The sequence below is a fragment of the Nomascus leucogenys genome, chromosome 7b, assembly GCF_006542625.1.
Source record: "Nomascus leucogenys isolate Asia chromosome 7b, Asia_NLE_v1, whole genome shotgun sequence".
Taxonomy (NCBI): Eukaryota; Metazoa; Chordata; class Mammalia; order Primates; family Hylobatidae; genus Nomascus; species Nomascus leucogenys.
The window spans coordinates 103,079,236-103,151,032 of record NC_044387.1 but is presented as its reverse complement, the minus strand read 5'-3'; the positions used below and the strand labels follow the sequence as shown (position 1 = coordinate 103,151,032).

The following is a 71,797-nucleotide window of genomic DNA, read 5'->3' as shown; positions in this document are numbered from 1 at the left end:
AGTAGGGATGGGGTTTCACCATGTTAGCCAGGATGGTCTTGATCTCCTGACCTCGTGATCTGCCCACCTCCGCCTCCCAAAGTTCTGGGATTACAGGCGTGAGCCACCACGCCCAGCCAAAAATATTTTTAGTAGAGAGGGAGTTTCACCACATTGGCCAGGCTGGTTTCGAACTCCTGACCTCAACTGATCTGCCCGCCTCAGACTCCCAAAGTGCCAGGATTACAGACGTGAGCAACCGTGCTCAAATGATATTAATGATCATACTTGAATGACCCATTTCACTGAAAGTCTTCTTCAATATACACTTTTAGTATCTATTTCCATTTAGTACATTTTTTTTTAGCGCATATTATATGCTATGCTATGTGAATACAGAGATAAAGGCAGTTTCTACACTTAATAAATTCACAATCCAGTGAAGGACACAGGCAAGAAGATAAGTTAATATCATTACATTATATTGTCTGATAGATGTATAAGCAGAATAGTAGGTCAGCACATAGAGGGATACCTAATCAGCATATCCTAATACTAACAGAGTAAGAACAGTCTTCCCAGATGAGATGATGGTTGAGCTGACTCTTTCAAGGACAGTAGGTACCAGCTAGACAAGCCAGTGGAAGAAGGGCATTCCAGAGAAAGAACGCAGTGTGTACAAAGCCAGACAGCTGTGAGGCAGTAGAGCAAGAATTGGAGGTTAAATGCCATTCATTAAAGGGGAGGGATTGAAGGATTCTGAGTAGTGACATGACAGTATTTGCATATTTAAAAAATCATTCTGAAAATAATTTAAGGAGTAGATTCACAACCTCCAAAAGACGGAAATAATTTTGGAATATTACTAGAAATGTTGACTCATCAACCAAGTCATTGAAAGTGAAGATGGGAAAAGGAAAAAAAATTAAAAGGCTGCGTGCAGTGCCTCATGCCTGTAATCTCAGCACTTTGGGAGGCTGAGGCAGGAGGGTCACTTGAGGACAGGAATTCAAGACAGCCTGGGCAACATAGTGAGATCCCACATCTACAAAAACAATTTTTTAATATTAGCTGGGCAAGGTGCCTCACAACTATCATCCCAGCTACTCAGGAGGCTGAGGCTGGAGAATTTTTGCTTGAGCCCAGGAGTTTGAGGCAGCAGTGAGCCATGAATGTGCCACTGTGCCCCAGCCTGGGCAATAGAGCAAGATCCTGTCTCTTAAAAAAAAAAAAAAAAACAGGTTATAGTATCCATAAGGCTTGAGCAGTTAACTTTAGGGCAAGGGATAGAGAGAAGTCTCAGGTAATCCCAGAGTTTTGGTTGGGAAAAGGATATCACCTGCTGATCAAGGGAATACAGAAGGAGGGACATTTGGGAATACAGAAGGAGGGACATTTGGGAATACAGAAGGAGGGACATTTGGGAATACAGAAGGAGGGACATTTGGGAATACAGAAAGAGGGACATTTGGGAATACAGAAGGAGGGACATTTGGGAACACAGAAGGAGGGACATTTGGGAACACAGAAGGAGGGACATTTGGGAACACAGAAGGAGGGACATTTGGGAATACAGAAGGATGGACAAGGGAATACGGAAGGAGGGACAAGGGAATACAGAAGGAGGGACATTGGGGAATACAGAAGGAGGGACATTTGGGAATACAGAAGGAGGGACATTTGGGAATACAGAAGGAGGGACATTTGGGAATACAGAAAGAGGGACATTTGGGAATACAGAAGGAGGGACATTTGGGAACACAGAAGGAGGGACATTTGGGAACACAGAAGGAGGGACATTTGGGAACACAGAAGGAGGGACATTTGGGAATACAGAAGGATGGACAAGGGAATACGGAAGGAGGGACAAGGGAATACAGAAGGAGGGACATTGGGGAATACAGAAGGAGGGACATTTGGGAATACAGAAGGAGGGACATTTGGGAATACAGAAGGAGGGACATTTGGGAATACAGAAGGAGGGACATTGGGGAATACAGAAGGAGGGACTTTGGGGAATGCAGAAGGAGGGACACTGGGGAATACAGAAGGAGGGACATTTGGGAACACAGAAGGAGGGACATTTGGGAATACAGAAGGACGGACAAGGGAATACGGAAGGAGGGACAAGGGAATATGGAAGGAGGGACATTGGGGAATACAGAAGGAGGGACATTTGGGAATACAGAAGGAGGGACATTTGGGAATACAGAAGGAGGGACATTTGGGAATACAGAAGGAGGGACATTTGGGAATACAGAAGGAGGGACTTTGGGGAATACAGAAGGAGGGACATTGGGGAATACAGAAGGAGGGACATTTGGGAATACAGAAGGAGGGACATTGGGGAATACAGAAGGAGGGACTTTGGGGAATGCAGAAGGAGGGACACTGGGGAATACAGAAGGAGGGACATTTGGGAACACAGAAGGAGGGACATTTGGGAATACAGAAGGACGGACAAGGGAATACGGAAGGAGGGACAAGGGAATATGGAAGGAGGGACATTGGGGAATACAGAAGGAGGGACATTTGGGAATACAGAAGGAGGGACATTTGGGAATACAGAAGGAGGGACATTTGGGAATACAGAAGGAGGGACATTTGGGAATACAGAAGGAGGGACTTTGGGGAATACAGAAGGAGGGACATTGGGGAATACAGAAGGAGGGACTTTGGGGAATACAGAAGGAGGGACATTGGGGAATACAGAAGGAGGGACACTGGGGAATACAGAAGGAGGGACATTGGGGAATACAGAAGGAGGGACTTTGGGGAATGCAGAAGGAGGGACATTTGGGAATACAGAAGGAGGGACTTGGGAATACAGAAGGAGGGACATTGGGGAATACAGAAGGAGGGACTTTGGGGAATACAGAAGGAGGGACTTTGGGGAATACAGAAGGAGGGACATTTGGGAATACAGAAGGAGGGACATTGGGGAATGCAGAAGGAGGGACAAGGGGATGCAGAAGGAGGACAGTGTGAGTGTTGGGCATGTTGTGCTTGAGGTCCCTATGGGGCATGGGTAGAGATGTCCAGCGGGAAAATCCATACTTGATTTTGAAGTTCTCTTGGCTCAAAGTGGACATGCTGAAGTCATCACTGGCAGCTGAAGCTGTGATAGGATCCCAGAGAGACTGTTTAGAAAGAGGATAGGGCCAGGAAAAATATTTCAGCAGCGATTGGAGGAAGAGGAACCATCAAGGATAATGAAGTGGAGTAGCCACAGAGGCCAGAAGAAAACTAGGGAGCAGGTGTATCATGGAAGCCAGCAGAGGAAGAGTTTCAAGAAGGAAATAGAATCAACAGTGAATAAGAAGCCTGAGGAAGTTTGTACCTTAGTCACTCCTGTTGTCATTTTTGACCAATTTAAATTGTATTTATATTCTATTTATGTTACCTATTAAATTCAAAAATATGTGTTTAATACATTACATAAAATATAGCCATATTGTATAGATATTACAGCTAACAATTATGGCCTTATCAAGGTACATCTCTCGTCTTGTATTCTTATGGTAATGCCAGAGGCATTCTTTCCAGTTGTGTTTGAAGCAAAGCCTGGAACCACATAAAGAAACTATTTCTGCAATTCCCCAGTATAAAAATGAAATTTTATTCGATAGAAATGAATTCTAATATACGACTGAGTGGGTCCTTCTGAGAGATACTTTATAATGCCATAATAAAACTACTTTGTACTCACAAGTTCAGCCGTTCAGGTTTTTATATTTGTCATAATGTCAGAAATTACCCTGAGGTGTCCAGAGAGTAGCAATACTTTGAATATGATGGAAACATATTCAGAGTTCTCAGCACTGCCACATAAACATTGAACCTAAATAATTGAATGAGAAAAATACATTTTAAAAGATTTATTCCATGAAAGAAGATCATGTACTCACAGAGTTCTCCAGAGAGACAGAACCAATAGGATATATAGATAGATAGACAGACAAGAAGGTATTTATTAGAGGAATTGGCTCATGTGATTACGGAGGCTGAGAAGTCCCACGACAGGCTGTCTACAAGCTGGAGACCCTGGGATGTCAGTAGCCCGGCTCTGAACCAGGAAGCTGATGGTGTAACTCTCAGTCTGAAGTCGAAGGCCTGAGAACAGGGAGTTGGTAGGGGAGGTTGCTGGTATAAGTCCTGGAGTCCAAAGACTGGAGAGCCTGGAGTTGTTCAAAGATAGGGGAAGAGTATCCCAGCTCCAGCAGGTGGATCAACATATGTGTCTTTTCTCTGTTGTTATTCTCTATGGACCCTCAACGGGTTGGATGGTGCCTGCTCACACTGAGAGGGGGGTCTTCCCCACCTGGTCCACTCAGACTCACATGCTAGTCTCCTCCAGAAACACTGTCACAGACACACCCAGAAATCATGCTTTACTGGCTCTCTGGGCATCCCTCAATCCAGTCAGTTTACACCTAACATTAACCATCACACAGCATTTTATAATACTCTCAAAAAGAACACTGAATCTCACCATGGGGTACTGGTCTTTTAGGACTAAAAGACAAGTTAGTTGAAATTCAGAAATGTGCTTGTTTGGTGTGGCATGCATGCATGTGTGTGCCTGGTCGTGTGTGTGTGTGTGTGTGCGCGCGTGCACGTGTGCCTGTTGGTTTTAGGGGATGTCTGCCCAATGACGTATCTAGAGTCTAGAGTGCCCAGAGAGATTCAAATATCTACCCAAAGAGATTTAAATTTTAGGAGGACGGTCTGTTCAGTTCCCTTCTGGTTTCTAAAGGGGAGACAGTCGTATATCTCTTATATCTACACACGCAAACAAGATGTGAATGGAACAAAAATCAACCAATATGTTTTCTGTTAGAAAATAAATATAGGCTTCATATCTGTGAAAAGGTATTGTTTGTCATAAACCAACATCCACATGAAATGTAATATTCTCAAAACTTATTATTTTGAAAAATTCCAAAAGTACAGAAAAGTTGAAAGAGTAATGCATATACCTTTCATCTAGAATCACTAATTAGTAATATTTGGCCATATTTGTTTGTTCAGTGTATATGTGGTTACATGTGTGTATGTACTGTTTTCTTTGAACCATTTGAAAATAAACTGTAGCTATCAGGATACGTCTCTTCTAGGTACTCTGTAATCCTAAGAACAAGAACATCTCCATAACCACAGTACCATTAGCAAACCTAATAAATTTAAAACTGGTCTGCTCATATTCAGTTTTTCCCAGTTGTTCCCTTAATATCCAGGATCTAACCAACAGCCACATTGTGCATTTAGTTATCATATCTTTTTAGTCTTTTTGCATCTAGAACAATCTCTTACCCATTTTTTTTGTGTGTTTTTGCTGTTTATTACATTGATATTTTAAAGAATCAGACCAGTTGTCTTGCAGAACATCCCACAATCTGAATTTGTGTGTTATTAGTTCCCTAGGCTGCTGTAACAACGTAGCACAGACTGCCTGGTTTAAAACAACAGTAAGATATTGTCTCACAGCTCTGGTGGCTCTAAGTCCAAAGTCAAGGTGTTGGCAGGGCCACGCGCCCTCCAAATGCTGCAAGAGATAACCATTTCCATGCTTCCTCCAGCCCCCACTGGCTCCTGGCACCCTTGACTATGGGCAGCATAACTCTTCTTTGCCTCGGTCTTCACACCATTTTCTTAAAAGAACACCATTCATTGGATTTAGGGCCCACCCTACACTAGTGTGACCTGATCTCAACTACGTCTGCAAAGACCCTGTTTCCGTATAGGGTCACATTCTGAGATGCTGTGGGTTAGGACTTCAACATGGAGAGATTTGGGGCAGACACCAGACACAATTTGCTGAAGAACAGTGTGTTTCCTCATGGTTTTGTTGTTTGTTTGTTTGTTTGTTTGTTTTGAGATGGCGTCTTGCCCTGTCACTCAGGCTGGAGTGCAGTGGCGTGATCTCAGCTCACTGCAACCTCTGCCTCCCAGGTTCAAGCGATTCTTGTGTCTCAGCCTCCAAAGTAGCTGGGATTACAGGTGCCCACCACCACGCCCGGCTAACTTTTGTATTTTTAGAAGAGATGGGGTTCACCATTTGGCCAGGCTGGTCTCGAACTCCTGACCTCAGGTGATCCACCTGCCTCGGCCTCCCAAAGTGCTGGGAGTACAGGCGTGAGCCACCGCACCTGGCCCCTCATGGTTGATTGAACTTGAGGATTTTCATGAAGAATATTTTGTAGGTGGTGCTGTGTACTTCCCATTACCTCAATTTGTCCGATTATTGGTGACGCTAAATTTGTTCACATAGTTAAGGTGGTGTCTGCCAGATTTCACCAGTTATCAATAGGTAATCTATGAGGGTGGGAACACGACTGAGCTGAAGATTCAAGCTCAAGTCACGATGCGGAAGCTGACCTAGAAACACTGGTAGGAGGTGGGAAAGGGACATAGGGAAGCACGGCCAGTGAGGGCTGGGGCGTCGAGCTGACCGTCACAGGGTGCTGCAGCTCAGTCCTGCTGGGACCACTGGGTCAGTGGAGACTGGAACGAGGACGCCCTGGCTCTGGCTGTGGACCACTGGAGCGGAACTTCTACCCTCCCCTGCCAGCAGACAGAGCTGGTTCTTGACCAGGGGAAGCCCTCGGAGCTTTGGGCTTGTGTGCTTCACAACGTCAGGGCTGAGGGCCATGGCCAGGCCGTTGGCAGCATCTGCTACAGTGACCTTGTAAGCTTCATTTGTGGCTGAATAGTACTCCATTGTGTATATGCACTAATATACATTTTCCTATCCATTCACCTGTTGACAGACACTTAGGTGGCTTCCAAATCCTGGCTACTGTGGATACTGCGGCAGTAAACACAGGAGTGCAGATATCTCTGGGCATGACGATTTCAATTTCTATGGATATGTACCCATATATGAAATTGCTGGATCACGTGGTCATTCTATTTTTTGTTTTTTGAGAAACCAAATTGCTAAGAGAGTAAATTTCTAGTGTCTCACCAAAAAAAAAAAATAATAATAATAAGTCAGGTGATGGATATGTTAATTAGCTTGGTTTAATCATTTCACATTGTATCCATGCATCAAAACATCACAGTGTACCCCGTAAATGTACATAGTATCTGTCAATTAAAAACGAAACACTGAGCCAGGCGCAGTGGCTCACACCTGTAATCCCAGCACTTTGGGAGGCTGAGGTGGGAGGATCACGAGGTCAGGAGTTCGAGACCAGCCTGGCCAACATGGTGAAACCCTGTCTCTACTAAAAATACAAAAATTAGCCCAGCGTGGTGGTGCACACCTGTAATCCCAGCTACTTGGAAGGCTAAAGCCAAAGAATCACTTGAACCTGGGAGGCAGAGCTTGCAGTGAGCCGAGATTGTGCCACTCTACTCCAGCCTGGGAGACAGAACAAGACTCCTTCTAAAAAAAAAAAAAAAAAAAGAAAAAAGAAAAAAGAAAAAAGAAAAACAAGAAAAACACACATACACACAATGAAACCCAGTCTCTACTAAAAATACAAAAAATTAGCTGGGCGTGGTAGCAGGCGCCTGTAATCCCAGCTACTCTGGAGGCTGAGGTGGGATAATCTTGAATCCAGGAGGCAGAGGTTGCAGTGAGCCGAGATGGTGCCACTGCGCTCCAGCCGGGGCACCAGAGTGAGACACCGTCTCACACACACACAAAAATAATAATAAATTAATTAATTAACTAAATTAATTTTAAAATGTTAAAAACACCTTAATTTATGAGCAAGTTATAGACCTCAGCTACTTTAACCATGCTTTCAGGAGTTTTCTCTGTATAATACCCTGCTTTGTCAATTGCAGCTCATTTTGGTTCCATATTTTTGTGATTTTGAGAACTGGAGTTAATAAGGGGTCCAATCCTCACATCCTACGGATTCTGCGTTGTCAATTACGTATGAGGGAACAAGGACGTGAAATGAAATTCCTGAGAATCCGAGAAGGAACGTTGAGGGCGAGGGCACGGTGCCCACAGCGGGCCTGGAGTGTGGCCTTGCCCTCCGCCCAGGTCGGCTGCAAATCTCTGCTGCCCCCTGGAATCCACGCTGAGCACAACCCTGAGTGTCCTTGAAGCCTGAGTCCTGTCATGGACCGAGTTGTGTCTCCTTCCGCCAAAATGCACATGTTGAAGCCCTAACTTCCAATGGAACTGTATTTGGGGATAGGGCCTTTAAAGAGATAATTAAGGTAGAAGAAGGTCTTATGGTTAGGACTTAATCTAATATGACTGGTTTCCTTAAAAGAAGAAATTAAGACAAACAACAGAGACCTGGTCAGGACAGGGAGGGAAGGCAGCCATCTGTCTGCAAGGCAAGCAGAGAGACTCCAGGAGAAACCAACCCTGCAGACACCTTGATCTTGGACTTCCAGCCTCCAGAACTGTGGGAAAATACGTCTGTTGTTGAAGCCACCAGTCTGTAGTATTTTGTTATGATAACCCCAGCAAACTACTGCAGGGCTGCTTTGAGCTCTTTCATTCTCTGTTCTCTTTTTCTCATCTGTCTCTATATCACACTCTTTGAACTTTAAGAGAGAGATACTTTACCTCCTGCCTCTAAATCTCTCTTGCTGCCTGGGAGGTAATTTACTTCTAAACATATCCAATTTTTCCTTGTCTTTCCAGTCTTTAAGAAAAGGGGGCAGGATTTAAATAATAAGTAGATCTTAAGTAACATTCTTTTCTTTACCTTGCATTATTTTCATACTCACCCTTTCCAAAGACTAGGTTCCTTTCTGGCTTGAGCTATGCAGCTGGCTCTCAGGTCAGCCTGCAGGACAGGAGGGCAGGAGGTGGGTGTGTTTGTAGCAGAAAGAACATGCTGTCACTGTGACTTCACTACAAACATTAGTCTTAAACAGTGCTTCTCAAATAGTCTGGGAGGGAGGACCTGAGATTTCCCCACGATCTGTACCAAATCTATATTTTTTGTCAAATAAGATCAAGTGGATTTCTAGAAAAAAAGTGAAGACATACAAAATACAGGTCCCAGGTTTTTATTATTAGATTCAATAGACAGAGAATTACCCTGTCCGATTGCTTTAATTGTTTCTAAACGGTTACTTTCAATTTCTGTACTTTTCACACACACTCAACATGCAGTGCAAAGACAGACGCTGGTCTATAGAGCACGCTTTCAAGACAGCTGCCCAAAGGATGGTGCCAGTGATTTCCGTGCTTTCTCATTGGTTTTCATAATCTCACTCAGAGTCAGCTGAGCTGTGTGTCTGGAAGAACTTCTCCCAGACTTTCTCTCTCTTTTTTCTGCCCCTCTGCCTTCCGGTTGGGGTTCATCCCACTGAACTTTCCTTCATGGTCAAGGCCGGGGAGAAGGTGGTTATTCCTGAGGGGTCTTGGGGAGACCTGCAGTGTTCTAGAAGAGCAAGCTCAAGTTTCTCGGTTCCTCTGAGTGGAGCGGCTAGAAGACGGAACGCTCTCTTGCTCTATGACAGCCTTTGCCATATTTGACTCTTTTTTTTTTTTTTTTTTTTTGAGATGGAATTTTGCTCTTGTTGCCCAGGCTGGAGTGCAATGGCTCGATGTCGGCTCACCACAACCTCCGCCTCCTGGATTCAAACGATTCTCCTGCCTCAGTCTCCTGAGAGCAGGGATTACAGGCATGCACCACCACACCCTGCTAATTTTTTGCATTTTTAGTAGAGATGGGGTTTCTCCATGTTAGCCAGGCTGGTCTCGAACTCCTGACCTCAGGTCATCCACCTACCTCAGCCTCCCAAAGTGCTGGGATTACAGGCGTGAGCCACTGCACCTGGCCATATTTGACTCTTGATTACTCTCACTTTCCTGCAAGCTCTCCTTTGTCTCCTCCTTGATATCAGTCTGTCCACGGGCAGCCAGCCTGGCAATATGTGAGAGGAAGCTGCAGTAACAGCTTTCTGGGTCCAGGAACGTCTCCACCGTCTGTTATGGTAAGTGGGAGAGCAGAGTGATGGGCAAAAATTCTGGGAATGGAATCATCTGGAACTCCTGAGGAAGTATGGAGCCAAGAGCTACATCATTCACTGGAATAAACCTTCCCCAGGGAAGTTATTGTCACATAGTATGTTTAGTTCATTGTTCAATAATAAACAGAAGGTTGCAAGACAATAATCTTTAGGCTGGCATAGTAAGAGTGTGGATGGCTAAAGCCAAGCAGAATGGACCCTACTCAATTTCCCATCGCTACCTGGACAACAATCCTGCCCTGCCTCTCATCTATCTCATGACCAATACATACCATTTGGCACCTAATAAGGTCAGTTTTGTGAGGCTGGATTCCCCTGGAACTATTCCAACTGGTTTAGAATGAGCATAAGAGGTCACCATGCCACCATTTTTTTTTTCCCATGCAAGTGCAGCCTACCTCAACAAGAAAACATCCTATCCAACCAGGGCACCTGGTTTCTAGAAGAGGTGGATGCATGTGCCACTTCTGTTTTCTTGGATGACCAAGAAGCACGGTACTCCCAGAGCAAAAGGGATCCTTTTGGATGACCAAGAAGCATGGCACTCCCGGAGCAAAAGGGATCCTTTTGTATGGTCAGGCTGTAACAGATGCAGGTGAGTCTGGTATGGGCCTAAGGAAGTAACTCTGACACTAGTTGATCCCAAAGAAATATTGTTCCATCATTTATCCTAACTCTTAACCTTGCCTAGAATATGCTGAAATGTTGAAAGATGGAAGCTTCGGTGTTATGAAGCCATGGGAAATGAACTGAGGGAAACTTAACTTTACTGATTTTTAGAAAGGGATAACTTAGAAGCAAGTATCTTGAGAAGGGATGCGATGCAGAGAACACATGGAGAGACTGGCCTTTGATAGAAAAGGAAGTTGTTTTCTCAGTTTCTAAAGGAAAGAAAAAAAATCAACAATGTCAAGTGCAGATGAGTTTCTGAATCTGACAGTGGGAAGGTGAGGGCGGATCTGATGGCCCCCATTTTCTCAGCCAAGTATCAGGTAAAGTGGATGGAGGATGTGAGGAGGCCACTAGGAAGGGTAGAGAGTTTGAGAAGAGAGAAGAAATTGTCTTCTTGGAGCCAGGGGCAGTTATCTTACCAGCAAAAATGCACTGGGTTGCTGGGTTACAATGAAAGCCCATTTGGGGTGCAGGAGGATGAATTTTAAAGTGAAGCCAATTTGCTTAGTTGTATGAATCTGGCCAAAGTTCACCTGCTGGGTGCAGCTGAGGAGTGAGCACCTGGGTCTCTTTAGGCAAGCTTGATGCAGGGAGAGGGGGCAAGGTGGTTCTAATGATGGGCCATGGGGTCTAATCTGGAGAAAAAATGTGAAGGAAGGAAAGGGCTGACGGAGATCAAGAAATCGAGAATTTTATGGCATAATTAAAGGCGAAATATGGTAGAAGTACTTGATCAAGCGACGTAGAAGATAAGAGGTCATGGCTGGTATATGTAGTGTTCTGGAAGTGATGCAAGTTTGGGCGAGGCATGAGAATCATGCAGACTATGGCAGTCATGGAGCAGAGGAAGATGTATTCATTGGCCCTGGGAAGCCCAGGAACTGATTGGCAGGGCGTTGGGTGGGTCATACAAGTAGATACTGAAGATGTCACAAAAGGTGATGAAGGACACCTGAGGGGCAGAGGTCGGGTCTGGTTGGGGATATGTTGGTACTGACAGATGCTGTGAGTCTCAAGGGAGAGAGGTGGGAGGTGATGGTCTGGAGTGGCAATAGTCACCTCCACAAATAAGCTTTGGGACAGCCTGGTTTCAGTGAAGGTTAGGAGATGGACCCAGCCTGCAGGAAGAGGCTGAAGCTAGAGGGCATGGCTTGCTGTCACTTCTGTAGCAGGGATTCCAGGGGGCATAGTGCATGATACACAGGTAATATGTTTGTTTTATATTATTAATAATGTTTTCATTGACCGAAAAAGAAATAAGTGCCCGTCAAAGAAAAATTGGGAAGTACAGGTAAGTGTGGAGAAGACAATAAAAATCATCCATAATCTGACTCTTGGTGACGACAACTTTTAAATGTTTTGTGTTTTTCCTTCCAGTCTTGCCCCTACATATCTGCACACGTTGCCCAAATTAACCATGTGTGTAATGGGGTAAGCTAAGATGCAGTATAGATTAGAGATGGAGTACAGAGGCTCTGGAGTCAAATCGACATAAGTTCAAATCCTGGCTTTGTGATTTATTCGTCGTGTGAACTTAGCCAAGCTTCTTAAATCTCTGACTCGGTTGTTTATAAAATAGAGATGATAAGATAATGCGTTGTGTCGTCAGTTAATATGAGGATGAAATGAGATGATGTATATATAGCAACTTACCACAGCATCTGGTACACAGTAAGTTCTCAACACGTTTTTCTCTTTAACTTTTTTAAATGAACATTTCCCATATTATTAATAATTCTTAAAGTCCAGGATTCTTCCTATTGACTGAGTATCCATTGTATTGATGTACACTGTGTCTATCCCTTTTTGATGACAGCATAATACAGAAGTCCAGGCAGCCTCCACAGTCAAAATGCCTGGGTTCGACTCCTGGCTTCGCCACTTATCCCTGTGACTTTGCTGAGCTACTTAACTTCTATAATTTCAATTTTCTGATCTGTGAAATGGGGATAACTATATCCCTAGTGAGTTTTTGTGAGAATTACCTGATGTAACACATGCGAAGTGCTCAGTAAATCTTAGTGATGATGATGATGATGATGATGATGACGTTTGTGAATATTTACAGTGTTTCTGACATATGCCAGTTTGCATCACTGGTTTTTATAATTTCTAGAAAGTGTGGGCAACTAAAAGTGTAAAGTTTACCAGAAAAAGAGGGGCTCTGGTTGACAAATAGACAAAATCTACTTCAAGATTCTAAAAGGTGCAAGTAAAATAAAACTTGTGTAATAACAATTAATATTTTTTTCTTTTCTTTTTTTTTTTTTTTTTTTTTTTTTTTTTTTTTTTTTAGTAAAACTGTTGAATCAAGAACAAGGCAAACCACTTCAGGAGGCCATGGAATTTGATTATAAAGTAATGAGACAGACTCCACAGTAACCAGCCTTATAATTTTAGAGTCACACCTAGAATGTTTCCTCTCTGCTAGAAATAGGGGGCTTTGGTGAGCCTGATTATGTCACTGATGTCAGCTGATGATGAGTACATGTACACATAAATCTATGAATATTCTCTTTGGCTCCAAGCTTTCATACTAGTGATATGACCGAGCATATGTCAACTGGTTTTCTTGTGAACCCTAAACTCATTATTTTCCCCAGATATAACCTTCTATTTGGTGACTCAAGCACTAATGAATTCAATACAATGTCTGTTATTGTCAGAGAAAATTCCTGGTACATTTTTAGTTATTATCTCAGCTGATGATACAGGTCTGAATTCAAAAATGGAATCCAAATTCTTTTGAAGCTGCACTTTGGGAGGCCGAGGCAGGTGGATCACCTGAGGTCAGGAGTTTGAGACCAGCCTGGCCAACATGGTGAAACCCCGTCTCTACTAAAATACAAAAATTAGCTGGGCATGGTGGCGGGTGCCTGTAATCCCAGCTACTCGGGAGGCTGAGGCAGGAGAATCGTTTGAACCTGGGAGGCGGAGGTTGCAGTGAGCCGAGATCACGCCACTGCATTCTAGCCTGGGCAACAGAGAGAGACTCCGTCTCAAAACAAAAACAAAAACAAAAACAAAAATTCTCTTGAAGCTGTGTGAGATCTATCTGTTCACTTTATCTCCTGCTCTGTGCATGAAACAATGAACATTGGTTATATTAATATAATACTTTCTCACATAAAAGAAAAATCACTCTTTTTTCAAACAAAATTTTTATATTAAAATTAAAGACCTGGGAGTATCAAAAATATTGGACGCTAGAACCTGGCCAAGAGCAATACAACAAAGATATTTAAAACTGCTGCCTGCTAAATGGGGAGGCGGGGAGGCTACGCTCCTTTCTCGCCCTTCCTTTGACAGGTCTTTTGACGGAATCATCGGTGGAAAGGATTTCTGCTGTGTCTACATGAAGTGAGGAATTGGATTAGATTTTTCGCATCCTGTAGACCATGGTGTATAATAATCTAGAGTAATGAAAACATCATTTGTAATGATAGATTACAAGATGACCCTGTAATAGCTAAATTGAGATCAATTACCTCGACTCCAGTAAGAGTACATTTCCGGGTGGGAGGAGAGGAAAACAGGAGCAGAGTGTAACCGTGAGGAGAGCAGCTGTTGGTCATGGGGATGGAGCCTCAGAGGTCCAGGGCCCCAGGACCAACCTCACAGGCGGGTGACTGCCCAACTCTCCTTCATAGAAGAATCCTTTGGAGAGTGGAAATGCCCTCAGGACAACAGTTACTGCAGTTAGTACATTTTGTTAACTCTCAGATCTATTTTTTTGTTTATTTGTGAGTTTCTTTTTGCCCCTTTTTAAAATTTCAGTTCCATATTTTCTAATTTTACCTATTTCTTCTTTGGCTACTACTTGAGGCAGCCTTTACTCCTTTTGAACGTGGACTATGGGCACCACCCGGCAGCTCTATTTGTCTTGTATATAAATGTTTCACAAATGTTTTGCCCCCATAATCCATGTGAGGCCTGAACCAGGCTATGTAGTGGGTGCCCAATAAACATGCATATGCTTCTCAGTGTACAGGACTTTCACCTCTTCTCTGAGCCTCTCTACAGTCCTGTGAAGAAGGCAGGGCAAGGCTGGGCATGGTGGCTCACACCTGCAATCTCAGCATTTTGGGAGGCAGAGGCAGGTGGATCATCTAAGGTCGGGAGTTCAAAACCAGCCTGGCCAACGTGGCGAAAACCCGTCTCTACTAAAAATATACAAATTAGCTGGGTTTGGTGGTGCACACCTGTAATCCCAGCTACTCGAGAGGCTGAGACAGGAGAATCACTTGAACCTGGGAGGCGGAGGTTGCAGTGAGCCGAGATTGTGTCACTGTACTCCAGCCTGGGCAACAGAGCGAGACTCCATCTAAAAAAAAAATGAAAAAAGAAAGAAAAAGAAAGCAGGGCAAGCATTAATGCCGTTTCCCAAGAGGAGAAAATGGCGCAGATATGAAGAAGCGAAACAAGTTCCCATCATTGTTAGGAGTAGAACTAGAATGTGACCCTTGTGACTTCCCTTTGCAGCTTCTCCTCGTTCTAAGGGAACCAACAGAGATCAGCAGGTACAGTAGTTGGAGCACACCATGCTTTCCCAGAAACCTCCAGGTCTTACTGGCTTCTGCCGAAAACAGTCACACCAAGAATAGGCTTTGAGTCCCCACAGCAGAGGTCCCTAACTGTGAGTTTCTAAATTCCTAGGATGTTGTTTATGGATGGGTGACACGTGACCCTCCAAAATCATGTGCCAACTGCGTGTGTGTGCATAGTTCCAGGGACACTCCAGAGCTACCAGCAGATTCTCAAAAGGTCCCTCAAATGCTAAGAGCTATCACCTAGGTCAATCTTACACCTAAAGCTCCTGAGGCTTCGTCTAGTCTTTGCTCCAGGAAGAGATGCCGATGATGAGTGAAATTCCAGTATTTCAACTGCATGAGATGATTCTCTACACTGGAACTTTATTAGAATAAACACATGAGAAATTCCTAGTCTGTAGGAATGTGGAGGCCGTGCTTGGTGTCATCGGGGTATGCAGGAGTTACTGTGGGTAATGGATGAATCAGCTCTGAAAGAAAGAAGCTCAGTTCAGTCACTATCAGTGAGCCTCAAGCTTTGGCTTATGTAAGAAGCTCCTGGAGAGCTTGAGAAAGCTTCAGATTCCCAGGCCTCATCCCAGACCTACTGACTTGAAACCTCTGAGGATGGAAACTTGTCATCTGTATTTTAAATGACAACCTTGGGTAATCCCGCCAGTTGTCCACACTAGGAGAAAAAGTGCTGTAAAGGGTGCTATTTTTTCATGTCAGGAACATCTCTTCTTACATACCAAGAAGTTGAATTTTTTTTTTTTTTTTTTTGAGATGGAGTCTTGCTCTGTCGCCCAGGCTGGAGTGCAGTGGGCGATCTCGGCTCACTGCAACCTCTGCTTATTGGGTTCAAGTGATTCTCGTGCCTCAGCCTCCCAAGTAGCTGGGACTACAGGCATGTGCCATCAAGCCTGGCTAATTTTTGTATTTTTAGTAGAGACGGGGTTTCACCACGTTGGCCAGGCTGGTCTCAAACTCCTGACCTCCGGTGATCTGCCCACTTCAGCCTCCCAAAGTGCTGGGATTACAGACATGAGCCACTGTGCCCGGCAGAAGTTTGAGGAATTTAAGAAATTATTATTAATTTAAGTAAAAACCACACAAGGGCAAATGCACAGCATAAACAAATAGAGCAATGAATTATCACAAGAAAATACACGTGGGTAATCATCACCCATGTCAACAAACAGAACGCAGCACACCCACTGCCACCACCTCACTCACTTCCTGATGGAGATTCCCTCCATTCTCTCTAGAAGTGCCCCTTGTTTTACCCATTTTAAAATTTTTAATAAATTGAGTCATACACTATTATTTTGTATTTGGTGGCAACAGGTTCTAGAAGCCACACCAGTTATTTTAACAGAGATAATTTAACACAATGAATTCCTAACTGGGTATTACAGAACAGAGAGAAAGAGACACTGAGGTATGGAGGTAGCAATGTCAGGGTGCAATTACCACCTCTAGGACTAGGGAGACAAAGGGAAGAAGTTGGAACTATTAAAATTGAGAAGAGCAAGAGGAGGGATGCCGTGGAGCCAGAGCCCAGACCTCCAAGGGGATGCAATGATGCTTTTTGTGTGTGTGATGGAGGAAAAACTGGAAAACAACCCATGCTCCAGGAAGGAGCCAGTCAGGCCTTCCTCACAGCCTTGAGGTCTCCCTCTGGTGCCCCCTATTGGTAGAACCTAGCAGAGAGACAGCTAGAAAAGCAGAAATGTGCTTTGCAGAGTCCTGGTCTCAGCATTGTCAAGCAGAGAATAAAAGGATGGGCTTGAAGCAGAAAGACAACAGTTAAATACCTGGCACAGTGTCCCTAGCTCAATATGATCTTTGTGAGATTCGTCCATGTGACACGTACCAGTAGTTCACTTATGTTTATTGCTAAATAGTATTCTGTTGTATTAATACACCATAATTTATCACTTTATTGTTGATGAACATTTGGGTTGTTTCAGTTTCTTGACTATGATGAACAATAACAGAAAGATGTTTCTTGGTGCACATGTGTGCACGTTTCTGTGGGCCTATGTCTAGAAATGGAGGATGGGTCGCAGAGGATGCGTATATTAAACTTCACTAGATCAGGCCAGCTGTCCAAAGAGATTCTGCCAATGTGTACTCCCAGGAGTGTAGTAGACTTGTCAGCTCCTACTCATTCACATCAGCTCTTGATGTCATCCGTCTTAAATTCTAGCCATTCTAGCCAATCTGATAAGGATAGTGATATGTGATTGTAGTTTCAATTTTCTTTTGCTGATGACTAATGACTCTGAGCACATTTCAAACACGTTTATCAGCCATTTTGTGCCCTCTTTTGTAAAGTGTCTGCTCAAGTATCTTGCAAACTTTTCTGTAGGACTGTTTCTTACTGATTTGTAGGAATTCTTTATATATACTGAAGATGTCTTTTATCATTTCCATAATATGCTCTTTCTTTGCTATAACTTACCTTTCCCATTCTCTCAATGAAAAAGAAAAGTTCTTTTTTTTTTTTTTTTTTTTTCGTAGACGGAGTCCTGCTCTGTCTCCCAGGCTGGAGTGCAGTGGCATGATCTCGGCTCACTGCAACCTCTGCCTCTGGATTCAAGTGATTCTCCTGCCTCAGCCTCTCCAAGTAGCGGGGACTACAGGCACACACCATGCCCAGCTAATTTTTGTATTTTTAGTAGAGATTGGGTTTTGCCATGTTGGCCAGGCTGGTCTCTAACTCCTGACCTCAGGTGATCCACCCACCTTGGCCTCCCAAAGTGCTGGGATTACAGGCGTGAGCCACCACGCCTGGCCACAAAAGTTCTTAACTGTAGTCAAATCCAATGTATCATTTTCTCCTTAAGCGCTAACTTACATTAGTATTCTTTGTGTCTTATTTTAAAAACTCTTTTCCAAAGACAAGGTCATAAAGGTATTTTCTTAAATTTTCTTCTAGATCTGCACCATCCAATGCAGTAGCCACTGATTATATATGGCTGTTTAAATTTAAAGTGAAGCAAATTGGACTAAATTAAAAATGAAGTTTTTCAGTCATACTCACCACATTTCAAATGCTTTGTAGCCATATTGACTAGTGGCTCATGTATTAGACAGTGTAGAATTATAGAACACTTGTACCATCACAGAAAGTTCTATGAGGCAGCACTGATCTAGAAATGTTATTGTTTACTTTTCATATTTGGGCCTGCAATCCAGCTGGAATTAATTTTCATGTGCGTGTTTAGTGGTAGGCAAGTTTTAATTTTTTCCATATGAATCTCCAATAAACCCAGCATTATTTATTCTTTTCCCTCTGCTCTGCAGTGCTAACTCAGTAATTTATCAAGTCTCCATTTGTAAGTGGGCCTGTTTAGAGGTTCTCTATTCTGTCCCATTAGTCCATTTCTCTACCCTTGTGCCAAGAAGTATCAGATGGTCCTAATTGCCATACCTTTAAGATGCATCTTACTATCTGGGGAAACAACTTTCCCCAACTTGTTCTTTTTCAGCTATGTCTTGGCTATTCGTGGACTTTTACACTTCTACGTATATTTTTATTGTGTTTAAAAATTTTTTTAACTATTTGAGAGTAAGTTGCCCCATCACCCCTGAATACTTCAGTATATTTCTATAAACAAGGATATCCTCTTATGTAACCAATGGCCAATCAGAATCAGGAAATTAACATGAATACATGACCACCATCTAGTCTTTAGATCTCATTCAACTCTTCTCAGTGGTCCCAAGGGTTCAATCTAGGATCACACATTGTGTGTAGTGCTCTCTTTAGTCTCTGTCAATCTAGAACAGTTCCTCAGACTTTTCTTAAATATAATGTCCTTAACACTTTATGAAGATTACAGGCAGTTACTTTGTAGAATGTCCCTCGGTCTGGGTTTGTTGTTGTTTGATCATTATTAGATTCAGGTTATACGCCTTTGGTAGAAATATCACAGAGGCGATGCTGTGTTCATGCACCTTCTCTAGTGGCACAGGCTTTTGATCTGTGCTATTATCAGTCATACTAACTGTGGACACTTGATTAAGGTGGTGCCTGCCAGCTTCCCCATGGTAAAGATACAGTGGAGAATATTCCCACTTTCGAGTGAGTATTCTTGAAGATGGTATAATGAGATTCCCAGAATACCCTCTAGTTCTATACATTTTCAGTGTGTTCATTTTTTCCCTTTTATTTTTAGTTGGCGTGTAATTAATGCACATATTTATAGAATGGATAAAGAGTGATATTTTGGCCAGGCGCAGAGGCTCATGCCTGTAATCCCAGCACTTTGGGAGGCGAAGGTGGGTCCATCACCTGAGATCAGGAGTTCAAGACCAGCCTGGCCAACATGGTGAAACCCCGTCTCTACTAAAAATACAAAATTAACCAAGCATAGTGGTGGGCGCCTGTAATCCCAGCTACTCTGGAGGCAGGAGAATTGCTTGAACCTGGGAAGCAGAGGTTGTAATGAGCTGAGGTCATGCCATTGCACTCCAGCCAGGGAGACAAGAGCGAAACTCTATCTCAAAAGAAAAAAAGGATATTTTAATACATGTGTACAATACATAATATTCATTAATTAATTTATATATCAGTTTTAGGACTGATCACTTCCTATTTTACTCAATGGACTGTAATTTGTTACTATTGTTATTTCTTCTGATGCTCAAATTGTCCCAGATTTGGTTGAATATAGAAAGAAATGTGGACGTAACTGTGGGTGCTGTATGTCTGCATGTGCACGTATTGTCAAGCTCTGTTGTCTGGGAGCTTTTGGGAGTAGGGACACTCCAATAGCAGCAAGCACCAAATTCCCGGCTCTGGTTGTCCCAATTTCTATGTCTGTGTCTGCTTGTCTGTGGATGTATATTGCAAACAATGAGTTCACATCCCTATTTTTCATGGCAATTCCATACCAGGGGGCTTGTTCTAATTTCCCCTTTACATATTTGTAAATCTCTTCTCTGACAGTGAGAAACCCGGCTCCCTTATTCTTTATTAATTAATTAGGTTAGATTAATCCTGCAGTAAATAGTAAGTCTCCTGCTGTCACTGCCAGCCCTCCTCCTCCTCCTTGCGCTTGTATTCCTTACTTCACTTGGGCACAGGGCTGGGCACCCCCTACGCCACCCGAAAACCCTCCTCACCCCTTAGGCTGACAGCAATGCCAGGTCCCCACCTCCAGGAGCAGAGGCTGTCCTGGCCCGCATTGGAGACAGGAAAACCCCCGGACGTTCTCCTCCCCTGCCGCGGATCCTCCCCGGCTGCGCCAGGCTTCCTGCTGCATGGCCGCACCCCTCATCCCGCCTGGGCTTCGGCAGCCTGTGCCAAGCCCCCCAGGGCGGAGGCCTCCTCACCTCGTGCTGGGTGCTTGCCCACGAGGGTGCCCTCTTCCTCCCGTGCGCTCCGCGTCCTGCGCGATGGGCACACCCACATCTCCCGCTCAGGCCCCCGCACCTGCGCTGGGACCGCCTGCTCCGCAAAGGCAGAGGCCCTCCTGCCCCAGCCTGGGCTGTGACCCTCCCGAGTGGCCCTCCCTTCACTCCTGCTGACACGCCGCTCTAGGCCCCCGCCCCTGCTCTGAGCCTCCCGCCCTGGGAGTGCCGCCTCACTCTGCTGGAGCTCCACAGTCCTGTCCATGCAACCCTGCTCATGCCACCCTCCATTGCTTTGGGACTAAATTATGCAGAAACTACGGAAGGAAAGGGGAAGAGAAAAAGGAAGAGTAAGAAAACGAAGAGCAATCAGTTTGTTCAAGTCCATGAAAACCCTGTTGGGATTTAGATTGGGATTGCACTGACTTTGAAATTCAACTGGGGAAGAGCTGACATGTTTACATCACTGAATCTTCCTCCCAGCCCAGAAACATGCCACAAATTCCCTCATTTATTTAGGCCTTCTTTAATTTTCTCAGTAATGCTTTTTAGTTTTTGGCATAGAGGTCTTGCACATCTTGTCTTAGATTTATTTTCCTAGGCAATTGATATACTTCTTGTTTATTTTATAGAATATCTTTATGTATTTTTTTGCTATTTATTACAGGCATCTAGAAAATTCAAATGATTTTTATGGATTGCCAGCAACATTGCTAAACTCATTAATGCTAATAATTTATCCATAGATTATGTTGATATTTTTACATACATAATCATTAAATTGTTAATTTTAACAATTTCATTTTGAAAAGTTTTTAGCATTAGAATTTCTTAATTAAGTATTCAAATATGGAATGATACTCTTAAAGAATATCAGAATTGGGGGGCTCTTTAGAAAATACCTTGATTCATGGAGAAAATTCATGTGTATGTGCAAATACAGGAAACATTTTTTGCAGATAATTTGCAGGCAGGGGAGACTCGATCTCCTGAAGCTTCCCAGAAGGCATGGTCTCAGCTCGAGGGACCCATGACCCCAGGTTAACAATCTCTGCCAGCTACTTCTTTTGAGAGGTGAGGAAACCAAGGCTCATGAGGGAAGTGATAGAATCCATTGTCCCCAAATAATTGTGTGCACGAGTTAAAGGCCCAGGACACAGACTTAGGAGAACTCCTTTGTATAGCAATTCACCCAACAACTCAGTTTTACCTCTTCTTCTTCTTCTTCTTCTTTTTTGGATCATCCTAGTTTGTCCTATAACTCTTCTTTCCCTCATGTTTCACTCTCATATTTGAGTCATTATCTATGCTAGCTTCTTGTCCTGTAATTTATAAACTTCTCTTTTTTTGAGACAGGGTCTCACTCCGTCACCTAGGCTGGAGTGCGGTGGTGTGATGATGGCTCACTGCAGCCTCAACCTTCCAGGCTCAGGTGATCTTCCCACCTCAGCCTCTCAGGTAGCTGGGATTACAGGCGCACACCACCACTCCTGGCTAATTTTTCTATCTTTTATAGAGACAGGGTTTTGCCATGTTGTTCAGGCTGATCTTGAACCCCTGGGCTCAAGCAGGCTGCCGCCGCAGCCTCCTAAAGTGCTGTGTTTTTTTGTTTTGTTTTCTTTTGTTTTGAGGCAGGGTCTTGTTCTGTCACCCAGGTTGGGATGCAGAGACCCCATCATAGCTATCTACAGCCTTGAGCTCCTGGATCAAGTGATCCTCCACATTAGCCTCCTGAGTAACTGGGAGCACAGGCATGCACCTTCGCGCTCAGCTAGTTTTTATTTTATCTTATTTTATTTTGTTGAGATGGCATCTCACTACGTTGCCCAGGCTGGTCTAGAACTCCAGGCCTCAAGGGATCCTCCTGCCTCAGCCTCTTGAGTAGCTGGGATTACAAGTGTAAGCCACCACACCTGCCACTTCCTATGCTTATTAGCATATCTCTGTAACACAGTCCTCAAGGCAACGGTAACTATGCTTAGGGCTTTGGTGGAACCATCCCTTTCCCCCTCAGTATGCCCCCCCTTGGTGGGGAACCATTCATTCATCACCTTTTGATGTGTTCTAAAGATCTCTTGTTCAGTGCCCAGAGACTGCTGTCACTCCTGCTATGACAGGCACGAGGTAGCGACAGTGGGAAGCACAGGGCGGGGGAGCATCTGAGCTGGGGTCTCCACGCAGGTGTCTTGGCAGCACCTCAAACACCATCCTCCCCAAACAGAACTCTGGATTTCCTACTGGCTATCATCTTCATGCCCCGGCCAGTTTTCCATGTCTCAGAAAATGCCATCTCCACCCCACCCAGCTGCTCAAGCCTGGACTCTGGGAGTCGCTCGTAATTCCTCACTCCTCCAATTTCTGTACCTGATGTTTTCATTTTACCTACTAAAATGCACCCATTGATCTCCCTCTCCACTGCCACCTAGTCCAAACCGTCACCTAGTCCAAACTATCACACCTATCTTGTGGGATTCTGTAACAGCCCCTCACCAGTCCCTTCCACTCTCTCCTCCCTCCAGCAGCTAAGCTGCCTTTCACAAATGTGCATCAGATCATGCCACTCTGGTGTTTAAATGCCTGTGGCAGGTCCGTCCCACATTCAGAATAGCTCACTCTCATTGCCATGGTCTGAGCACTGCCCCCTCCAACTCCACGCTGTTTCTCCCCTTCTCACCCTTGGTTTCTGCCATGCTGGGTACCACTGTTTTGTTCCTGACACCAATAAAGCTCTCTGCACCCTTCGCGTCTTTACAAGGTGTTCCCTGGATAGATGGGAACTCTTCATTCTATTTCACGGCTTTTCTAACAAGCCATGAAAATGCATTAATTTGTTTTCTTGGCAACTATATCTGTCTCTACTCCCACCCACACGAATCTCCTTTAGGGCAGAGACCCTGTCTGTTTTTCTTCATCAGTGTATACCAGGGAATATTAGATGTTTAGCATGTATTTTTAGAGTGTGTAGTGGAATTATATTGTGGAATATTAATGTATATCTTTTTCCTACAGTCTGTAGCACCCCTCTATCCCCCACACAAATATGCACCTTTGAAAAAATTCACACTGCCCTTTCCTAGTGAAACCTGGCTCTCAACAATCCAGACTGTCAGGGAGAGGCTGCTGGGGATGCAGACAGAAAGAAAAGTAGCTTTTAAGCTTTAAGAATCAAGATCCTGGCTTCAATGATAGATATGGAAGAATTCTCAAGCGTAAACTGACATTATCTTCTACCAAAAAAAAAACAAAAACAAAAAGTAGAGGGGTGGACCAGGAACTTTATGTTGAGGGTAGAGTTGAGAGCTGGAGGGTCAGTGAGTGAGCTGGGCGTGGTGATTAAGTTTCCCACCCCTTCCACAATTCTGCACATAAAAGGGGTCTGTGCTTTCTTCCTGGTGTGGTGCAGAAATGAGGGAGACCTCCCAGGACATAGCCAGTGTGGTGGAGCGGGGCAGCAGCGGGGTACACAGGGCTGCCTCCTGCAGCCGGGTAGAGAAGGCCAGAGGAGACAGTGGCCAGTGGGGTGTGGAAGTGGCAGCCAGGCCCAAAGGGACCTCTAGTTGGAATGAGGAAGACAGAGCCCCTGAGGCCAAGGGGACTTTCCAACTCAGTGGAGGCCAGCGGAGACTGATGCCCACGATGGGAGACAAGCAGGGGCCTGTATCTGTGTGGGCAGATTCCAACCCAGGATGAAACTCCTTCCCTCCAAGGCTACAACATGACCCTCCAACCTACAAGTCAGAAGGGCATTTCCTTCCTTAGCAGAAGGAGGAAGGAGAGAAATGCTGAACTGACTGATCTCAAACCTGAAGTGTCCACATTTTCTTTCTTTTTTTTTTTTTTTAACTTACAAAGAACAGAAATTTCTTTTCTGACAGTTCTAGAGACTGGGAAGTCCATGAATAGGTTTGATGTCTGGTGAGGGCTGCTCTGCAATTTCGAGACGGTGCTTTGATGCTGCATATTTCAGAGGTGAGGAACGCCGTGTTCTCACAGCACAGCAGGGAGAAAGCCAAGGGACAAACTCCCTCCATCAAGCCCTTTTACAGGGGCAATGAACCCCATTAGTGAGGGCTCCATCCTCCTGACCAAGTCTATGTTTCTTATGCTAAATAGCCTAAGAGCTCATTGTAGAAATTGATCTAAATTCTAGAAAAGGCGGGTGTGGTGGCTCATGCCTGTGGTCCCAGCACTTTGGGAGGCCAAGGTGGGTGCATCGCTGGAGCCTAGGAGTTCAAGACTAGTCTGGGCAAAATGGTGAAACCTGTCTGTACTTAAAAAAAATACAAAAAATTAGCTGGGGATTGGGGACCTGGTCCTAGAAGCAATTCTTATTATATAGATTTCCCTATTGCTGAATGTGATTGGATATATGCCTGCGAGCTTTTAAATTTGTGTTTCCATGAATTTCTCATGGATTTCCTAAATGATAGCAAGCCTTGTGAACTTGGGACCTGTGCCTTCCATCTGATTCGGAAATCTTTATAAAGTCCTAAATAGTAGTCTTCCTGGCACCGGTGTACATATTCCTTAGTGCCAGATTGGTTTCCCCTAGTGCTGTTTTCTGTCTGTCTTTGTCTTTGCTTGGCTCTTCCTAGAGAAGTACACGTTAAATTTTCTTTTTCTAAAAAAAAATTAAAAAAAGTGCATTACTGCAGGGTGGATAGCGGGAGGAGGTCTGATGTCCACTGATGATTCCCAGTTCAACCTGGGCCACAGTCAGCTGTTTGGACTACTGAGACCACCACGTACTGACTTGCAAACTGGGATTCTGCTTCCTCATCACAGGACTCGGCAAACTTGGCAACTAGCTGTTGCCTTGGCTGGCACAGGCCACTGTGTTTGCACGGCCTCCCTGCCCATGTTTGCATGGCCCTTGAGCGAAGGATGGTTTTTACATTGTTAAATGATTGAAATGAAACCAAGAAAAGAACAATATTTTGAGGCATGTGAAAATTAGACGAAATTCACATTTCAGAGTCCATAAATAAAGTTTCATTGGCTATATCCACTCTCATTTGTTTACGTCCTTGACAGCTCTTTACAACAGCAGAATTGAGTAGATGCACAGACACTGCAGAGACGCAGAGACCGTGTGACCCTCGAAGCCTAAAATCATTACTCTCTGGCCCTTTACATGTAACGTTTGTAAACCGCTGCCTTATCTGGGGGCCAAAAAAAAAGAGATCGTGATTCCTACACCAGAAGGTTTTTGTGAGGATTGAATGAATACCAGTGATAAAATAAGAGACCATACCTGGAATGTGTGGGTGCTTCAGAAATGATTTCCTCCCACCAAGCTTAGCAGCTGGCCCTTATCACTTTCCCTAAACAGTTCCCTTTACAGCCAAGATGGCTTTGGGGCACAGCACAGAGCTTCTGCATGTCACACAGATGGACAGGATAAATGTACCTCACTGTCTACTCAGAAATACCCTTCATGAATGAAACTCCTAGAAATCTGCAAGGATGAATTTAAACCTAAATGCTTCCCCATGAACTTGATAAACCTCTAATATCCAGTCTAGAAACCACACAGCTTAATCATTTATAAGTGTTTTTTGTTTGTTTGTTTGTTTGTTTGTTTGTTTGTTTTTTGAGACGGAGTCTCGCTGTCGTCCAGGCTGGAGTGCAGTGGCGCGATCTTGGCTCACTGCAGGCTCCGCCCCCTGGGGTTCACGCCATTCTCCTGCCTCAGCCTCCCGAGTAGCTGGGACTACAGGCGCCCGCCACCACGCCTGGCTAATTTTTTTGTATTTTTAGTAGAGACGGGGTTTCACCGTGTTAGCCAGGATGGTCTCGATCTCCTGAACTCGTGATCCGCCCGCCTCGGCCTCCCAAAGTGCTGGGATTACAGGCGTGAGCCACGGCGCCCAGCCTATAAGTGTTTTATGGGTAGCAGCACAATAGTTGGGAAAGGCAAATTGCTCATAAACTGTTCCCCCAGATCCAGGAGATGTAGACTGCAGTGGAAAGTGACTCTACCTGGCTTTCCAAGATTAATCTTTAAAAAAAAAAAAAAATTAAACTTTTTAGAGATAGGGTCTCGCTGTGTTGCCCAGGCTGGTCTCGAACTCCTGGGCTCAAGCTGTCCTCCCCTTCGGTCTCTGGAATAGCTGGGATTACAGGCTCGGCAACAGCCCTTTAATTCTAAATCCTCTCCCCAAGTGAGTCCCCTGCTTCAGATAATTTTATGTTCACATGGCCACTAGAGAGCACTTGGAGACTAACAAACTTTGCTCTGTGCACCCAGGCCTCTGGTGCACCCTGGTCCCCTGAGGTGGAGGGGCTGTGTTCCGCTGCTGCACCATCCAGCTACCAGCGGCGGCCTCCAAATGCCTGTCAAGGCTGATGGACGCATTTTGTGAAGCTTAGTGACCTGTGGTAGTGATAATGAAGTATTCTGAAGCTCAGATAACATTTTATTCTGTCACTATGGTTTTCTGCCTTTAGTGACATCACCTAATTTGTACTGCTTTGCCGCGTGTTTCTCAGGCAAGCATTTCAGCCACGGTCCCAGTTTCCTTATTGCCCCTACTCCCTTCTGTCAGATTGAATTTCTCTCAAAGAGAAAATATTGCTTGATATTGATTCCAGTGCACAAGATAATTTCAGGTTCTCACTCTATAGTTCATCCAGGGCCCTGTTTAAAATCTTGAAGAGGTTTTCCAAGGCTAAGAGGCACAGTTCAAAAGAACAGTTCTTAAATGTGTTTAAAAGACCCTTGGCTACATTTTCTGATGTTTCATCAGCAGCTTGCGCTGATACACTTTCCATTGTTATTACAACTGAACCATATCATAGGGAGTTGTACCAGCAAGACCATCAAGTTTTCTAAAAAGCTATAAAGCTTTCATGTTTTCTGGCCTATTTCTTACTGTGCTAAGAATGTTTAGCTTCTGCCGAGCCAAATGTGTACCTCCAAAGGCAGACGCAGTGAAAAACTCTTCAAGTATCTCAGTGACTGCTGCAATATCTGTATATACAGCAGGAAGATGATTCTGTTTGGACGGAGGAAGGGGCAGTTCTCTGTGGTGTGCCCTGTGAATGAACCACACCGCCCTTCGGCGAGGCCCATCAGCACCGGGGTCTAGCTACAGATTTAGAAGGAGAATCCACTTTCCTGACCACTGCTTATGAGCACTCCCCAGAGCCATTCCATTCTGGTATCATTGTTTGCATCAAGGAGAAATCAAAGGCATCCGTTCTAGCCCTGACTCCTCAATGGGTGGAGGCATTTATAAGGAGAGGTTTTCAGGGCATTTCTTTGATGTTTTCACAAATCCTAAATAATTTCTCCCTCTTTTGAATGACGCTTGACTTTCAAGTAAAGAATATGTCTGCATGTGAAATGTCTGTTTTGTCTAATAATAACCTGCTTAATGTGCCACTGAAGTCTCTAATCGAATTTGCCACCATTTTTATCAAATGAAGTTCTTTTCCTCTGTCCTGGCGCCTGGCTCCTAGAAGCTGGTTAGAACAGTGTCAGACTGTTACAAACAAAACGGATGGCTTCATAAGGAAATTACACTCTAAAATGTAAACTCACTCTCTCACTCTTTGCCGACACATGTCGTTTGTACTTTGCCATGAGAATAGCGAGGAAGTGAACAGGCTATTAACCAAGACTTTCAAGAAATATACTTCTCTAGGTTTCACAGGGAGCCATGAATATGAAAACTTAACGGAGCGGAAGGCAAGATAAGGAGTTTCCATGGGGGCATGTGCATTATTGAGTAGATATGGTTAGTTTTCAGCAGCAGACTTAGTTTTTAGCTATCAGTCACTAACCCAGACCAAGCCACCTTCTCCAGTCCTGGAGGGTGTACCACATGCTCTTGTTTCTTTACTTCATGTGATGCTTTACTGTGTGTGGGTAATATGATAGTCAAACTTTATCTGAAAGGCAATGTTATCCCTGGAATTTCAACATGGGTCGAATAGTACAAAGCAGAAAGATTATCTACATGTGCATGTATGGATGTTTCTTTGACTGAAATTCCATGGTTCTTGGGGGCTACAATTTTGTTAAGGACATAGGAACATTTAATATTTAGTGAATGCAAAGAAATGGCACTGACTCTGCCTTGTCTGGGCTTTGTTCCAGAAACCAATACAGATGGAGTCTTCTCCCTAGCTAGCGCAGGGCTACGGTTAGGGCAACCTCTCATACTTAAGGCTGCAATGCTAGTAATTCTGCCTGAGCTCTCGCTCCATGTGCAGGCTCCCATTCCTTGCAGCGTGTATATCTCGCACTCCTTCCAAAACAGAAACTGGGGCATAAACACAACTGAATATTGTGCTAAGTGGAAGTAATAATAAAGGGAACAGGAATACCCCTGCCTTTATAACCTACTTCCTAGGTGGGAAGAAAGGGCTTTTTCAGGTAGAAGACACACACACACACACACACACACACACACACACACACACAATCATATTCTGCTTTGGGACAGCTCTCTTTTATTGTTGTCTTACATCGCCACTTAACCACTGAATGTTGGGTAACCTGTTATGTAGTTTGATCTTCTCTCTGGCAAAGAGAGGGCGAAGACTGACTCGGCTTTCTTTATGCCCCTCGAAGGCTTGGCAGAGTGCCTTCCACAGAGAGGCTCAATAAACATTTGTGTTTTGATTCATGGACTGCAAAGCTGGACATGTGTGGCATGAGGAAATCTCACCAGAGCAGCTGTGTGAATGGGAGCGAGCCAAGTCATCTTTCTGGGCCACTATTTCCTCATCTGTAAAAAGAAGGGGCTGGACTCAGTGATTGCTAAGGTCACTTCCCAGCTCTGTAAATTCCATGCTTTTTAAAAAATGCTCGGGTGCTGAAAGAAGAACATCTTGTTGGGTTTGCAGACGAAAGAGCCCGGGGTGTATTTATGTTTGACCTCCTACCACATTCTGACTTTCCAATGAATCCGGGTTTACTCTTCACTGAAATGGCTCAGCTCCAGGAGCCCTTGGTGTGATTCTAACACTGTGTAGGTATCGATTTTTCTTGCAGGTTAGTGGTTACTGTAACCACCACACTATTAAATCTCTCTCGTCCTCTTAGGGATGATTTCACGAGGGCCGTTCCACTCCCTTTGGTTGATATTTAACTCAATCCAGGGCTAATTTGAAGATAGCATTACTAGGATCAAAGTATCTTAAAATGCTTCATGGCTGAGAGCTCCCTACCTTGTATCATTTCAAGTTGTCTATCAAACACCGCAGCAGACAGAGGTTTGTCAGAAATGGGGCCTTTGGAGAACTCTGGCCTTGGTACTGCCGTGTTGCTCTCCGTCAGCTCCTGAATCAAAGCTTTGAATTGCTTACTGTGAACAGTGTCAACAGTCATTCACATAGGATAGGCTTCCTGCCTTATTTTGTTTGCTCCTGACTGTAGAAGATGACTTTTTTCCTCATGGCATTAACAGCAGATTGTTGTCGTGGTGGGATCACAGGTGTTATCCTCAACATATACATACATGGTGTGCCACAATACTAAAATATTAATTTGATTCTCGCCTTCTCCTTTTAGAAGTTTACACCCAATGAGCTTTCCAGTTAGCTGAGGGAAGGCGCAACACATCAGGCAGGTTATGATGGCCATTAACTACAATTACACAGGGACGTTCATTTACAATGGTTCTTAGGCATTCACCTTGCTACACCAGTTAAAATACACACTGCAAAATGAGTGGTGACTCTGATGTCAATAAAGAATTCTATATCCAGAACCGTAATACCTTGTTGATTACCCTTTAGGAGGTTCCTTGGTGACCCCAGAGTAGAGGGTGTAATTTAATGAAATCATTAACATTTCTATAAAGCCAACAATCTGATACATTCTCTTCAGGTTAGGCACTTTCACAGAACTAGCATAAGTGACTGTTCCACATGAAGCATTATCTTTTCTTGTACAACACTGAAAGCTTACATGCTGCTTGACAAATGTGAATTTTAAAAAGTAAGAATGATTGGCACTTGGTAACTTACACAGAAATAGAAAGTGGTACGAGAAAATTGCCCATTTCTTTTAGATTTACATTTTATATGTTTTTTTTTTCTTTTAAGAAGCAATAAGACATGTAATTTCCATCCACTTCAACCAGTTATGTATGAAAGAGGCTACAAGTTCAGCTCTGTAGAAGCAAAGCAAGTCATGGGGAGAGGCATCACACCAGCAAAGAGGAGACAGCCTTCCCCTCCGCCTTTAGCTCTGCTGTACGAGAGATGGTCATTTTCAGGCCAAGCCCCAAATCCTAGGACTGAGATCCATGCCTCCTTAAAATGATACTGTTCACTCTTGGTTCCCTGACCCACCAGCCCCAATGTCTCACTTATCAAATGTCTCTCCAGGTCTATGAATCGCAAGGAGAAAAAGGAGGCGGATAGGGAAGTAGAACCAGCGTTCACAGACAAAGACTTCTCTCTGTGAGTTAGATGCTCCAAACAATTTGGCATAGAACAATGATTTTCTATTAACTCATTTATTTAGTCAACAAATATTTATTAATATAAAACAGCAAAACACCCAGCTTCGTGCATATGCCATGTTAACATTTCCTTACTGATCTTCATTGAAAAAAAAATTTTTTTTTTTTTAGATGGGGTCTCCCTCTGTCACTGAAGCTGGAGTGCAGTGGTGCAGTCATAGCTCACTACAGCCTCAACCTTCTAGGCTCGAGCAATCTTCCCTCCTCAGCCTCCTGAGCGACTGGGACTACAGGCGTGCACCACCATGCTTGGCTAATTTAAAACTTTTTTTTTTTTTGTTGAGACTGGGTCTTGCATAGCCCAGGCTGGTCTCAAATTCCTGGGCTCAAGCAATGCTCCCACCTCGGCCTCCACTTTTCTGGGATTACAGGAGTGAGTTCATTACAACGAACCTGGCCCTTCATTATAATTTTGAAGATGTATAATGACAAAGTAATTGGTGGCTTCAACTCATAACAGAAATGCTATTTAAGGATCCTGATTTTTTTTCTGATAGGAATGCTCTGTCATGTCAATTTGCAGTCTGTATGCCCTTCATGGAACACAAACAACTGACCTCATGCTCTAACATACCTACGAAAATGTATATACAGGTTGAATATCCCTTCTCCAAAATGCTTAGGACCAGAAGTGTTTCAGGTTTCGGATTTTTTCAGATTTGGGAATATCTGCATATATATAATGAGGTATCTTGGGGATAGGACCCAAATCTAAACACAATATATATTTATGTTTAATATATACCTTATATACATAGCCTAGAAGTAGTTTGACAGAATATTTTTAATAATTTTGTGCACCTATCACATGAGGTCAGGCGTGAATTTCCCACTTGTGGGAGTGTCAGCAATCAAAAATTTCAGATCTTAGAGCATTTTGGATTTTGAATTTTCAGGTTAGGGATGCTCAACCTGTACTGTATTGATAAGACCACATATTTATTTTTTTCTAGAATTTTCATTGTGACTTTTTTGTGGTTTAGCAGACTAACAGTCATCCCTTACTTAAGATTTAAAGAGTTCTCTCTAGTTTGCATTTTAGCATGGAAACATAATTATTCCTCTGAAAACCAGTCAAAGTGGCACTCTGCCTCTAAGTGCAGTTGTTATGAAAAGAAGTTTTTGGTCCTGACTGACAACCACCAAATTAAGAACAACAGGCAGTTTATAACAACATTTACTATGTTCACTGGGCCAGCAATGAGGTTCATTTTTTTCTGTATTTATCTGGGGAGAGGGGAATATGAGGGCAAGAACTGGCTTATAGTATCCATTATAGTATTTGCAGCCCTTAGCACATAGTAGGGAATTAATAAAAAATGAATATTGTTGATTTTACAGAGACTCCAAGAATGGAAGTAGCTTCTCAAGGTTACTCGGGTTGTAAGAAGTAGGAGTAGGGTTCAAAGTCTGATCTGACTCCAAGGCCTGTGCTCTTTCTCTCATGACAAACTTGATGGACAGATTGGCCACCTTCCTGACTCCTTGCCTCTGTTTCCCCAGTTACAGGTCACATCCTTACCTTGGCAGGCAGAGGAGGTGGAAGGAGGGGCAGGTAGTGTCTCGGTATGGCAGACATTTGCAAATGCCATCAACCCCTCTTCTGAGGCAGCCCTGAAAGAATCTTACCTTGACTTCTGTTTTTAATCGGGATCCCCTACCTAAGGCACACTGAAATATTAATATATTCCAGGTTATGCTCTAGACTAGACATAGATAACACGAAACCCCATAAACACAAGGGCCAAGACAGTAGTCCTTAGGAATGTGCTGATCGTGTTCAACCTATGTGAGGCCCTCAAGGAAGGCCAATCTAGATAGGGCTGAACACACACCTAACCTCTGTATCTGTAGTAGTGGAGAAAGATCCTCAATTATAAGCCCAAATACAAGGTATTAGCAAGAGAGATTTAACACCTACAGTCACACTTGGAGTTACAAGGTGTTAATGAGAAAGACATACCGAGGAATATATTTTTACCCCCGTTGGCCACGTGGCTTCACTATTGGTGTAGAATATTTGAAACCTCAAGTTGTGAAACTCTGAACCAGGAGGGTTTCCTGTATTATGAATGATGTCATCTTTAAGATGAGGGACTTTCGGTGAAATGCAGGAACATTCAGGGTGATGTGTTTTCAGCAAGCAGGAGCTTGAATTTATGGCAGAGGGGAGTGTGTGAGTTGACCAAAATGGAGAATGATGAGAAGTAACTAAATTATGTATGGCAGTCTTTACCGAGCAGAGGAAGGAAGCAAGCTTAATGATGTTGTGGTTGAAGGACCAGCAGCAATTGGTGATGTATGAGTTGTAGGTTGGTAAGAAGAGAAATGGATCTGTGAAGACCCAAAGACTATAGATGAGTGTGACAAAGACCAAGCAGTGGATTTGGGAGGAGGAGGGAAACCAGGGGCTAGGATATATGACACACTTTAGCGGCAACAAGACAGCCACGTAAAGTCAGCTTGACATTAAAAATCATCATCTTAATCTATGTGGCTCTTTCAAGCCTGAGTCTTATCAAGGCAAAAAAAAAAAATCTATAGTTAACGATGAAGTATTTCTCCCTTTTGCTTTCCCGGCATCCACCAAGAGCAGTACATAATTTAATTATTGAATCTACAAGCTGGACCATGAGATGAAGAATGATGTGTCTGCTGTAGTGAGAAATTAGATAGAACCAACTGTTTACTCTCATCATTCTTCCTCTGTTAGGCTAAATTAATATAGTTAACAAGCTTTTGTTTGGAATAGCAGTTCGAATCTGGGATGTGCAGATCAGAACTGATGATTATTACAGTAGCTGTTATTTATGGAGTGCTGACAGTACCCTCAAGTCCCATGAGTGAAACGGAAAGGGGTTCTTCTGTCATTCTCTGTGCTAGAACCACAGTAAGGGGCTAGACGTCTGCACAGGGTAACCAAGTTCATGAAAACCAGATTTAGTTGCTTGGGGGATACGACTCCAGAAATGTCACTGACGGTCTTTCCTATTGCCCTGTTTTTCTCATCTTTGAAACAACTGCAACAAAATGTCCACAATATAAGCGGGCGAGCATTACCAGGAGGTAACATGTAGTTGGGGTGCATGTGCGGTGATACTCGAGCAAGGCGCGGCAGGCTTTACCAAACACCTGAGGCCCTTCCGCACAATTTGAGCGGAAACTGCAAGCCTGTCCCTGTCAGGCACAGCCAAATGCAAATCTAGCTTCGAGGCACTGAGCCTCGAGGCACAGCGCCCCCGCCGGACCCAGTTCCCTGCCCTATCCAGTGTGTGAAACTATGACCGAGCCATCGGCCAAGGTCCCCACGGGGACGCTGCGACACAGCGGGCTCACTCCAGAGACCCAAACCAGGTCTCCCCACCTCCCACCCCGCCAGTTCCACGGCACTAGATTCTTGGGGTCGTCTTTTAATCACAATCTCTATAGCCGTGTCTCTAAGCAGTTGATGGAACACGGATGGTGGGGAAAACCTCACCACCACCACCACCAAACCAAGCAGCCCCCGACGGTCGTGCAGTCAGGCCCGGGAGCGCCCAATTCGCGGCCACCCAGCGCCACGCGTGACCCGGGCAGCGGGGCGACCTCGGGGCGGTCTGGCATCCGGGAAGTAGTTTGTGCTCGGGCTCTGAACACCGCCGGCCGGACCGTGGGCTGCGTCACGGGGACCGGGAGGCGTACGGCGACGCGGAGAAGCGCCTTTGCGGCGTGCGACCCGCACCCGCCGTCCCTCCCTCCCCGCAGGGCTTCGGGCCCCCCGGGCCGGCCGCCGTCCGGCGAACGCGCGGCGTCCGGGCCGCTGCCCCCTTCCGGCCCCGCGGCGGCCCCGCCTCCCCTCCCGACTTCCTTCCCTGAGCGCGGCGGCGGCGGGGACGAGCATCGGCCTGCGCGCGGAGCCGGCACCGGATGGTGGACGGGGGCCAGCCGTGCGGGTACGCGGCCCGCGCGCCCCTAGCCACCGCCGCGTGGCACCGTCCCGAGCGCGTGGCGCGGGGCGCCGGCTGCCGGGCGGGGGCCGGGGCCGGGGCCGCGGACGCTGAGGGCGCCTCGGCCGCGCTCAGCCTTTAGATCGGAGAATGCGGGCGGCTTGGGAGCGCTCGGGGTTCCCGCAGTCACTCCAGGGTCGATTTCTCGGCGGGCGCCGCGGCCTGTGCGAGGCCGGTCCCCTCGGAGTGCCCCGGGAGGTGGTGCTGGCCGTCTGAACATCACATCCCTTCCTGCGCCCGTGTGTGGGGTGGGAATGCCGGGTGTAGGCCCTGGATCAGAGCTGACGGGGTTGCGAGCGGTGTGGGGTGTGCCTGGGACGGTGACCGGATGTGTCTTCCTGAATCGTTGTATTCGAGCTCCAGTTCCCTCTGTTTCTACAGCTGGGCCTCAGTCCTCACAGGACTCCAGTGGGCGTTCAGCCACGCCAGGAGAAGGCGCCCAGGGGACTAACAGGACCCTTGCCTCTCCTGCCCTTCCCTCGCCCCCCCATGGCTCCCCCTCCCTCCTATTTAGTAGGTACTTCTCTAGCACCCCACAGCGATGATGGATGCTGGCCCTAAAGCCAGGTGGGAAAGCAGGCTGATTCAGCACCTGTCTTTTCCTGTTAGGGGGGTTGCCAGGCCTCTCAGATTTGGGGCAACGTAATCAGTGGGTGACCATGGTTCCCAGCACCTACTCTCCACTGCATCCTAGTCTTAGGCACTGCCGCCCTGCACTGCAGCATATGCCTAAATAAAGTGTGGAGCCTGAAGCAGAAGTTTTGGGAGATGCTTGCCTTCCTTTAGACCACAATCCTCGCCTTTCTCACGATTTCTCCATGGTACCCACCCCGTTTTTCTGTTGTCTTCTTTCCTTGCCCTTGTTTCATTCCTTTTGAAAGCGACCACTCCCCTGAAGTTCTAGGACCCCCTTCGTGGGCTCTCCCTGTTGTAGACAGCCTGTGCTTGCCCCTGGTAAACTACGTTCCAAAAACCTTGCTTTAGGAGTAGCACTTGACGTTTTTCATAGTTTCTTCTCATGTAATTCATTACTCAGAGTTGATGACTTCTGTCCCTTCTGGAGTATTGAGGGGAAAGAGAAGGGAAAAATTATCTGGTTAATATCAGAGTTGGGAAGACTTCAGATGTTTTCTTTGAATCCATCTGGCACGGATAATAATCCTGTGTGGTTTAGGATACGTTACCTAAGTTCTCTGAGTCTGTGTAAGATGGGATGGCACTGTCTACCTTAGCTATGAGTAAGGCAAGTGACATGATGTGTATAAACTTTAACAATGTCTGGAATCTCTAGATCATCAATAAATATTTCTTTTTTCCACCCTCCTCCTGTGCTGACTCCATTTTGTAAGGGAGACAGGTAAAGGACAGAACAATTTGTAGGCCAGCATAAAAAATCCTATGAGAAAGCAGTAAATAGATGAAATATTTGGGAACGTGAAGCTATAGATGCCAAATTCAAACTTCTGAAATAAGAAATTTCTTAAGTTTTTACTTAAGACCATAGATTGTTTAGGGCCCATGTGCTGTGATTTCTGATTGATAAATGTAGCTGAAGTTGCCCATGTTTAGAGATTTAAAGGTTCAGTGTGGTTGGGTTGAACTGGAAAACAGACTTACTAAAATGCTTCTCTCAACTTCTGTTTTGTCATGTTTTTCTTTTAGAACCAACATGAGTGAAGTTTCCTGCAAGAAACGGGATGACTATTTGGAATGGCCTGAGTATTTTATGGCTGTGGCCTTCTTATCAGCACAGAGAAGCAAAGATCCAAATTCCCAGGTAAATGAATTTCACAGGAGAATGCTTAGATACTCACAGGCAAAGAGATTACTGCACATGAGCAGAAAGGGGAGACTCAGTGGACACCTATCAACTTAAAAGTGCAGGGTCGGTCTGCCTTTTGTGCTGCGTTTCTACAAGCTTAGTTCTTCCTATGAGACGGAAAATTGTCACATGCCATTGTTAACTGCCTCTTGTGCCCCTTCTGGGACTAGGGTTGCACTTTTCTTGGCTTGTGGGCGCTGCCACAAAAAAAAAACAGACAAGGAGACCGACAGCTCTCAGCACCTGCAGCAGCTGTGCATCTGTTTTGAGTTCTGCAGTCCCCCTGGTTTTATTCCCTGCTTCCCCAGCGGCAGACCAGCCAGTTGTAGGCACCAAGCCTTTGGGCATGTTTCCTTCTAGGTCGGTGCCTGCATCGTGAATTCAGAAAACAAGATTGTCGGGATTGGGTACAATGGGATGCCAAATGGATGCAGTGATGACCTGTTGCCTTGGAGAAGGACAGCAAAGAATAAGCTGGACACCAAATACCCGTACGGTAGGGCAAGTTTTATGTCCCGTTCTGCTTAGTGACATAGCCTGGTGAGTGCCTAATTAAGAAAGTTGGTCAGAAGGCATCATCTCCCTTTTGTCATCAATAGCTGGAAAGAAGAATATCCTACTGCACTACCCCAATTTCCTGGCCTTGTCTCTTAAGTTCCAAAGAGAGCTACGGAGAGAAGCATGGTAGTGGCCACACAGGCTGGCCCTGAGATCCGGGGCTCTGCTGCCTGTGCTGAGCTTGGCAGGCTTCACTGGCAGCCTGCTGGCCTGCACAACACCAGAGCATTGATAGTCAGCTTCTCTGCAGAGGGTCACAGCCCCTTGCAGAGATAGCTGAGGGATGTGCATGGTGTCTCTGTGGGTTCTTTTTTTACTACTCGGAAGCAGGGTCGGCTAACCAGGGGCTGGCTCGGGCTTTGGTCTGATGAGAAGCAGGCTTCATTCAGTCCATGTGCCTGATGAGAACATCTGGCTCAAGCTCATTGCCGGGAAGCAGGAATCAAACTGTGAACTAGACATCAGGAGATGGAGGATCCAGTTGCTTCCTCCAGTTACGGGGGATGCTGCAATTTCACAGTAGGCTGTGGTCAGACCAAAAGCCAGAAGCGAGGCTGGGCGTGATGGCTCACGCCTGTAATCCCAGCACTTTGGGAGGCTGAGATGGGCAGATCACCTGAGGTCAGGAGTTCGAGACCAGCCTAGCCAACATGGTGAAACCCCATCTCTACTAAAAATACAAAAATTAGCTGGGCTTGGTGGCAGGTACCTGTAATGCCAGCTACTCAGGAGGCTGAGGAAGGAGAATCGCTTGAACTCGGGAGGTGGAGGTTGTAGTGAGCGAAGACTGCGCCACTGCACTCCAGCCTGGGCGACAGAGTAAGACTCTGTCTCAAAAAAAAAGAAAAAGCTAGAAGTGTAGAACTGTAAACCTTTGGCTTAACTGTCTCTGGATTTTCACCTTGAAATTAGGGAAGGCTGCTTAGAGTTTGTTGCCTGTCTGAGCCCTGGGGAAAATTCCTTCAGAGATTGCCTGGGAGGGTCCAGCCATAGCTTTACTTTTCCTTGCATTCCTTGGAGAATACGCAACTGATGCTGGAAAAGAGGCAAATCATGCTGCGTATGATTTTTTGTAAGGTTAGGCCCTGTATTTTATGTCTGAAAATGAACAGACTGGCGCCGTTGGAAGTGAAGGTAGAGTGAGGCCATCCAAATGGGAAAGATTGTGCCTTCAGGCCAAGGCGTGATGTACGACCTTTCTTCTTTATTGACTTTCCTGGTAGGTTTTCCTCTGGGTTTTTCTCTTGAAGAATTCCAAGTCTACATTTAGTCTAATTTATATATTTTTACTAACGTTCCTGGACCTCGATCATGTTAAATAAGCCCCATAAATTTCTTTCTAAATTGCCTAGGGGCAACTCTGTCATGTTTGAAAGAAAAAGGAAAGAGGTACCTGGAGGGAGAGGAGGAATTGAGCACTGCAAAGCAGTCTGGGTTTCCAGGGTGTGAAAAGTAGTTTAGGGATGAAGGGGACTGAATCGTCAGATCCTCGATTTAACTTCACCCCTCCCTGGTAGGAGTGGGAAGAGAGGATCGGAGTTGGGGGAGGGTAAGACTGTCTTCTCAGCCCAGCTTCAAAGCTGGTGGTAGTGGATGACCAATTAGAAAAATGCGCTGACTCAGAGAAACTTTGTCATCCTGATTTTGATTCTATAAGCTTTTGATGGTAAGAAAGAAGGGAAGTGATTAGTTGTTTTTAAGTCCATGCAAAGATAATTTTTCACAGTGCGGTTCAATGTTCCATATAAAAACGGTGAAAGTGGAGGCTCGATGTTAAAGATCTGCATTGAACTGTGTGACGGCCACAGCCAATATTTCACCGAGTCTAGACGGTGAAATATTGGCCCTTGGGCTGGACTTTGATATGGAGGAATTCTGGGGGGATGGCAGTCCGTCATACTCAAGCTGGTGCAAAAGATACCCGTGGTTGGACAGTGCAGAGGGGTCCTGGGTGAGCACGGAGCGGGCCTCCCAATGGGGCCTGTGCCTTCTTCAGTCACCCAGAGCCCCCAGCAGATCTGTAAGCAGTGACCTAGAGGCCAAGGGCCATGCAGTACATTTGCAGCACCTGCCCCACATCCCAGACTTCCCAGCTCTCCTGACTTCCCGTGTAGCTGATTTTGTTGGTTATGAGACACTACCCTTTGTCCAAATTGAGGAGAGTACCTTTCAGAGCCCCTTTCTAGAAGGAATTTTTTAAAAAACCTACATAGGTATTTGTCCAACTTCACTGATTGTTTTTTATTGAATAGCTCCTGAGCTTCTGGGCACTGGTTGTCTGTCTGCATCATTTTTTATTATCCATATGATACCTCTAGGTTTTCAAAGCTCTTTGCCCTTACTTATCAATTATTCATTTATATGTAGCTATGTTAGAATGTTGACAATTTTCTTTCACGAGAGTAAGCTTGTAATTTGATGTACCATAAAAGTTGTAGAAGGTATTAAATGGTTTTTAAAAGGCATTTAGTATTACTACCGCCATAATACAGTAAAGATGGCCTTGAAGTCTAAATGATGATGACTGTGTATGAACTGTACACTTGTTGTCTTCTCAAGGATTTTCAGGCCACGGAGAAGTAAATGTTGGGATTGCCTGGGATGTCACAGAAATGTTTGCTGATAATTGACTCAAATGCAAAGTCTTTTTTTTTTTTTTTTTTGGCTTTCGTTTTAAGATTTTCAAAATTAATTTAAAAAATAAGGGGATGCTGCCTGGAGTTGGATAGCTCGACCCATTCTTTCCTCATCTACATTAATGGTGGCTGAGCTGCTGCAGCAGGAAGGGTAAATTCATAGGTTATGTGTTAATCCCTGTAAAGGAGCTTTAGAGATTATCTCGAGTTCTAGACAATGATTTTTAACTCTTTTGAATGTGCAGGACCCTCTTTTAAATGCTGAAAAACTTCCAGGACCCCTGCATAATGCTAAATTCTTGGTATCTTTTGAGTAAGAAACTCCACAATGACAAAAACTACTTGGCATCAGTAACATTTTTTGTTAATCTGAACTTTATTAATTGGATAGCATGTATGTATGTTTGGGAAAAGTTTATGTATGTCCTGGACATAGGATTTATCCAGCTGTGGCTATGCTTGGACCCCTTGCAATACCTTAGTAGTGTCTCAGGGTTCTAGGCCCACAGGATCTAAGCCTCCTCCTTTCTTGTAAGTAACTTCTATAATGTCACACATGCAGGGTGACATCTCCTAATTCCAAGGTCAGTGCCCTTCCTGCTGCGTCCCTGTGTCTCTCCTGTGGGGCACATGAATTCAGCTGTACTGAAATGCCAATCATTGTCTCATTTTTTTTTTGCAGTTGATCAGACTGAGGCTCCCATAAAATAACTCCTCAGAGATCAGGAGCTCGGGGAGGGGTGGCCTGTGCCTGGCATCATGCAGAAAGCCACGTGCGTGGCTCACTGTAACATTTCTTCAAAGGGGAGTGCAGTGGACTGAATGTGTCTCCCCCAAATTCACATGTTGAAACCCTAATTCCAATGCGCTGATATTTGGAGGTGGGGCCCGGGGTGACGTAATTAGGCCATGAGGGTGGAGCTCTCCTGAATGGGGTTAGTGCCCTTCTAAAAGGGACCCCAGAGAGCTCAGTTACTCTTTTTCCATGTGCAAGGATAGGAGGAGAAGATGGCTGTCTGCAACCCTGAAAGGAGACCTTGCCAGAACCTAACGATGCTGGTGTCCTGACTTCCAGCCTCCAGAACCATGAGAAATAAATGTCCATTGTTTCTCAGCCACCCAGTCTCTGGGACTTTGTTATAGCAGCCCCAAGGGACTGTGACAGGGAGCTTGAGAACTGTGTAAATTTGAGTTTACCAAATAACATACAACTTAATACTGCTTTATTAATTCCGTAAGTCGGAAGTCATTAGTCCTGATTGACGCCTTGTGGGGAGGAGGGAAACACACACTACTTGTAACATAATAGGAAGATGGAGCTTTTCCTGGGCTGTGTCTCTAGAGAGGTATTTTTAAAGGGTGTTTTTGTTCTTCCAGCCTTGGGATCAAAACTTCATAGAACTATTTTATTATAATGTAGTATTAATGTGGAAAATGAAAATTCCCTCTGCTAAAGAAGCTTTTTATTCCATCCTTTTCCTGAAAAATCCAAAAGATAATATGATGTCAGTAACATTAAGTGGCAGGAAGAAGGCAATGTTATTATACTAAGAATCTTTTCAGATGAATGACAATGAAAAAAGAGGAAGCAGCAGATTTATCTAATTTACAAGATTAAAAAACTTGGGAAGATTCTGATTTTCATGAGGGAGTGGGTTGCTAAACCCGTGCTGAAGTATTCAGTTGACATTTTTCGTTCCTTTTGCTTTGTGGAATTCATTATAGTGAAGCACATTTAATTGAAATACCAATGTTATCAAATGGAGGTAAAATACTCTTGGTGATTCAGATATCACTCTTTCCTTGGGTTTTCATAACCAATTTTGATGATATAGTTTACAAATTAGAGAGTTGGAGAATTAACTTGTTCTCGTTGTTAAACTTAAGGGAATTTTTAGTAATGCTTGCCACACGTATCCAGCTGCCCAGCACTTGTGGCCTTGCTGATTTCTGCTGGCGAAGGGCTCTGGGTTTTGGTGAGTGCCTCTGTGCTTGGCCTCCTATCCCACCCAATGGACCAGGGAGCCAGGGTTGCTTGGCCTGCTGTATCTCACTGCACCAGGGAGGGAACCGTAGAGTCTCAGTGTCCCCAAGAGTTGGGGGTGGCCTCACTCTGAGTGCATTGGGCAGAAATGGAGATGTGGGGCCCTTACCCGAGTCAGTTCCTATGTCTACAGGGATAGTCTAAAAAGGATGTAATGCTGGGAAGGAAAATGCTGAAAAACCTGGAATTAATTAAGGTGAAAGAGTTCAGCAGAGCATCTTAAACACCTTTACCAGTGTGGGGCAGTACCTCTTTAAATTCTCTATTTAAATTTCATCTTTATTTTTCAGACTTAGCATATTGTTAAGCATGCATAGATGTCACTTTTGTGATTACTTAGCCATTTGCTTTACCCCCTTGAACACTGACATTTTCCTGACTGCCATGCACGTGATATATTTCTTTGGCATCCGAAAGGTTAGTGTTGAGAAAGTAATTTATCAAGAAGTTAGGAGGCTGATCCTTCTTAAGATATGACTTCCTCACAACTTGTAAGAGCTTCTTAGTAATTAAGATCAAACTTGTTCTTTCAGTCCTGAAATTGAATGTCCTCTGGTTTTGTTAGTCAGCCCATGAATTTGATAACTTGCTGTTTCTTTTCCTGCAGAATTTAATTTCACTTACAGCTTCCTGCCTGGCCATCTAGTAGTTGTGGCCCGACAGCAGGTCTAATTAGGGGCTTTTGTACAAAACTACTGTTATAATCAATGGAAAACCTTTGAACAATTGCATAGAAAAGAAATTAAGTAGATTATTTTTACGAATCAAGGGGCAAACTCAGCTGTGATTGTGTGGGGTTTTAGATAAACAGAGGAACACACCAGTGTATATGTGAGTCTTCTCCCACCCACTAAAATCAACAGGCTGCATGTAAGCATGTTTTACTTTAAGATATAATTGTTTATAAACAGTTTTCGGAAAGGAATAAATAACGATATTTTAATATAATTTATTTTGATATTTATGTATTTTTATAGTTACAGAGTTAATTATTTTTAAAGTGCTAGAGTTTACTATTTTATTATGAATATCTACAAAAGACATATAGTAACAAAATAACTCCTTGTTTCGAAGAGCACATGTTAGGAAAAGCTGAAATGTTTGGGGATTGGACCCACCTATGAAAATACACATATCTGTCTCCTTTCTATAGAAAGTGATTTTTGAGTCAGTTCACCTCATAGAAGTTTGAAATAAAACTTAATCTAAAGTAGTGGTTCCAAGGTTCCCAGAAGTGGGTTGAAGTTTATCTTTGTACTATAATCTCTCAAGATAAAAGGTTTGTTGAAAAATTAGTAGCCTTGATAAAATGTCAGGAGCACATGCAAACTAATTTAGAAAACAGCTATGTTAAGTATTTGAGCACATTAATGATCTGAATACAAATGGATATTCCTTCATTTCTTTTTCTTCTTCTTTTTTTTTTTTTTTTTTGAGACAGTCTCGCTCTGTCACCCAGGCTGGAGTGCAGTGGCACAATCTTGGCTCACTGCAGCCTCCACCTCCAGGTTTCAAGCGATTCTCCTGCTTCAGCATCGGGGTGGCTGTGATTACAGGCACGTGCCACCACGCTTGGCTACTTTTTGTATTTTTAGTAGAGATGGGGTTTCACCATGTTGGCCAGGCTGGTCTCAAACTCCTGACCTCAGGTGATCCACCCGCCTCGGCCTCCCAAAGTGCTGGGATTACAGGCTTGAGTCATGGCACCCGACCACTTCTTTATTTCTTTAAGTTTGCTAAGTCTTTGCTTAGAAACACAGGGATCACTTTTCGGTGTGGTTACCTGAGAATGATTACTCTCATAGTCTTGATTCTGGTGATTTGTTCTATGTCAGTTGTGCTGATTTTGACTGATCTTCTCTGAAATTGGCCTAAATGACTAAAGCTTTATTGTATTTTGAGTTTTTTTCATCCAGAATCTCCCTTCAGAAGCTTTGTTAATACTAGCTATATTAAAGTAGAATATGAATATATTGTTTGCTCCCAGAAATACACAAGAAAACCTAGTTCTTAGAGATTTTTGCAAATGTTTGTATTGCTTTTTACTTTTACTTTCTGAAGACTTTTTTTTATCTGCATAGGGATATGCATGTCTGTAATACACACATTAGCTAAGTAAAGCCTCATAGTGCTTAAAGCAACAATTGCCATATTCACACGAAAGAATCCTGGCGCCGCCTTAAGGAGCCAAGGGTTCCAGGTTTGGTATGTTTATGCCCAGTGACTGTGGGGTTGTTAGAGGCATCACCTGACATTTATTTCTCAATATCTCTATGAAGTAAATTATCACTGAAGATTCTTCCAGTTCTCTTATTCCAAGGAAAAATATAAGTATTATAGCTTTGATGGCATTAGATTAGTATCTTTTTCTCAGCTTACGGAGTTCTGAAAGCGTTCTTGGTCAAATCAGAGCTCTAAAAAGCTGTTGGAGGCAATGCCACAGGGAGAATGTGCATGTGTACATATGGATAAATTAATAGAAACAGGCGCCTTTCCCTCCCCCCTCTAGCGATTAAAGTCTGGCACAGTTCTAAGATGAATATAAACCATATGGAGATCGGATGTATGAATAGGAGAGGACAGTCAGACTGTAGGTTACTCCACAGACATGCAGATTAAAAGACATTGGATGAGAAAAGGTTGGATAACAGCAATAAAGAAAAAGATCCTAGCCGAGTATGGAGTGCACGCCTGTAATCCCAGCACGTTGGGAAGCCGAGGCAGGTGGATTGTTCGAGTTCAAGAGTTCAAGACCAGCCTGGGCAACATGGCGAAATCCCGTCTCTACAGAAAATACAAAAATTAGCCGGGTATTGTGGCGTGCAGCTGTAGCCCCAGCTACTCCAAGGAGGCTGAGGTGGGAGGATCGCTTGAGCCCGGGAGGCCAAGGCAACAGTGAGCCAAGATTGCACCACTGAACTCCAGCCCGGACGACAGAGTGAGAGACCCTCTCTCAAACAAATTAAGAAAAAGATCCTATGTCTAAGTGAAAGAAAATGTATGATTACGTGGGACACGCTTAAAACTCTTTGAAAGAGACAAAAGGTTAAGACCAAATAGAAAGAAAGGACTTTAGAAATTCTTTAGAGAACAAGTCAGCGTGACAATATTTATTCAGACAGAGATACTTGCTTGACATTGGGAAATCCCTGTGATGAATGCGGGATACTGGCGAAGGCAAGAGAGTTGCAATGCAAGGGAATGGACGCTCTCCTCTGCTGATGCTGTCTGAAGGGTCGGGGCCAACCAGTTAGTGGAGGTGTAAATTTTCTCTGTGCTTCTTTCAAATGATAGATGCCATAGTAAATTTAAAATATTGAATATGATAACTGAGCATGAATTTTTTAATTCTGCAATTAAAAGACTTTGTTCAAAATGCCATTAATTTTGAGTTTAGGTGAATAAAGGGAAGCAGAATTCTGTCGTTTTTCCTTCTCCACGTGAGTTATCACTTTTTAGGAATTAAAATAAGTACTAATGAGTCACCTGTTCTCTTACCAGTTTCAGTTGTCTGCTGGTGATGGGGATGTTTCTGGAGTCATCTTTCTTTCTTTTTAAAATCGTAACTCTATTTTATAATGCGTTGGAGTTTTTCAGACACCGTCACATGTAGTCATTCAGCAGACACTTCTAGGGCATCTATTATGTGTTTTACATGCCGGGCACTCTGCAGAGGTCAACAGAATGCCATGGGAGGGTCTGTGTTTTTGAAGAGTTTGCAGACTAATTGTGGAGGAGGTAGACATTAATGAAACAAACAGATATGATTGAATGTTCCCTTCTGAGGCAGTCACTTTTTTTTTCTTTTTTAATGAGACAGGGACCTGACCCCGAATCTGCCAGCCCCTTGATCTTGGACTTCCCAGCCTCCAGAGCTGTGAGAAATACATTTCTGATGTTTAGAAGCTACAAATTTATGATATTTGTTAGAGCAGCCCATACAGACTAGGACAGGTTGTGTGTATGAACTGGATTGTTCTGGGGCAAGAGTGGCAAGAGGGACTCGCCAGCCGGGAGGTGACGCAGTGTACAATGCGAGGGCCTTGGAGGGGGTGGGTGCTGGGGCTGGAGAGGCTTGGCTGGAGATAGGGTATATTTTAGGGGCAGCATCAGGAAGATGGCATGATAAAGGGTGGAAGAGGTAGATTGACTGCCCCCCAAACAGTTCTGGCTGCAGCAGCTAGACGGGCATACTGAGGAGGAGAAGCAAGATTTTGGGACGATCAAGGAAGATTTAGACACCTGAAGGCTGAGGTGCCCATGAGAGCTCCCCGCAAAGGGTCGGGTGGTCAGGTGGGTATATGAGTTGGGGATTAGTCCAGGCTGGTTCCGTCAGTACAGGTGTGTCAGTGCCAGCGACCTGGGTAGCTGATCAAGGAAGCATGTGCAGAGGCAGGAGGAGTAGCTGTGGCTAAGCCCTGAGGGCTCCAGCGCTTAAGGTGGTTGGAGGAAGAAGGGCCCATGAGAAGGAGCACACAGAGCAGTGTTTTAAGAAAGAAGGCCTCACTTTGGGAGGCCGAGGCGGGCGGATCATGAGGTCAAGAGATCGAGACCATCCTGTCCAACATGGTGAAACCCCGTCTCTACTAGAAATACAAAAATTAGCTGAGCATGTTGGTGCACGCCTGTAGTCCCAGCTACTTGGGAGGCTGAGGCAGGAGAATTGCTTGAACCGGGGAGTCGGAGGTTGCAATGAGCCGAGATCATGCCATTGCACTCCAGCCTGGTGACAGAGTGAGACTTTGTCTAAATAAACAAAGAAGGAGGGCGTGGCAGCTGTATCGGAGGTTGCCAAGAGGCCTAAGATTAAAACGTGTTCATGGGGTTCAGCAACGTGGAGGTCAGAGATGCTATTGCCAAGTACAGATTCAGCCAAGTACAGTTTCAGCGGAGCAATAGGGTTGGAAGCCACGTTGGAGCCACTTGAAGGAGAACAGAGGGTGAGACAATGGGGACAGGTTTATTTAGATCGGGCTTTGGGATGTGTGGCCGAGAAGAGAGCAGAGCAGAGCAGTGGGGTGGTGGCTGGAACGGAGATGACGCCGCGGGAAAGGATTGCATTGTTTGTAGGATGAGAGAATCTGGTTTTGGCTTTGGTTTTTGCTTTTCTGCAGCAGACATTTGTTTGCTGATGGGAATAGTCCAAGACAGAGAGAGTGAGATAGAGATTTCTGGAACAGAGTCAAGGTGTTCAAGGCTGTGAGGATTGGTCTCTCAGACACCCTGGTTGGTAATAAGAGGAAGGACTGAGGGGGGAGGTGGGAGGACAGCAGACACAGGGTCCTGGAGGGAAAGGCAGAGTGTGATCAGTTGCAGCATTCTGGTGGAGGAAGCAAGACCATCGGTTGAGAGAGCTGGGAGTTGGAGCTTGGATGCTGGGAGGAGAGAAGAGATGATTGTGGGGTGGGAGAGGAATGTCCTAGGAATGTAGGGCAGTGTCAGGAGCTCACATCTTAGAATCGCGAGTTGGGCGGTTGCTCCCCATTTCTACCTGCCGACACAGGCTGCCTGAGGCTGGCCAGGGAGAGCTGGAATTAATTAGAACACACATCCCAACTCCTCTTTCAGTGCCCAGTGCTCAGGCCCGTTTCCCCTCTAAACGCTATTAACACACAAAGGAGGCTTTTAAGCTCCGTGATGCATATTTGCATCACAGTACTATCAACGCTGATTAGTGCTCTGTTTCTCTTGGTGCTATTGTCATGCATTTTAGGCATCACACGTGCATTTCACATGAACAATGGGAAGGGAGTTGGCATGGCCTACCGTGGATGCAGTACAGCTATTTCCACATCCTCCTCCTCCTGACCTGATTGTGTGCCCTTAGCACATAGGGAGGCAGCGTAATTAGAGTTCTGGGGGCTTTATTACCAATAATGGCCTTACCACAGTCAGAAATCTCTTTAGCCCCGAGCACTACCATTGGGGCTAAGTGGCTCCCCTGGGCTCCGTGAGTTGTCACCCGCGTCTTTAGCAAGAGGCAGTGACGAAGTGGGCAGGGATGGGGAGCAGAGTGGGAGAGAGGGAAAAAGAAATGGGTGTTCTCGCAGGCAGGCTGGATTGGGCAGGCCAGGACAGCCTGGTTTCAGGTGGGCACGTGTGGGAGAGGGTGGGAAGCACTCACGTGTGGCAAGTAGCTCGTCTGTGCTGTGCTCTTGACAGATGTTAGTCTTTCTAACAGTTCTTGGAGAGGGACTTTTCTCTCTATGTCTCAGGTCTGGAGGCTGAGGCTGAAGAAGATGCTTGACTGATAGGTTGGGGGCAGTGTGTGAGGACATGGTAGGGAGGAAGCAGAGGAGACAGGCAGAACCAGGGGTCTCCAAGACCCCTGAATGCATTGTCGCAGGAGCGGAGACAGAAGTTCTTGCCTCAGCCTTCAGGGCCCTGGGCTGTGGGCAGGCAGGTGGGCGCCCTGGGCGTGGAGGCTTCCCTCAGAGCCTGTAGGATGGGCTGCCTTTTACGTGAGTGACCCACCACTTTCTCCCCAGACCTTGGTAGAATTCCTTTGCACTGTCATTTTCTTCTAGCAGAGCCCTCCTCTCTGGGCACAGGGTGGAAACAGAACAGACCCCACACATTTTCCAGGCATGCGGCGGGTTTCTCCACATCACCCCTGTTTCTCGTCTTTGTTTTCACACACAGAATTACACTGTCGTGCCTCTCAGGTGGAATCATGTGTCCCTCAGTGGCGGGAAGCCTCAGTTACTTTATCTTCTGAGTAGAAAGGCCACACTGTGCCTGGGGCTGGGCTGGGGGCAGGACTGTCTCGATGCCAAGGACAGGTAGGCTGTCGGGTGCAGCGTGATGGGGGAGGCAGAAGCACTGTCACTTGTCCCTGATCAGGAAGACCCGGTTCCTGCCAGCCAGTGTCTTTCTCAGGAAACAGGTCCCGTTCTGAGTACTGGTGACAAAGGCCCCATTTGCAGAGTTCTTTGGAGTTCACACAGCGTTTTCCTACTATGTCCCTCACTTGCTGTTCGTGTGACCCTGTGAAATGGGAAGGGGCAGGTGTTGTTATTCCTGTTCGTAGCTGAGAGAGGCTGGAACTTGAACAGGGTATTACCTTTGTGTAGGCACATCCTAGGATTTAAATCCCTTTGTTCTGAAAAGACATTTGTAATCCAAATACATTTTTCTACAGAAACAATGTTACTTGAAGATTCTGTTCCCCTTGCACCTGCGAGCAGTGCCTGGAACCCCCGTTTCCTGGATTTTCTCAGCACTCCTTCAGCAGTCCTACTGTGTTGCTTTAGCTTGCACTCGGGCCGCTGCTGATTTCCGTGCTGGGGCATCTGCAGCCCAGCTGGTGTGAGCTCTGCAGGGACCAGACCCGCCTCCATCCCGCAGCCCACACCCAGCCCTGTTAGCTCTCCACCCGGTCAGGCCAATTTGCAGCCAGAACTTACCAGAACATACCTGGGAAACTGTGGAAGTTTTAAACTGTTTTATTTTCTTGCTCCAGTCCTGTTACTAAGGGCTGCTCCCCTGGGTGAGGGACAGGCCTCTGTCTGAGCAGGCTTAGAGGGACGTAGGCTTTGGGGCAGTCCAGCAGGCTGGCAGGAGGAAGACAGGGCCTGAGACGGGAGAGGGGCGGGGCACAAGAGGGGCTTGTCTGGTGGAACTATCTTAGGGAAGTGGTATCTGTTGATTTCTATATGGTGCTCCCCTCCCCAGTTCCACCTTTATTTTAAATCATTTGAAAACCCTGATAATGAGCCAGATTGCTACTTTACTAATAGGAACTTCATGCAGGAGAGATAAGATAGAGAGGTGACATTATTTGGGACCAAATTCTAGAAATCTTTGCTTTAGAATTTGGGGAAGCCATAATTGGGAACACTTTATAAGCTTTTGGGAGAATGTACTTTGTGGGGGCTGAGGGGGCTTAATTGTCGCGGCTATGCTGTTGTTAAATTATTGACGTGAAGGATAGGTACTCCGGAGGCTGGCAGTGACATATGAGGCCCTGTCAGGATATCTTTCAATAATTAAGAAACAAGTAGTTGAAATTCCATTTTAGTTCTAGAAGCTGTGAAGCAGTTCCATAAATGGATCAGTTAGAGGAGCAAGTGTGTACCCCATCCCTCAGCAGAAGTTTCCATCAGGCATCTGTGGGCAGTGGGGGCCGGGGCGGGGGTGCCTGTGCTCCCAGAGACAACGCGTCCAGGTTTAGCAACTCTGATAACTATAGGACCCCAGAAGTAAAAACACTCAGGCCCTAACTTCAGGAAGTAATGACAAAAAGCTTTGTCATCAGAATGAAAGCAGAAAATACTGTAAATTACTGAGTTATTTTTTTTAATGCACCGGTCAACCTTGAACTTGGGTATGCCATTTCATGTCACTTGTTAATTGCAGGGTGGGAACCCAGTAGAAATAATAGAGGGTGATGCTTCCCACCTTTTCATTCCAGAAGGCTGTGAGCAGACGCTACTTGGCTCGAGTCCTGACCCTTGTCTAGTCAGTGAACAGAACTGCCCGTGCTCTGAATGGCTCAGGCTGGGGTGGCGGGAGAAGGCGTTGCAGGTCTGCTCGCGGTGGCAGCAGGCACTCCATGCCTGGACTTCTGACCCTGACCCTAGCGGGAGCCACCACACCAGGCTGCCACCTGTTGGGGTCAGCTTTGGCAGAACAACCCTCAGGTCTAAGGACATCGTTTTCTTTAAGGAAAATCCTGTGTCACTAAAAATAAGGGACTTTTAGGCAACCTGGAGAGTTCAGAACTAGAACTAGAGTTCAGAACTAGATCAGAATCTTCATTTTCCTGACTCTAAATTTTCTCAGGCCCCAGTAGTTCCTGTCACGTCTCCGTAGCAGATGAAGATCAGTTGAGGGTAGAATAACACTATCACTGCTAAATTATTTAGGCAGCAGTTAGAATTTGTTCAGCATTATTTAGGGTTTTTAAACAAACCTATCTGAGTAACCTTATAATACTACTGTCTAAAATAGGTATTGTATCAGTCTTATATCAGATGAGGTGAAAGTCAAATCTATAAAATGCTGAACTTTTAAATCTAACCAAGGATGGAATATATCCTGTTAATTTGTCAAACTTCTAGGGAACCGCCTACATGAGACAGTAAGGATTAATCAAGCCCTAGTAAGAAAGAATTTGAAAAATACAGTTTTCTAATTATACAGTCTCTTCTCCATGGTCCAAGGTTAATGCAGTTCTGAATTCTGACAGTTGGTAATAGAAAAGAAAAAAAAGAAACCAAAGCATATGAATTGTCTTATAATTACCTGCAGCAGAGAGTCTCTTCTGGCAATCAAGACTTTCTAAGCATTAATCTGATATTTTCAGCATTTGATTATTTTCCTTTTAAACAAGGTTGGGAATAACTGGAAGGTTGTGTGTCACTCTTTGTGCTTATCAAATATATATGTAGTGTTTGCAGATTTATTTTGCTTATTGCTTAGCTGTAGATGTGTAATTCTAGGTTGAACATTTTATCTTTTTTTTTTTTTTTTACAATTTAGACTAACTTACGAATACTTCCTAGACACTGTGTCTTTGAAATACTTGGTCCTTATTCCTACTACGAATATAAAAACTAGCAATTACTTCTTGGTTAGCTTTTGCACTCAGGTATATTTGTAGCTCTTGCTGCAGTTCATCCAGGCAACACAACAAAAATGTTCACACTAGGGAAAGGTAAATTTATTCCTTCATATATTGCTGTCAAATATCTGTGGAATGTTTATTGTACAGGTTGAGTGTGCCAAATCCAAAAATCCAAAATCTGGAACTTTTTTTTTTTTTCTGAGACAGGGTCTTGCTCTGTTGCCCAGGCTAGAGTACAGTGGTGCAAACACAGCTCACTGCAGTCTTGACCTTCTGGGCTCAAGTGGTCCTCCCGCCTCAGCCTCTCAAGTAGCTGGGACTACAGGTGCACACCACCATACCTGGCTAAGCTTTTTTATTTTTGGTAGAGATGAGCTGTTACCATGTTGCCTAAGCTGTTCTTGAACTCTTGAGCTCAAACGATCTCCCCTACTTGGCCTCCCAAAGTGCTGGGATTACAGGCATGAGCTACTGCACCTGGCCCAAAATCTGAAACCTTTTGCACACCAGCATGACACTCGAAGGAAATGCTTATGGAGCACTCTGGATTTCAAATGTTTGGATTTGGAATGCTCACCTGGTGAGTATAATGCAAACATTTTAAAATCTGAAATCTGAAACAATTCTGCTCCTAAGCATTTTGGATAAGAGACATTTAACCCGTAGAGGAAAGGTACATGGAAACCCCAGACCACCCAAAAGAAAAGGCCTGGGGAGAAGTTGGGCAATTACGGCTAGACAGCAGATTTCAGGGTTTTACAGATGGATCTGGTGTCTGAGAATCTATGAACAGATGGATTCTTAAAGTCGGTGACTGTCCGGGCATGGTGGCTCACGCCTGTCATCCCAGCACTTTTGGAGGCTGAGGCGGGTGGATCGCCTGAGGTCAGGAGTTCCAGACCAGCTTGGCCAACACAGTGAAACCCTGTCTCTACTAAAAATACAAGAATTAGCTGGGCATGGTGGCGAGTGCCTGTAATCCCAGCTACTTGGGAGGCTGAGGCAGGAGAATCATCGCTTGAAACTGGTAGGCAGAGGTTGCAGTGAGCCGAGATCATGTCATTGCACTCCAGCCTGGACAACAAGAGCAAAACTCCATCTAAAAAAAAAAAAAAAAAAAAAAAAAAAGGCAGTGACTGCCGCCCAGGCTGGAGTGCAGTGGCGCGATCTCGGCTCACTGCAAGCTCCGCCTCCCGGGTTCACGCCATTCTCCTGCCTCAGCCTCTCCGAGTAGCTGGGACTACAGGCGCCCGCCACCACGCCCGGCTGATTTTTTTTATATTTTTAGTAGAGACAGGGTTTCACCGTGGTCTCGATCTCCTGACCTCGTGATTCGCCCGCCTCGGCCTCCCAAAGTGCTGGGATTACAAGCGTGAGCCACCGCGCCCGGCCAGAGAAAAATCAAAGAGCAATATTTTACCTTGGGAAGTGCCCACAAAGGCAGCAAAAATAAAAGGACCTACAGAAAAGTAAAGTAGAAAGAGAACACAAGTGTGTGGTGGTCCTGAGAGGTTTTAGAGTAGAGAGGAGTCCAAAGAGAGCAGGTGAATCCAAAGGTTCCAGGCCAGAAGAGACCTTGGGTTTTCATGATGACGAGACCCTCCAGTGGCCTGTGGAGCTGGCTCTCATCCGGTCGTCAGAGCCAACTGCGCGCATTGCTTCCCAAGTCCACGTCATGTTGGGAGTGGGAGATTGGCTGTGTGAAAAAATGTCTACACTACAGAAATTGGCAGATACGTGGTGACCCAGCAAACACAGTTGACACCTGAACCATAATTTTTAGGGACAGTATTTAACCTTGTATGTGGGATCCATTCTGATCCCTATCCTTCCCTTCTTACCTACTTCATTAAAACAGAAGAAAAAGCTGGTGTAACTCACTGAACTATTTCATGACCTGCAGTTTGAAAAACATCATTTTAGAGAAAACTGGAGATTATATATGCCTTACAAAGTCAGAAGACAATTATTTTAAAAACAAATTGTAGTAACAGTTGTAGATAGGATGATTTCATCTTGAAAGGAGGAAACCAAGAATCCTAAAAGGCTGACAAGATGACCTCTGTAGCCTAAGGACTAAGCGTGCATGCTTACAGGAGAAGAAAAACCAGCAGAGAGAAGCGGGAGCCCTCAGAGATGGAGGGAGGGGCTGGGAGCACGGCCTTGTGTTTGCCTGGGGAGAGGAGGCCGTGTTTTGATAGTGAAGCGTGTTTTAGAGAAAGTCACCTGTTCTGGAGGATTGAGGAATGAAACTGGAAACCTTAGGAAAAAAGCAAAGACATCGGATGTACTTGGTATTTTTTACATTGCTTTTATTTAGTTAGCTGGAAATGCACTTTCTCAGATCCACTGTCACTCCTGCAAATGACAAGAGTGCTCAGCCACCCTGTCGAAGGTCATCCAGCTTCCAAGCAGCAGATTGGACCTTGAGCCCTCGTGCTGCCCTTGTTGCAAAGCTCTTTGTCCACACTCGCTGGCAGAGGTGGAGAGTACGGAGGGGAGGATGCTTGGCCTGTGGTGGTCTGGCCAGCCAGGGCAGGCATGAGCTCGTCACAGGCCAGGCAGGCATCAAGTGCTCTTTGTGGCCTGAAGTGGATTTGGCAGGTGCCTGTTATTTGATCAGTGTCGATGGCCAGTTGACACAAGTAAATGAGTCCCCAGACTTTACTCTGACCCACCTGCTTTAAACAAATTGGAGGAAGTCATCAAGTTAGTTTCCCCAGTTTCCTCTCTGAGGACAGTCTGGGGGCCGAGGCCTGCCTGAGTCCTGTCTCCTCAGGACAGGCCCAAAAGGAGGTGCAGGGTGGCCTGGGGGACAGCGAGGGTCAGAGTTTCAGGGCTGTGGAGATCCTGGAGCTGATAGACGAGTGTCAGCCACAAAGGTGAAGCTGGATTTCAGGACCACAACAGGCAGCAGCTGGGAGTTACGAAGTGGGCAGGGCTGGGTTGCAGCCTCAGGTGCTCCTCTGGGTTGGGGCTTCTCTCCTCAGCCCCGCAGGTGCGGGCCGGGCAAGCCTGTGATATCAGACAGGGCTGAGGGGGTCTGGGGAAGGGTGCAGGAACCAGCAAGAGAGACCAGGGTGGGTTGATCTTATACCCTCCACTGAACACTTGAGTTTCCTGTTTGTCAGTGTCCAGTTTTGCGTATGTGGGATTTTGGATTGTTCCTTTTCGAGTCTCATGTGTACCCGACACACTATTGTTCATATTGCCCAGTAGCTTTATGTATATGTAAATATATATATATATATATATGGGTGCTAAATATTTATCGAATGAATAAAGGAGGAAATGCAGATTCCAATTATTGATGGTGATGTCAGGAAGTACTGAAAGTCCTCTTAAATTCAAATATCAGAAATATGCTCTCCCATCTAATAAATACTTTTTGATGGTGCTGGTATTAATATTCAAATATAATATATATATTTAATATTTATTTTTAATATTAATATTCAGATATATTTTTTTTTAACAAGAAGCTTTACATTCTTCATCTTGTGATTTTTTTGGTTAAAAGAGAGGAAGTCTGTTTATAATCCTGTGCATTATTTCTATAAATTGCCCTCTGTACACAGGGATGTCAGATGCTGCCCAAGAGAATCTGTTTCATATGGTAATTTTCACTAATGAATCCAGACCTATACTGTTAAATTTTGCCCCAAACTGCCTGGGATGAAGTAGAGGAAGCTCATTGCAGTGAGCATGACAGTTCTTAGAGGACGCTATCATAGTGTTTCATAACAGATGCAGAGGGTCTGTCGTTCTGAATATTAATACCAGCACCATCAAAAAGTATTTATTAGAGCATATTTCTGATATTTGAATTTAAGAGGACTTTCAGTACTTCCCAGTGTCACCATCAATAATTGGTATCTGCATTTCCTCCTTTATTCATTCGATAAATATTTAACACCCATTATGTTCATGGCATCACATTAGACTCTGGGGGAGTTACAAAGAACCTAGGCTGGGCTCCGCCCTCAAGGGGGAAATAAAAGAAACAATTACATGTAATTGTTTTTAACACCAAGCAGCGTGAAACCCAGCTCTGGAGCATCCTGGTCACAAGGGGAGAAGGGGTCACGGGAGCCCCTCCAAGGCCAGCGCACATGTGGCCATACCTTGCGCCTTCCCAATCCTGGGCCCTCACCCCTTCTCTTGTCTTTCTTTGTCCTCCCATGCCGTCAGGGTTTATGGGACCTGCAAGTCTCGGGACATGGCTGTGGTCACTCTGGCCAGCGAGGATTATTCTCTGATGGGCTGTGGTCAATGAAACACAGCTTGTTTGCCTCTTTCGATTTTCCTGCAATGCCAGGAGAGACTGCTCAGTTTTAGGCAGGACTGAGACCTCCTAAAACATGGAATTTGCAGACAAAAATGAATAATTCCTAATATATCCTGAGAGAGCTTTTGGTCAGCCTTACGCCTGCCACATTGCATTGCTGCTGGGGGACCCAGGCACACAGAGGTAGCTGCAGCTGCACCAGAACCCGGGAGGCTGGCTGAGGAGGGTGGCCAGGACTTCATCTCTCTGACCCAGAGTAGGTGCTCAGTAAATGATCATCGATGAAGCAAGTGAGTTGGGACTGAAATGTATGAGCGCCATAAGTTTAGGCCACTGTTCATTTAAGGCCTCAAAACTCCTGGAAGTGTGACGTGTAGAAGGTTGGCAGGCTGGAGAGGGTAGGGGAGAACTTGAAGATCCCCATATTTATATTCTAGGTGGCTTGTGTGATGGCGACCATGGCCGGATTGCATTCATTGACTCGTTTGACAAATATTTTAGCACTTGTGTGCATAACATGTGCTGGGAATACCAGGGGAGCCAGAAGGCAGTGCTTCCGGAACTTGTCTGCACATTGGAATCACCCGGGGAATTGCTTACAAACCCAAGCCCAAGCCACAGCCCAGGCCATCACACTCTGCAGGCATGGGGCACAGATCTTTGTATTTTGGAAGCGCCTAAGGGTGTTCTGATATCAGAGAGGTTTGCAAGTCACTGCTGTTAGGATTTATAATAGAGTTTTAGATAACACACCCAGGAAAATTCGTAACGATACCAGACGGCCATCCAGAAACCTCCTGGGCAGGATGAGGGAGTCAAACCCAGGTGTGTGCTGTGGGCACCACTCATTCCCACTCAAGGAGGATGTCCCCTGTGGATTAGGGAGTGGGAGCATCTAGGCAAACTGGACCTGGGGTGTGTGTTGGCTTTGCCAGGTTCAAGAGAGGGAGGAAGGGGATCCCCTTGACTCTGAACTCAGGTAGGTCCGGATGTGACCCGGGATCATGGGTGGAATACACTGGTCTATCAAGAGCTCAACTAGTCATTGCCATTTCAGTGGATGAACGTTTTTCTTATAAAAGACAAACTGGGCTGGGCATGGTGGCCCACATCTGTAATCCCACAGCTTTGGGAGGCCAAGATGGGAAGATCACTTACGGCCAGGATTTCAAGACCAGCCTGGGCAACATAGTGAGACTCCATCTCTACAAAAGATACAAAAAATTAGCTGGGCTTGGTGGCACGTCTGTAGTCCCAGCTGCTTGGGAGGCTGAGTTGGGAGGATCACTTGAGCCCAGGAGTTGGAGGCTGCAGTGAGATATGATCATGCTGCTGCACTCTGGGCAACAGAACGAGACCCTGTCTGGCTGCTGGTGTTTTCCTTGTGTGTATGTGGGCTGAGCACCATGTGGTGAAGCAGATCCCTCAGGATGGACACACTCAGCTTCGTCACTTGTTGATTCTCTTGCTCTTAAAATCCCCTAGCCCTCTGAACAGCCACGGTGAGCTTCCCCATGTGTGCATGTCAGCACACCAGCGAGCCAGCTCAGGTGGACACTTTCATGCCCCAGGGAGCCGTGAAGTGGAGCTGCGCGTAGGGTGGGGAAGGCACTTGACCTCGGCCGTCCTGGCGGCTCTAGGTGCCTTCAGGCCTCACTGCTCACCAACAACCAGCCAGACCACGTGGGCCTCATTTGGTATTCTTAGTACTTGCCATTTCTAATCAATTTTTTTACTTGAGTCTGTTATATGTTATTTCAGAGGGGGGAATGGAATGTGTTAACACTTAGTAAATTCTTCATGAGCTGCAACCAAAGTTTTTCTTTCTTTCCCTTTCAACCCACAGTGTGCCATGCTGAGCTGAATGCCATCATGAACAAAAATTCGACCGATGTGAAAGGCTGTAGTATGTATGTCGCCTTGTTCCCTTGTAATGAATGTGCTAAGCTCATCATCCAGGCAGGTAGGAACCGGGTCTTTTCATTTGTCACATTTGCATTGCTGTCTGCTCGTCAGTAGCTCATTGCTGATGTGTTTGATCTTAAATTGCTATTGTTTAGATCTAAATTAATTGCACTATCGGCTTTGCAAGATACTTCCCGTGTTTTGTTTTTGAATGGTGCCAGGTATTCTAAGACTAATTGCATCCTCTGTGATTCTTAGCATGTTTTTAATTTAGTTTGCAACTTCTTAAACTGCAAGCTGCCAAAAAACAACACAGGCATTGCATATAATTACTGTCAATTTACTATTCTCTGACATATTGTGCATAGATTGGGGGGAGGGAGAGAAATGAACTTCTGTCAGAAACAAGGTCAGCTGGGAGTCTGTATATGAAATTTTAATTTTTATCTAATACATGGTAGATAGTTGAGGATCTCAACATACCCTGGCATATAAATGTCATAAGACCCAAATGGCACTACTTTCAGGTTTTCTTATGTACAGTTCCCATAAATCTACACCATTGTATTCTGAATATTTCACCTTTTTCAAACTGTCACATCTAAGATTCAGCTACACTTTGTCTCCATAAAACTCTCGGCTGGAGATTTAAAGACTTATCATGTTTAGCCAGATGTGTGGTTTAAAGGGGCCGTTTATCACCAGCCCCGTGGATCTCAGAGCAGAAGCGGCCTGCTGGTACTGAGGAGTCGCGTGGGCTCCCTGGCTGTCGCCGTCGCCATTCCTGGGAAGCTCTCCTCGCGGTGCTCAGGTGTGGAGGTGATGGCCGAGCAGTCTGGGCCCCATGCTGCAGCCTCCTCTCCCTTCAGAGGCTGATGGAGCAGCGGCCTTCAGTGCGGGGCCCTTGGGATTCCTGGCTCCCGAGTTAGCGCTGCCTGCTGAGATCAGGACAAGAAAACAGATCAGCCTTCTGCAGAGCTGGTTTGAAGTGGTCTGCAAAGCCATGCTGGGAAGCACAGCGGTGCCCACCTCTGAATTTGCCAGCAACCCCCACTCCCTCCATCAGTCCTCCCACTAGTAAGAGAAGCTACCTTGTGAATACTACCTTGATTACCTGTAGTAAGGGAAATTGGTTAATCGGATCAAGCCTTGACTACTTGACATGTTTTCCCTTTGCATTTGTTTAAAAAAAAAATCCATAAAGACTGGAGGGAAGATTAGATATAATCCGCCCTCTGCTGTATGAGAAGGCGGCAGATATGTATTTCAGTGACTGGACACTGTCTGCAAGCACGCTCGGAAAAGGTCATTAATCATAGACTAAAAGCGCTCCAGCTGCTTCCGCCTGTCTTTTGCAGCATCTGTATGTGCGTATACTAAGGGAGCTCCCGTTGCTACCGCACAGGTATAAAAGAAGTTATTTTCATGTCTGATAAATACCATGATAGTGATGAGGCAACTGCTGCGAGGCTCCTGTTTGATATGGCTGGGGTGACATTCCGGTAAGCAGGGAGAACGCGGGGCAGGGGGGAAGGAGTGGGGTGAAGGCTGATGAAGAGATGTATTTGACCTTGTCTCCTCCTTGTGATGTCTGACTTCCACACTTGGAGGTGTCTTTAGAAATGCAAGGGCATAAGAATTTAAAGACTATTATAGGGGTAGATATTTAAGAGCAGTGACAGGAAAATCTGAAGACCATTTGTTTAATGATTATACTTTAATTTCAGTAACTTTCCGGGGTAATTAGACTAGTTATTCAAGTAGTGAGAAGTTTAAACATTCACAAGTTTTATAATAGGAACGCCAAACCTTGGTAAATTTTGCAAATGTAACAACTTTGGCATAGAAAATTTAGGATGAAAGTAGCCTACCAGATTGAAACACTGGGGATTCTCTTTTTTTTTTGAGACGGAGTCTCGCTCTGTTGCCAGGCTAGAGTGCAGTGGTGTGATCCCGGCTCACTGCAACCTCCGCTTCCCAGGTTCAAGCAATTCTCCTGCCTCAGCCTCCCCTGCCACACCCAGCTACTTTTTTTGTACTTTCAGTAGAGATGGGGTTTCATCACGTTGGCCAGGATGATCTCGATCTGTTGACTTCATGAGCTGCCCGCCTCAGCCTCCCAAAGTCCTGGGATTACAGGTGTGAACCACCCGGGGATTCCTTTTACAGCAACATTTTGCAGTGAGATTTGAAGTCTTACAGATTTTTATGATTGTCTTTGCTAAGAAATGGTTGTGAGCTATATTTTACTTGCAAGTAAGTTCAACTACCTTTAATTCATGGCAGAAAATTCCTTTGGGACTGAAGTTTTCCAGCGCTTCATGGTATTGGCGTTCAGCAGCTGGGGGACCATTGTCATAGGTGACGTGCCTGGCCCTTTGTGCTGGTCATTAGGGATACAACTCAACTGTGGTGCCTTCTGAGACTTTAAATTCAAATTATTTATATACTCTCTTGTTCAGTGATTCTTAAAAGAATTTGTTTTGTTCCCAAATATTTTCTTTTTAATTGTTGTAGAAGAAATGAGGAACGAGTGAAAAGTTAATGAGCAAAAAAAAAAAAAAAAAACGTTGGTTTATGTTTGCATTTTTAGAATGTAATTTGAAAAGTTACTCCTCACTAAAGGTAGTCGTTTTTTGCTATGTATAAGCGGCAAAAGAAAATTTACTGTTTTTTTGCATTAGAGCAACTCCAAGTTGACTGCAGAAATTTTTCTAGAAAATAAGATAAATCTGATGGGAAAACTAGTAATTGGATATCATGTTGTGCAGCTAACTTGTTTGAAATCCTTTGACTCCCCAATAATTCATGAACTCAGACAACTGAAAAACATACAAACCACAGCACCCCATGCATCTTCTTTTGTCTTAGTCTTTTCCGCTCCGTGTTTCTCTTGTATGGTGCACTATAATTGGCTCCTATAGAGAGAAAATAGCAAGTGAATCCCAGGACATTTTTTTCTCTGCACAGAAAATATGAGTTAAGCCAAAGTAAACAAATTGCTTTAACTACTCACCAGATAATAATTGTATTTTGTTTTTGTTTTTGTTTATTTTTAGGAAATTCATACCGAAGTGCAGCAAGATTGTCATTGACTTTGATTCAATTAACAGCAGACCGAGTCAAAAGCTTCAGTGAGTTACATCTCATTAAATCTCCAGAAGATTGGGATTATCCTCTTCTAAGAAGTTGCTAATGCCTTTCATCTTGAAGTTACACATAACTTCTTACTAGCCAGTATGGCAAAAGTAGACATCTAAAGAATATAAAGCCTCAAATCTTCCTTACTGTCTCTTTTGTCACATGGAATCTACATGTGTTTGAACTGTTGATTTAGGGTTTAAAATAGGGGAGCCTGTGGTGGCCTGGTGCACAGTGCTAGAACGAGGGTGCTGGGATCCTGGTGGCTCTTAAGAGGAGCGTCAGCTGTCTGTCATCCGCTGCGATCCGGCAGCCTCTCTTCACTGCTACATGTGCTAGAAGGACAAATAAATAATTGTGGTTGTGTTCTTAGTGGGGACGAGCAGACACACTGATCTGAACATCTGGCCCAAGTGAAGCACGGCATATAGTGCCCTTGAAAGAAAATTGGCCTCAAATGACAGTAGCATTGAAGTATTTGCTGCAGAGTTGAGGGAAACCCCCAGCCACCCTCCCGGAATCCGAGATAGGGGGGCACATCTGTCCTGACAGACGACGAGTGTAACTGAACCAGGAATCTTTCCTCCATCCCTGCTCTCCCGCTGCACACAGGGTGGTGGCACATTATCCCTCTGGGGGGTGGGGATGCCTGTTGTTTTGGCTCAATTCAGGTTCGTTGGTCACACGGAGCTCTTCCATTTCTTTTCACTGAAAAATGAGTTGTTCCTAGAGGAGACAGCCTGTCTCTCCTTGTTGCCCCCAAAGCCCATGCCCTGCCATGGTGGCAGCTGGGGCTGTGGGTGGGAGGGATCCCCAACATGGATGTGTTGCCCCTCCTCTGCATGCCAACGCGGTTCATGTACAAGGCCGCTCTGCAACTGGAGAGAAAATTAATTCCTATCCCGTGAGTGGATTGTGAGAAATTCCGCCCACGCGGAGACAGTTCATTGCGGCACTGTTGGTGTTTGGAGCTCTTCTGTGCCCTGGCTCCGTGCTTTCACCTACACAAACATCACCTTCCTGATCACTGCGGGGCGGGGAGCGTGTGGCTGTGCCCCTTCTCTTTAATCTCATTTAATTTTTATTAAACATGCTCAGTACCTGTGTTGAGAAAAGGCTTTCTTTATCCTAAAGATTATTACCTTTTTAAAGTGCTCTTATATTTTCATGAGTTTTTATTTTGTCTCTGAGATTTTGTATTCCACATTCTAGGGTATTCTGTAATTTGGCTCCTTACCAATATTATTAAAATTTTATTAAAATCTACCCTACCAAAGCATGTACATTTTTATGTTATTATAATTATATGCTTAACTCTCCACTCCTGTCCTTTCTGTATTGTCTCTGAAGCACATTGCATATGTTTTAATGCTCAAAGAATAATTTGAGATGCCCAGGCTGTGTGCATTCCCCAGGGTTGATGGTTGGGGCTGCTTTATGGATCAGATTTATGTAAGATGCGAAGGCAGCCGCTGGCCCTGCCCTCTCTCCTGTGTACCCTGCTCCTGGTCCCAGGTGTGGCCATCTATCTGGTAGGGCCCAGGCCTCCGCCCTCCCAGAAGGCTTCAGTCCCGAGCTCTGCCCTTTGCTGACTTCTCACCTTATCCTCTTTCCAAGTCTCTCTTCTCTTCTCTCCTAAATTTCCTTCTCTTTTCTCCTCCAAACTCCTTGCCCTCTGTTTGCTCCAAAATACATAAAACAAAAGGTATGTGAAAGAAAGAATCAGTAGATTTAAAGGTAGAAAATTAGAGATTTCTATATTGCCGCAAGTCATGAGTTGTGAGTCCTGTTAGGATGGAGTGTGTCATTTACATCACATCACATTGATAAATATGTCTAGGGGCTGATAAGCCGGTAGCGCATCTAATTTATTTAATTTTGATACTATCTTATATCTTGTCCGGTTGTTACATTCAGTTTTAGTGAAAAAAAATTGACTTTTTTCTTTTTCTCTCTTTGAGGGGGAGTTGACAGGAAGAGTCCTTGCTAAAAGGGGAGTCCTGGTATTGAGGTCAGTTGTGGGTGTTTATTTGGGGGCAGATGCTGTCGCTGGGGGTTTGTGACGCTTCCACCTGTGAACCGACCCTGGTTTCCTGGTGACTGGAGTGTAAGTGATTATGTCTTCGTTTCTAGGATCACTGTAAGAATAGTAGAATTGTCCTATCCAGGGAATTCCGCAGATGTTCATGTTCCAGTTAATAGAGGTTTGCTTTGAACTGGTGCCTTCGGGAGAAGCTTTCCAGAAGGAAGGAGTTATGTGCAGTCTTTTGCCTTGCAGGCATTACTAGATAATTGTGGTGAAGGGAGACTGTATCTGAGCCAGTGTTGCTGCCTGTCATGGCTAATAAATGACAATAAGGAAACCATCTTTCACTGAACCGTTGGTAGAAGGACTACATTTAAAAGGCAAAATTTGTGAGTGAAATGATAGGAACTCCATTTCCCTGACACATTTTGTGCTTTCTTCCCTTTTACTCTTTTAGCAGTCTGTCCTTAAAGACTTCCGAAGCCTAACAAGACCCAGCAGTGAAAGTGATCTAATATATTAGCCATCTTTTCCTAAATTAAAAATGAAGCAAAATAAGAGAACAAGCATACAAGCTGAGCTCATGAATACAAATGTAGGTTTGCAAGCCCGGTGAGCTGCAGTTCCTGTGGCCCTGGTGTAATTTTTGATCTTCCAATGTCTGTATCTACCTGAGGATTAAAAATATTTAGGTTGTTGCAAAAGGGCCTGAGGAATGCAGGGAGGGAGTTTTCTCATTGGCGAGGCTGATAAGAAGTTTTAATATTTATAGTTCACTTTTTGTTGTTGTTGTTAAAGTAAAGCCACTCTCAAAATGGTAGTTTCTACAAATCATTAGCCAGGAGGCCTGTCTAAAGCTCCAGGGAAGGACCAGAACTCAAGGTGGGGGTGCTTTGCAAGCTCTCTTGTCAGGGAACCGTGATGACTAGAGTTATGGATTACCGGCTGCAGAGGTGTCGGCAAAATAACCCTGGGTCCAGGAGTCACGTTTAGAGCAGGGTGCCCCAGAATTCTTCTGGAGATACCTTTAGCTAGCTCGACTTTTATTTCCGAACTGTTGGAAGAATCTAAAGCCCTTTCATCGTGAGGGTATATGAATCTCAAATAGTTACTGAGTACCTACCACGTATTGGGTTCTCTCATGGCTCTTGGGTGAGAGTTAGAACAGACTGGATAGCTAGATATTAGACAAGTTCCTTAGATGAAGCCCAAATTTGCCACCCACATCCCTGAGCCACGCAGGTGCCACCTGCACTTTATTTTCTCTGTGATTGGGTTGTCTATTATTTTGTGTCTGTATCCATTGGAGTAAGACCCTGGGAAGAGGGCAGGGACCAGACACGAAGTTCACAGGAGCTGGGTTCTTACCCTGATTCCAAGGCCGAAGACTTTAAAAAATTCTACAAGTCCTGGCCGGGTGTGGTGGCTTGCGCTTGTAATCCCAGCACTTTGGGAGGCCGAGGTAGGTGGGTCACCTGAGGTCGGGAGTTCGTGACCAGCCTGACCAACATGGAGAAAACCTGTCTCTACTAAAAACACAAAATTAGCCGGGCGTGGTGGCGCATGCCTGTAATCCCAGCTACTCAGGAGGCTGAGGCAGGAGAATTGCTTGAACCCGGGAGGTGGAGGTTGCGGTGAGCCGAGATCACGCCATTGCACTCCAGCCTGAGCAACAAGAGCGAAACTCCGTCTCAAAAAGAAAAAAAAAAATTCTACAAGTCCTTCATTAAATTAAAATGAGTTCAGTATTTCCTAAGAAAATCAGGGGAAGAAGGGTTCTCTGCCGATGAAAGAAAAGCATACCGTCTGCTCACCGCTCGGGTATGGAGCCCGAGGGTCTCAGGCCTGGGGCCCGAAGAAAGGTATTGCCCTTATTTTTGGTAGCCAACTGCCAAATCTCTGGAGCCCCACTTTACAGCTTCGCTTGCCTTGCCATTCTTAGCCATTTTTAACATCAGTGGTATTAATTACACACGTGTTGTGCAGCCATCACCACCATCCATCTCCAGAGCTCTGCGTCTTGCAAAACTGAAACTCCACACCCATTACACAGTAACTCGGTCTTCCCCCATCCCAGAAATGACATCCACCATTCTACTTTATGAATTTCACCACTCTCAGTACCTCATATAAGTGGAATCATACAGAATTTTCTCTTTTTGACTGGCTACTGGCTACTTAGCATCATGTCTTCAAGGTACATCCAGGTTGTAGCCTGTGTCAGGATTTCCTTCCATCTGAAGTCTGAAGAATCGCCCATTGTGTTCACATACCGCCTTTTGTTTAGCCATTCATGCGCCAATGGACACTTGGGCCACTTCCATCTTCTGCAGCCATCCTTTCCCAAATGTGCAGTGTGCCTCTCCAACCGGGACCCGTCTGCCTCAGCCACCCAGCGGCCTTCCTCCCTGCACCAGTCACCTACCTTGAAGGATTTTTCTGTTTTAAAAATCAACATTTTTTTCTTTCTTTTTTTTGAAACAGGGTCTCACTCACTCTGTCGCTCAGGCTAGAGGGCAGTGGCGTCATCATATCTCACTGCAGCCTCAACCTCCTGGGCTCAAGTAATCCTCCCACCTCAGCCTCCCAAGTAGCAGGAACCATGGACATGCATCCCCACACTAATTCCCTGGCCAATTGTTATTTATTTTTTATTTTTTGTAGAGACGGGGTCTCACTATGTTGCCCAAGCTGGTCTCAAACTCCTGGGCTCGTGGGATCCTCCTGCTTTGGCCTCCCAAAGCGCTGGGATTGCAGGCGTGAGCCACCTTGCATGGCCTAAACCCAGCATTTCTAAGAGCCTCTTCCTGTGCTCCCTTTGACCATCCACAGTTTCCGTGCATCTTTCGACACTGAGTTGGATCCTGCCTTCTCTATAAAGTCTCCCCAGACCTTCCTGAGCTTGAAGTGACTTTTTCTTCTTTGAAATCCTGCAGCAGTTATTGTCAGCAACCATCTTTCTGGCAATGAATCAGTTACTGTTTTATGATATCTCTTCTACTGTCTAGAACGGTTACTGAAACATTTCATTTAACTTTTCATATGTATCTTGTCCTGCTCTAACGAGTTGTAAACTCCACAGAGCGCATGTGGCATCCTGTGTATCTTGGTGCCTGGCTACCATTTCTCTCCACGTCTGCACAGGACCCTATGCAGAGGGGCTTCATAAACATTTTTAATATTTCCACGTGAAAGTTATGAACTGGATTGCACTTTAATTCAGCGAGGTAGCTGAGCAGGAGCCAGCCTCCTAAATTATTTTTTCCATGCTGATTTCTTTGTGAATGGCTTGAAAAAAATTGTCATCTGTAATGTAAGAGAAAGAAATCTTCCTGTTAGCAACCAGGGCTAATGGGCACATTTATCTTTGAGAGAGACAGGAGATTACTATTTAAATGTCTTATTTTTGACTTCTGCGTTTCAGTTACAGCATTCTTATATATGGGTTTGAATGAGGAATTTGGCAATAACAGACATTCCTGGCAGAACACCCAGAGATGATGTTTCCACTGAAACCCATCTGATTAGAGGATTTCTTCACCTTTCCAGGTCATAAATCACTGTTGAATGCTTTCTGTTGTAGGAGTTCTTTATGTTAACTTTTGTTAATGAAAACTGTTAGAAACTTAAACATGCCATTTGGTCCAGATTTTAAATGGGCATTCTGTTCTGGAATTGCTTCCTCTGTGGGGGTGGGCATGGTGTGCAGCCTTTTGATTTATTCTGCCTTTCCCCAACCTCTGAATAAGTAGGCATTAGTAATGCATGTAGCTGTAAGTAACAGGCCCCTGACTCTCAGTGACTAAACAAGTAGCATATTTTTCCTCACATAATAAGTACGGTGGTAAGCATTTGCTGGAGTTGGGTCAGCTGCTCCATGATGTCTGCAAAGATCTAGGCTTTTTTCTTTATTTTTATCTTTTGCTTTATGTCTTCAGGCTTGTTTTGTCAAAAACTTCAGGCATCCCATTCACACTAAATGCAAGAAGGAGATGGATGGTACAGTGGGGATGAGGCTTCTCTGCTCTTGGCTATCTCTTTGATCAGAAAAGCAGAAACTTTCTCAGAAGCCCCAGCAAATATTCTCTTCCATCCCTTTGACCATAGCCAGTCACATGGCCACCCCTAGCTGCAAGGGAGGCTGACAGGGTCCTTGGCATTCCACATTCGATAGAGGAGGCTGCAGGGGAGAAGGAGGCTAGTAACTGCTGTCATTCATGCTGTTGGCCACAACATACCCCTTGCTTGGAAAATTGTATAACAGTTTAATTGTGTAATTTCTACTCAGTGGCTCTTCGCATCCTCGGTGTTAAAGTTGTTGTTGAGTTGAAAAATGATACTTGCTTCATAGGAATTTTGTGACCTTGACATTGACTTTCAAGCTCCTGTGCAGGAAATCTTAGTTTCTTAACTGGTCACAGCTATGAAAGAGTAATATATATACATATGCACGCATACCACTTGAGGGTCAGTTACAACGTGGTCTCTGGCCCCTAAATACTCAGCACTTGTTTCCTGAGAATAGGGACATTTTCATATCCAGTATAGTTAAGTATAGTTATTGACAATAATATGTTTAACATTGTTGGAATATTTTAATTTATTATTCCTATCCCAATTTTGTCAGTTGACCCAATGCGTTTCTTTCTGGTGTTTTCTGTATGGGATACAGTCTAGAGTTTGGTATTGCATTTTGTTGTCATGTCTCGTTAGCCCCTTTAATCTGGAATATTCCCTGTGGTACTGCTTCTTCTGGAGCCTCTTTCTCCTGCTGCCTCATGCTAACATTTTTTTTAAACATTTTGGTCTCCAGGCCCCTTTACACTCTTAAAAATTACTGAGGACCCCAAAGAAACTTTAGTTTCATGGGTTATATTTATCAATATTTACATTAGAAACTAAAACTGAGAAATTTTAAAAATATTTTAATTCACTTAAAATACCAATAGTAAACCCTTTACATATTAACATAAATAACATACTTTTATGAAAAAATAACTATTTTCTAGAACAACAAAAAAATGTTTAATGAAAAAAGCAGCATCGTGTTACATTTTTGCAATTGTTTTTCATGTCTGGCTTAATAGAAAACAGCTGGATTCTCATTTCTGTGTGTTTTCTATCTGTTGCAGTAAGTTGTTTTGGCTGAAATATGTGGAGAAAATCCAGCCAAACCCAGATATGTAGTTGGAAAGGGGAGGCATCTTTTAATAGCATCTTCAGAAAATTGCAGATAGTCTTTGATACCGCACCACAATTTGATATATGAAAGTTTCTTAAAAGCTAGTTGCAATGTGAAATCTGAAATCATATTAATGGATATTTCATATTATCTTACATTAAAATCATTTGGTCTATCTTGTATTTTGAACTGATGTTTAACCCACGCATGATATTACTGGTCATTTGGAAACTACTAGTTCATTGAATTATGCAGATCTTTCAAGACTTGACACATTTCATTATACAACATCCCCAAATCACTTTTGTAAACATCACCACTAATTTGAGAAAAATCTCTCTCTTTAAGTACTGGGAAGCTGTCAAGTTCACAGTGACCGATAACAAGTTTTCCAAAATTCCGATTTTATCTTGAAAGCATGAATTTTATCATTTGATCACTTCATTTCCCTCAAAGTGATAGATAGGCTTACTTTGTTCATTTTCAAGAAAATGTCTGTCATGTCCCCAAATCCGAGTATCCACAGTCACTTTTTCTTTGAAGTAAAAATGGCATCCCATGAACAAAGGGGCTAGTTGAGCTTGCAACTCAAACACTCACATGGCGCTCTTCCTGAGGACAACGTGCAGAAGTGCTTCATGCACACTTCCCATCTCACCCAGAAAGTGTGAAAAAGATGACTCGTCAACGTGGAGGTTCCCTACAAGTAATACTTTTTCCTGCTGGCATCATTGAGGACATCTTAAGGGAAATGGTCTTTTTACTTCTCTGCCTTTGTTTTCTTCCCTGAGTGTGTGGTGGTGGAGAGTGCACGTGGGCGCCACTGCCTCTGATTCCTTCACCCTCACTTTTACTCACCACTGATTTGGTTGCATAGTGCAAATGTCCACACAGTGAAAAAAGGCAAAAAACATCTTAGCATTATAATGAAGATCATTTTGACAGTGTAGACCCCATGAAAGAATCCGTAGGCTCATGCTTTGAGGTGCCAGCTGCCTTAGATGACAGTACGGTTCCAGCCCGAAAGGCACTTTGGAAGTGTCTGTTCACTGATGACTTTGCCCCTTCCTTTCTTCCTTCCTTCCTTCCTTCCTTCCTTCCTTCCTTCCTTCCTTCCTTCCTTTTCTTCTTTCTTTCTTTTTGACAGAGCTTCGCTCTTGTCGCCCAGGCTGGAGTGCAGTGGTCTGATCTCGACTCCCCACAACCTCCACCTCCCGGGTCAAGCAATTCCCCTGCCTCAGCCTCCCGAGTAGCTAGGATTACAGGCGTGCATCACCAAGACTTTGCCCTTTTCTATGTCTGCATTTCTTGGCCCAGATGATATCGCCTGCAGGGGGAAAAATTAGATTTTTTTTTTTAAAGAATTGATCATGTTCTTTTTACCTGTATTTTTATCTCTAATATAGTGACTATGCAAGGTATGATTAATATCATTGCTTTAAGAGAAGAAAAAAATAGACAAACTCTTGAGGTATACCAGGCTGTCTTGGTTTGCCGCAGCTGATCAAATGAAACAGTTTGTTATGGTTTTACGAATGAGAATATCACAGACTCTCTTCTAATTTAAGGCGCCTGTGTTAAAATGTTAATAAGAGATGGTGAATTGAGTCAGGTCACAGCAGTATATTTCAAGAGGATGAAATATTCAGCCAAGGTCTCTCTGCAGTCCAGGCAGACAGCTGGAAAGGTGCGCTCTGGGTTCTGATTAAACGGTGTCCCCATACCAGGGGCTTCCTGTTTCTTGCATCCTTTACACTGAAAGGGGACAATAGTGCTTTCTAAGCTTAGCTGAGGCTGATTGGCCATCTTCGCGGTAGATCTTTTAATTACCTGCGGCAGCCCTAGAAGGGGTGATGAGCAACAGAGCAGTCAACACTTGAGCAGCACATGTTGGTGCTGATTAGCGCGGCTGGTTAGAGCCAGGACTAATGAGGCCGAGGTCACGGACTCGGCCCCGCCACCCAGGTAGCCCGGCCACCCTCCAAACGGCCGCTCCGCCCGGTCAGCTGCCTCACAGATGCTCGCTGCCGTCTGGAAAGGGGCCAGGGAGGCTTGAGCCAGCAGCCAGCATGGGCTCTTTGTGTTTAAAACCAAACAAAATAAAAACAGGTTCTCTAATGTACCACCCCCTGTGATCCTCTCTAGGAATATCAGACTTAATGATTTAAATTTAATTTGTTAGCCATTTGGTGGTTAATTTTTTTTTATAAAAAACCTAATGATTTATTAGCATTCTTATAATAAGAAACATTTAATATCTATTAATGAGAGTTCAAATGGATCAACTATTTAATTTCTTAATAAAATGAATCAGAAAAGTATTACTTAGAAGAAACTCCATACTGTGAGCGTGTTCTCTGCATGTTTTCCGACCTTGGTTCTCCCGTATTATTAGAGTCAGGAATGGAGGGAAATGAAGCTGATTTCAGCCTTTCCCCCGCAGCTTTGCCTTCCAAGAGGGAGAGGTTGAGCGGAGGGCACAGTGGACTTTTTATTTAATTTCCCAAATATCACAGACTCATAACGACTCTGTGCTCCTCTCCTTTCTACTGTTTCCCTGGTGCCGTTGACAGAAACAGGATGGCCCCAGGTCATACCCAGGACACAGAGGAAGGTGCACACTGGCATAAGATAAGTGCCTGATAAAAATACACATATAAATACATCCAGCCCTTTGCTACCGACTCTGAACATCAGTGCTCATGGGCACATTTTGATTAAGCAGCTACTACTGTCTTTAAAGGGATGGGAGCAGGGAGGAGAGGGTTCTGAAAGGCTTACGAGAATCACAGGAAAAAGAGGTGAGGAGCAGCATGGCCACACGTGCCTCCCCACCACATGAAAAAGGGGAGCTCTTTACCAAACAGCAGCCGCAGATTGATGAGAAGCAGCATGGCCGAGCAGCTCTGAGTCACGGTGAGCGGCACAGAAGAGACCCGAGGTAGAGTGTGCCTCTCCTGCCCCAAAGCAACTTTGGCTAAACATTGTCTGTTGGGTCTTGAGTGGGGAGGAGCAAAGTGAACAGTCACTAAATCCACAGCAGGGCTAAGTCCAAGCAGCACATGCTGAGGCCTGGGCGCGGGCTCCAGGTTTGCTGGGTTTGCAGCCCCAGATGGGGGTCTCAAAGCCAGCACAGATCACAAGAGCAAGTCCAGCAGCTCCTCCAGGGAAGAGCAAAACGCTGCCTTGGAAACACATTTTAGTTGATGAAAGGATTCTCTGTTTCAGCCACTGAGGGTAGTGCAAGTGAACTTCAGAGCACTCGAGGTGCTTTGGCCCAATTAGGAAGTCAGCCGGAGCCTCCCGTCGCAGGCAGCCATGGTACCTGCTGTCTGATGTTTTGCCAACTTGCTTTAGTGTAATCACTCCGCTGCACCAGGATGTTTCAATTTAGACTCCTGCTCCGTCAGGACTCTGAAGACGCTCATTGTCTGGGAGTGGGCCTCCCGCCTGTTACGTCTCCCCTCCTGCCTCTCCTCTCTTGGACACGGCCGTGACATTGCTCACTGGCCAAGTGAGTTGTTACTGTCCCTCGGCTGTGGGTTGGCAGGTTTCCACTCTCAGAGGAGCAGCAGCAGGGTTTGCAGGCGAAGATCCTGGACTCTGTCAATGCAAGCCCGGCACTTTGGCACTGGCAGTGCTGGAGTTCTTTGTGAGTC

At 44.8% G+C, this 71,797-nt stretch overlaps 1 protein-coding gene across 5 annotated transcripts; it reads left to right on the top strand.

Moving 5' to 3' along the window:
- Positions 1-34,724: 34,724 nt before the first annotated feature.
- On the top strand, positions 34,725-62,209 carry DCTD (dCMP deaminase). 5 transcript variants are annotated; one of them, XM_030816351.1, is made up of 7 exons: positions 34,882-34,914; positions 35,578-35,789; positions 36,631-36,745; positions 37,151-37,286; positions 57,731-57,847; positions 59,195-59,291; positions 60,849-62,209. In XM_030816351.1, exons 3-7 carry the CDS (start codon positions 36,638-36,640, stop codon positions 60,925-60,927), a joined length of 537 nt encoding a protein of 178 aa, XP_030672211.1. In that variant the 5' UTR covers positions 34,882-34,914; positions 35,578-35,789; positions 36,631-36,637; the 3' UTR covers positions 60,928-62,209. The 5 variants fall into 5 exon arrangements, with proteins under 5 accessions (XP_004088616.1, XP_003271506.1, XP_030672211.1 ...); XM_030816352.1 differs by having other exon boundaries at positions 34,885-34,914; positions 35,663-35,789; XM_004088568.3 differs by lacking the exon at positions 35,578-35,789 and having other exon boundaries at positions 34,725-34,891.
- Positions 62,210-71,797: the final 9,588 nt, after the last annotated feature.

Excerpts from the sequence above, each read along its gene's own strand:
- DCTD (XM_003271458.3), top strand. The coding sequence starts at position 34,889 with ATGGTGGACGGGGGCCAGCCGTGCGG. Across the intron at positions 37,287-57,730 it reads GGACACCAAATACCCGTACG|TGTGCCATGCTGAGCTGAAT; the intron begins GTAGGGCAAGTT and ends TTCAACCCACAG. Across the intron at positions 59,292-60,848 it reads ATGGCTGGGGTGACATTCCG|GAAATTCATACCGAAGTGCA; the intron begins GTAAGCAGGGAG and ends GTTTATTTTTAG.